Here is a 72,089-nt window from a genome sequence, read left to right as displayed (position 1 = left end):
ATTGTTTTGTGTCTACAATGAGAATACCCTATGTGTACACAAGCGCACACATGCATCCAAGTCTGTTTTATAAAGATTCTTTATCTATTGCTGAGGTCAGTCCTCCCAAACCTGTATCGGTCCCGCATTAAATGATTTATAAAGCCTTCCTAATGACTTCATAAATACTTGTATAAATGTGTTACAAAGCATCTAAAATATATATAAATATATCCCATTTAGCAGACGCTTTTGTCCAAAGCAAGTCGGCTGGGGCCACTACTTTTACATATGGGTGGTCCCAGCGGGAATCGAACCCACGACGCTTGGCGTTGCAAGCGCCATGCTCTACCGACTGAGCCACACAGGACCATCTATGACCATATGTCCATATGTCATGCTTTATAAAGGGTTCATACATGTGACATAACTGTGTGACATAATCACCAATGTCAAATGTCACATAAGCCACTTGTGTCGAATATGATATAAACATGTACTTTATTAAAGGGTGGCACACGATCTGAAGTAAAGTCATGTTAGTCGCATTTCACCTAATCGCGTTCCCAGACACTTCCGCCCAAATGCGTCGGAATGTCTGTTGGACCAACGCATCAACCATGTCCTTCATTAGTTAGGGTTAGGTTTAAAATTCATATGTTAAGAAGAGAAATGGTTGAAATGCGCAGAATTTTGCCATGATTACGACTTTGTGACTGTCTTTCATAAATCATCAGAACATGAATAACCCATTCATTGACACCTTATGTAGTGTCCTGTAATACTTCATTTGAAGTGAGACACCTTCGGTCATTCATGACACATCGATAAAGATTGTATATCACGTGACACTTTAAAGTCAGACCCTTTGGTCATTTATACCTGCAACTCTCCGGGTGTCGTGGGTGTGGAGTCAGACGCAGGAAACAGAGAGTGCGATGCTGTGCTCTTTAATGCACCAAAACGCAACACAGTGTGCTCACAACCAAAAATACACGACCAGGAACAAACACGTTCCTCTACTACCAAACAGAAGGTCTCAATAATTAATCCCGCACAAAGAACCAGGCGGACCGGCTGACTAATAAAGCCTCCCTAATTATACCCAACACAAAACAGGTGTACTCAATAAACACATAAGGAGGGGGAGGAAAGAATCAGTGGCAGATAGTAGGCCGGCGACGACGACCGCCGAGCGCCACCCGAACGTGAAGGGGAGCCACCTTCGGTCGGAGTCGTGAAAATAACACATACAGTACCAGTCAAAAGTTTGGACACACCTACTCATTGCCAGGGGTTTTCTTTATTTTTGCTGTTTTCTACATTGTAGAATAATAGTGAATACATCACAATTGTGAAGTAACACATATGGATTCATGTAGTAACCAGAAAAGTCTGAATTTTTAAAATTGTTATATTTGAGATTCTTCAAAAAGCCACCTTTTGCCTTAATGACAGCTTTGCACACTCTTGGCATTCTCTCAACCAGCTTCATGAGGTAGTCACCTGGAATGCATTTCAATTAACAGGTGTGCCTTGTTAAAAGTTCATCTGTGGAATTTCTTTCCATGTTAATGCGTTTGAGCCTATCAGTTGTGTTGTGACAAGGTAGGGGTGGTGTCAGTGGAGGCTGGTGACTTGAAAATTGAGGAGGATGGGAGACCCACGGTATAGGTGCGTAACGCACGGAGATGACAAAGTGTGTTTCAAAAATCATCAAAGACCAATTATTTTAACCTAAATCATTTGATGAAAACATTTATAGTACAATGTTGCTTCATTTCATGTCAGGAGAAAGTTGACAAAGGTAGTGGAGTGGAGTAGTCAAATAGCAGATACATTCCATTACAGCTGCGCCATCGTAGGTTTGGACAACTATAAAGTCAAACACAGACTGCGCATCTCGTCCACTTGACACATCAAGAAACGTTCCTGAATAAAGCCCTGATCATTCACATGCCTAATGACAACTGATAACTGCAAGCAGACTGGTGGCACAGGTCCCAGAGTGGTGGGGTAATTTTTCTCTTATATGTTAACCTAAATAGGAAAACTCTGGACCCTATAAGGTATGACAGTGATTAATCAGTTGTAAAAGGGTTTTATATGGGCTATGATGAGACCAGTTTTTCCTAATCAAGTTTTTTTAAACTCCTGAAACAAACTCCTGGACCTGTGGGGGTGAAAACCCTGTCAAACTGCAGCTACCTTAAATTTGTTCATATACATTATATTTAGACTAGATTAGGAGGGGGATTTCCTCTACCCAGACATATAGAAAACAACTGATAGACAATATAACTCCCAGGGATGAGCTTGCTTTATGTATGTTTGCATCATGCAGGCCTATGCAACTGTAGGCCTTACAAAACATTTGCTCACAACCTTCATCACTATTATGTTGATTCATTAATTCCAGTTAAGCATTATGGATTAAAAACGTATAGGCATCCTTGCCAGCCCAATTTTGAATATAAACTCAATTTGATCACAATTACATTTTCTCCTGACACACAAATGGACTATAATAAATACATAACGTTACCAATTAGTTTATCCTGACCAGATGGACAGGGCGCATAGGCTGTATGCAGCTGCTCTTATTCGTAGACTACAGTTTGATGAGACTGAAAAATAGTCTCGTTTTCATCCCATACAGAATGTAAGAATTCTAATGTTTCCTAGGCTGCTGCAACATTTCTATAATTCGTTTTGCTTGTGTCTTCCCGGAGTCATTGTGTTATTATCTTTGTTAAATAAATACCGGAGGAAAGTGGAATGCCAACTTGAGCGCACGCGAAAAAGTGCGCTGCGTCAAACTCTCTCATTAATATTTTAATGGATAATGCGATGGAAGCAATCACATCATTCGGAATTATTTTCGACATCCCATAAAAGACAGTCGAAAGTTCGATATGTTCAGCAAGTAAAGGATCGTAACGTGCAATTACCGCTGCAAGCTGCTTGTTGTTGCGCTTGTCGGCGGAACTTTCCATCTCGTCGTGTCCTCCAAAAGCCAATGATTGCATGCCCAAAAACGCAGACAAGGCCAGCAATACAGGCGGCTTGATGAAAAGCTCCAGCTATACATTTGACGTCAGGTGGTACTGAACGCTCTCACCTTTTCATCCTTCTTCATGAAACTGATCTCAGGTAGAGGTCGACCCTTTCTTTTAATACGCACATTTTCCGTGTTCAACCAAAAGTCCACAACATTTTCGTCAGCGTTGGCCATTCTGGCACAGAAAACCGGACACTCACGCTGGTAGCTCGCTAGCTACTGAAGTGAGCAAGGTAAACTTAAATAAATTGCACCAACTGGACACAAAAATAAAGTTATAAAATCAAGGAAACAACAAACAGTCTCCTGTGATTTAAAAAAAAAAACTAATTTGAATTGAATAATATATATATATGTATATATAAAAAAAATAAAACTTGACTGGGTTAAGGTTTGATATTCAATCAAGCCTTATCCCAGTCTGCTGTTCCCACATGCTTCAAGAAGGCCACCATTGTTCCTGTTCCCAAGAAAGCTAAGGTAACTGAGCTAAACGACAACTAGTGCTTTGAGAGACGAGTCAAGGACCCTATCATCTCCACCCTACCTGACACCCTAGACCCACTCCAATTTGCTTACTGCCCAAATAGGTCCACAGACGACGCAATCGCAACCACACTGCACACTGCCCGAACCCATCTGGACAAGAGGAATACCTATGTGAGAATGCTGTTCATCGACTACAGCTCAGCATTTAACACCATAGTACCCTCCAAACTCATCATCAAGCTCGAGACCCTGGGTCTCGACCCCGCTCTGTGCAACTGGGTACTGGACTTCCTGACGGACCGCCCCCAGGTGGTGAGGGTAGTTAACAACATCTCCACCCCACTGATCCTCAACACTGGGGCCCCACAAGGGTGTGTTCTGAGCCCTCTCCCGTACTCCCTGTTCACCCACGACTGCGTGGCCATGCACGCCTCCAACTCAATCATCAAGTTTGCGGACGACACTACAGTGGTAGGCTTGATTACCAACAACGACGAGACAGCCTACAGGGAGGAGGTGAGGGCCCTCGGAGTGTGGTGTCAGGAAAATAATCTCACACTCAACGTCAACAAAACAAAGGAAATGATTGTGGACTTCAGGAAACAGCAGAGGGAGCACCCCCCTATCCACACGATGGGACAGTAGTGGAGAGGGTAGTAGGTTTAAGTTCCTCGGCATACACATCACGGACAAACTGAATTGGTCCACCCACACAGACAGCGTGGTGAAGAAGGTGCAGCGGCACCTCTTCAACCTCAGGAGGCTGTCGGGCTGTATCACCACCTGGTACGGCAACTGCACCGCCCTCAACCGCAAGGCTCTTCAGAGGGTAGTGCGGTCTACATAACGCATCACCGGGGGCAATCTACCCGCCCTCCAGGACACCTACACCACCCGATGTCACAGGAAGGCCAAAAAGATCATCAAGGAAAACAACCACCCAAGCCACTGCCTGTTCACCCCGCTATCATCCAGAAGGCGAGGTTAGTTCAGGTGCATCAAAGCTGGGACAGAGAGACTGAAAAACAGCTTCTATTCAAGGCCATCAGACTGTTAAACAGCCATCACTAACATAGAGAGGCTCCTGCCAAAATAGACTCAAATCACTGGACTCAAATCACTAATAAAAGTATCACTAGTCACTTTAAATAATGCCACTTTAATAATGTTTACATATCCTACATTACTCAACTCATATGTATACTGTATTTTATACCATCTATTGTATCTTGCCTATGCCGCACGGCCTTTGCGCATACTTATATTTATATGCAAATATTCTTATTCCATCCCATTACATTTGTGTGTATAAGGTAGTTGTTGTGAATTTGTTAGATTACATGTTAGATATTACTGCACTGTCGGAACTAGAAGCACAAGTATTTCGCTACACTCACATTAACATCTGCTAACCATGTGTATGTGACCAATCAGATTTGATTTAATTTGAAAAATGAGAACTTTTTTAATGTTGCACATTTTTTTTAAATGAAATTTCACAGAGGAGGATGGTCCTCCCCTTCCTCCTCTGAGGAGCCTCCACTGGGTGGTTTACAAAAGACCAAGTCCATATTATGGCAAGAACAGACATTAAGGTCAGTCAATATGGAACATTTCAACAACTTTCAAAGTTTCTTCAAGTGCAGTCGCAAGATGGCGCAGGAGAACAAATAAGAAGTTTTACGTATTCCTAACCAATTGTGTTTTTTTGTTTGTTTCTTTGCGTTGTTTGTAACTTATTTTTTAAACTTATTGTCACGCCCTGGTCGAAAAATATATTATGTTTATTCTTCATTTATTCGGTCTTGGGGTTTTGTGGGATGTCTAGCGTTAGTCTATGGCTGCCTGAGGCGGTTCTCAATCAGAGTCAGGTGATTATCGTTGTCTCTGATTGGGAACCATATTTAGGCAGCCATATTCTTTGTGTGTTTCGTGGGTGATTGTCCTTAGTGTCCTTGTTCCTGTCTCTGTGTTAGTTTACACAAGTATAGGCTGTTTCGGTTTTCGTTACGTTCATTACGTTCTTTGTTTTTGTAGTATTTGTATTTGATTCGTGTTTACGTTTGTTCATTAAACATGGATCGCAATCTACACGCTGCATTTTGGTCCGACTCTCTTTCACCGCATGAAAACCGTTACACTTATTTTGTACATAATGTTGCTGCTACCATCTCTTATGACTGAAAATAACTCACCACGGACTGGCAGAATCCTTTTTTTCCCTTTAACGAGTCCGACGAGCCCGACGTGAATGATATGCTGCTTCCCAGGGAACAGGCCTTGATCCCTGTCATTTGCGTGAAGAGAAGGTGGAGAAAAAGAGCTGCCTTCTGAGAATTTGTAGGCAATCGAATAAACCCTTACTTCCTTCCATTCTGCTAGCAAAGGTGCAATCTTTGGAAAATAAAATCGATGACCCACACGGAAGATTAAAATACCACCGGGACATTCAAAACTGTAATATTTTATGCTTCACGGAGTCTTGGCTGAACGACAACATTATCAACCTAGAGCTGGCAGGTTATATGTTGAATCGGCAGGATAGAACAACATTGTCTGGTAAGACAAGGGGCGGTGGTCTATGTATTTTTTGTAAATAACAGCTGGTACATGATATTTAAGGAAGTCTCAAGGTTTTGCTCGCCTGAGGTAGAGTATCTCATGATAAGCTGTAGACCACACTATCTACCTAAAGAGTTTTCATTTGTATTTTTGTAGCTGTCTACATACCGCCACAGACTAAGACCGCACTGAATGAGCTGTATTTCACAATAAGCAAACAGTAAAACATTCAACCAGAGATGGCGCTCTTTAACTTTACTTTAATGCAGGGAAACTTAAATCAGTCTTACCAAATTTCTATCAGCATGTTAAATGTGCAACCAGAGGGAAAAAAAGCTCTGGACTACCTTTACTCCACACACAGAGATGCATACAAAGCTCTCCCTCGCCCGCCATTTGGCAAATCTGACCATAATGTTATCCTCCTGATTCCTGCTTACAAGCAAATATTAAAGCAGGAAGCACCAGTGACTCGATCAATAAAAAAGTGGTCAGATGAAGCAGATGCTAAGCTACAGGACTGTTTTGCTAGGACAGACTGGAAAATTTTCCGGGGATTCCTCCGATGGCATTGAGGAGAACACCACATCAGTCATTGGCTTCATCAATAAGTACATTGTTGACGTCGTCACTACGGTGACCGTACGTACATACCCCAACCAGAAGCCATGGATTACATGCAACATCCGCACTGAGCTAAAGGCTAGAGCTGCCGCTTTCAAGGAGCGGGACTCTAACCCGGAAGTTTATAAGAAATCCCACTATGCCCTCCGACGAACCATCAAACAGGCAAAGCGTCAATCCAGGACTAAATGGCAGGGTCGGATGTGGCAGGGCTTGCAAACCATTACAGACCACAAAGGGAAGCACAGCTGAGAGCTGCCCCGTGACGCAAGCCTACCAGACGAGCTAAACTACTACTATGCTCGCTTCGAGACAAATAATACTGAAAAATGCATGAGAGCACCAGCTGTTCGGGAAACTGTGTGATCACACTCTCCGCAGCCGATGTGAGTAAGACCTTTAAATAGGGCAACATTCACAAGGCCGCAGGGTCAGATGGATTACCAGGACGTGTACTGCGAGCATGTGCTGACCAACTAGCAAGTGTCTTCACTGACATTTTCAACCTCTCCCTGTCCGAGCCTGTACGACCAACATGTTTTAAGCAGACCACCATAGTCCCCGTTCCCAAGAACATTAAGGTAACCTGCCTAAATGACTACCGCCCACCCATAGCACTCATGTCTGTAGCCATGAAGTGCATTGAAAGGCTGATCATGGCTCACATCAACACCATTGTCCCAGAAACCCTAGACCCATTCCAATTTGCATACTGCCCAAACAGATGCACAGATGATGCACTCCACACTGCCCTTTCCCACCTGGACAAAAGGAATACCTATGTGAGAATGCTATTCATTGGCTACAGCTCAGCATTCAACACCATAGTGCCCTCAAAGCTCATCAACAAGCTAAGGACCCTGGGACTAAAACACCTCCCTCTGCAACTGGATCCTGTACTTCCTGGCGGGCCACCCCCAGGGAGTAGGTAACAACACATCCGCCACGCTGATCCTCAACATAGGAGCCCCTCAGGGGTGCGTGCTCAGTCCCCTTCTGTACTCCCTGTCACTCATGACTGCACGGCCAGGCAGCTCCAACATCCATCATTACGTTTTCTGATGACACAACAGTGGTAGGCCTGATCACTGACAACGATGAGACAGCCTATAGGGAGGAGGTCAGAGACCTGGCCATGTGGTGCCAGGACAACAACCTCTCCTTCAACATGATCAAGACAAAGCAGGTGATTGTGGACTACAGGAAAATGAGGACTGAGCACACCCCCATTCTCATCGACTGGGCTGTAGTGGAGATGGTTGAGAGCTTCAAGTTCCTTGGTGTCCACATCACCAACAAACTAACATGGTCCAAGCACACCAAGACAGTCGTGAAAAGGGCATGACAATGCCTATTCCCCCTCAGGATGCTGAAAAGATTTGGCATGGGGTCATCAGATCCACAAAGGCGACTGCTCGGCCTCCGACCGCAAGGCACTACAGAGGGTAGTGCGTACGGCCCAGTACATCACTGTGGCCAAGCTTCCTGCCATCCAGGACCTCTACACCAGGTGGTGTCAGAGGAAGGCCCTGAAATTGTCAAAGACTCTAGACACCTTAGTCATAGACTGTTCTATCTGCTACCGCACGGAAAGCGGCACCGGAGCGCCAAGTCTTTGTCCAAGAGGCTTCTAAACAGCTTCTACCCCCAAGCTATAAGAAACCTGAACATCTAATCAAATGGATAGCCAGACTATTTGCATTGCCCCTCCTCTTTTACACCACTGCTACTCTCTGTTGTTATCATCTATGCATACTAACTTTAATAACCACACCTACTCTACATGTTACCTCAACTAACCAGCACATTGACTCTGTACACACCCCGCACATTGACTCTGTACAAATACCCCCCTCTGTATAGTCTCGCTATTGTTATTTTACCGCTGCTCTTTAATACTTGTTACTTTTATTTCTTATTCTTGCACATATATTTTTTTTAAACTGCGTTGTTGGTTAGGGGATCGTAATTAAGCATTTCACTTTAAGGTGTTGTACCTGTTGTATCCGGCGCATGTGACGAATAAAATTTGATTTGATTTTGATTTGAAAAACTATCAAGCGCTATGATGAAACTGGCTCTCATGAGGGCTGCCACAGGAAAGGAAGACCCAGAGAAACCTCTGCTGCAGAAGATAAGTTTATTAAAGTTATCATTCTAAGAAATTGCAGCCCAAATAAATGCTTGACAGAGTTCAAGGAACAGACACATCACAACATCAACTGTTCAGAGGACACTGCGAATTTCATTTTTTTTACTTTCATTTAACTTGGCAAGTCAGTTAAGAAAAAAATCTTATTTTCAATGATGGCCTAGGAATGGTGGGTTAACTGCCTGTTCAGGAGAAGAATGACAGATTTGAACCTTGTCAGCTTGGGGATTTGAACTTGCATCCTTTTGGTGACTAGTCTAATGCTCTAGCCACTAGGCTACCTTGCCGCCCCAGGCTTTCATGGTCGAATTGCTGCAAAGAAACCACTACTAAAGAACTACTAAAAATAAGAAGAGACTTGATTGGGCAAAGAAACACGAGCAATGGACATTAGATTGGTGGAAATCTGTCCTTTGGTCTGATGAGTCCAAATTTCAGATTTTTGGTTGCATCCACCATGTCTTTGTGAGACGCAGAGTAGGTGAAAGGATGATCTCTTCATGTGTGGTTCCCACTGTGAAGCATGGAGGAGGTGGTGTGATGGTGCTTTGCTGGTCACACTGTCTGTGATTTATTTAGAATTCAAGACACACTTAGCCAGTATGGCTACGGCAGCATTCTGCAGCGATAGCCATACCATCTGGTTTGTGCTTAGTGGGATTATCATTTGTTTTTCAACAGGACAATGACCCAACACACCTCCAAGCGTGTAAAGGCTATTTCACCAAGAAGGAAAGTGATGGAGGGCTGCATCTGATGACCTGGCCTCCACAATCACCCGACCTCAACCAAATTGAGATGGTTTGGGATGAGATGGCCGGCGGAGCAAAGGAAAAGCAGCCAACAACTGCTCAGCATATGTGGGAACTCCTTCAAGACTGTCGGAAAAAAGTGTGCAAAGCTGTAATCAAGGCAAAGGTTGGCTACTTTGAAGAATCTAAAAACTAAAATATATTTTGATTTGTTTAAGACGTGTTTGTTTACTACATGATTCCATATGTGTTATTTCATAGTTTATGTCTTCACTATTATTCTACAATGTAGAAAATAGTCCAAATAAAGAAAAACCCTTGAATGAGTAGGTGTGTCCAAACTTTTGACTGGTACTGTACATAAATGCCTTGTATCATATGTCAGGGTACTTGCTATGAAGTCAGACACCTTTGGTCATTCATAACACATACATAAAGGTTTAATGATACCAACACACATGTATTAATACTTATGGAATTATCACTATAACCTAAAATAAATAAACATCAAAGAAAGGTTTAAACCATACATTTCCATTTTTTTCTCATTTTTTTTAACATTACAAATACATTATTAAAAAAAACAAGTACATCAATGCAGTTACATTGAACATTACGCAGGGTTGTTAATAGTGAAGCTTGTCCCTGAGCTGGCAGATGAATCGTTCTTGCCTCTCTTCCTCATGGAGGTTCTGCATGTTGATTCCAACCTTAAAAGTAACAACAAAGAAAGTTAGCAGGTCTATTAGGAAATGCCTTTGTCACACCATCTGGATAAGATCATTTCTGTGCTGTGCCAGAAATAATCTAAATGGGGAGATGGGAAACTTATATTATAAAATTCCTCTTTCATTTACAAATCTCATGACTTGACTATTAGAAGTGGCTGTATTGTAACGGCTTTCTTCTACCTCCTTCTCTGACGAAGAGGTGGAATAAGGATCGGACCAAAATGCAACGTGGTTCGTTCGATACATCTTTAATATTGACTAAACACAAACAATACAAAACAACAAACGTGGAAAACCGAAACAGCCCTGACTGGTGCAACAAACACAGAGACAGGAACAATCCCACAAACACAGAGTGAAACCCAGGCTACCTAAATATGGTTCCCAATCAGAGACAACGACAATCACCTGACTCTGATTGAGAACCGCCTCAGGCAGCCACAGACCAATCTATACACCCCACACAACCCCAAGACGAAACACACTACAAATAAACCCATGTCACACCCTGGCCTGACCCAATAAATGAAAATAACATAATAAATATAGACCAGGGCGTGACATGTATCTAGGGGGATTTTTATTTAGCGGAGCTTGCGAGCTAAATTTAATTAGCCATCTAGCTAGCAATTGCTGTAAAGTCACTGAAAGTATTTTAAATAAAAATTGGGGTAATTATGTATTCTAACTAATTCTAACTATTATGTGTGGCTCAGTCGGTAGAGCATGGTGCTTGCAACGCCAAGCGTCGTGGGTTCGATTCCCGCTGGGACCACCCATATGTAAAAGTAGTGGCCCCAGCCGACTTGTAAGTCGCTTTGGACAAAAAGCGTCTGCTAAATGGGATATATATATATATATACTTAACTACTACAAACAAATTAATATTACAATAAATAAAAGTGGCCTTTTGATTTTGCGAACTCATCACATGCGCACTTTACTGTGCTACAGAAACACCACCAACCAAACAACAGTGCAGGGCATGCACACTAAATTAAAGGGCAACTACACTCAAAAATAAAAGTTTCTTAGATTTTTCCCAGACATTAAATGTCATCCCCTGATGTGGTTTAAGTATTTTTGTGAACACAAAAATTAAATTTGGTTGTTTTTCTATTAAAAAGTAGGAAAAATAGAAAAGACTGGTGGGGAAGCGAAACCCGGAAAAAACTAAATCGAGAAAACAACTGAATTTGGGCAAAAAAAACAAAATTGGGCCAAAAATATAAACTTATTTTAAAAGGCCCTACAAATGTCTTTTGTTGAGGTCAGGTCTAATATTGGCTATGCAACCAACATGGAAAGAGGTCAGGTCGTCCTATAAATGTTTTAGAGTAATATCATATACACAATTTTGTAGACCCTTATCCAAAGCAACTTAAAGTCATGTGTGCATAAATGTTTGCGTATGGGTGGTCCCGGGAATCGAACCCACTATCCTGGCATTGCAATGCTCTACCAAGATTCAGGACAAGGTTATAAATGCTTTATGACCCCTCCATTTAATATGATTTATAAAGCCTTTAATAAGTGGTGCTTATGCCACGCTTTATAAAGCATAAGTTTATGTCACATTTTACATTAGTGGTTATGTCACACAGTTATACTACATTTATGAACCCTTTATGATTTGTGACACATTTAAGTAGTGTTTACGAAGCCTTTATAAGCTGCACATCATTTAATGCAGTACCCCTGTATCATATGTGATGGGTTAACATAGCAGAAACGGGCTGATCCACTTCACTGAGCCTGATTGGGTGTGTCCAAAATGGCACCCTATTCCCTTTATAGTGCACAAATCTTGACCAGAACACTTTTGACCCGGGCCAATAGGATTCTGGCCCAAAGTAGTGCACTATAGGGAATAGGGTGCCATTTGGGATGCAACAACTGGCTATGCATTCCAGAGGTGACAGGAAAAAAGGAAAAGAAGTTCTTCCTTGGCTTGTCAATGATCTGGTTCAGAGAGGCTCTTCTCCCTTTCTCCTCCTAAATAACACCCTCTGTCAGCAGAACTACACAGGAAAACTAGCCAGGAAGGAAGGCTTTTCTCTGTCTTATTGTCTCCCCTGCTCTGCACAGCTCTGTCCCCTGAGGCTAATCTGGACATGCGCATCACAAGTTGACTCATAACCCGCAGTCACAGAGGTTATATATCCGCAGAGACCGCGGGTTATGAGTCAACCAGAGGATCACTAGTTGCAGGTTGAATAAAGAAATAAAACCTTAAAAATCCATAAATGTAGCCTATCATAATTATATAATTATTGTGGAATTTATACCTATAGGCTACATTGAGTTTTTTCATTCATTATTTGAGGCTATCTAGCATCAGCAGGTAAGCCTAAAATGTTGGGCCTAACTGTATGAGTGCCTAAAAGCCTACACGCCAATCGCCAAATGCTTTTGGGAACGTGCAAAAAAAGTTAACATAGATCCAAGGAGGCAAGAAGGACAATGACGGAGTTCAATTCAATGAGATAAAAACTGCAAAATGGAGAGTTGAAAATAAAGAGAAGGGAGGTCCAGAAAAGTAATGTTAGGAAACTATTTGGTTGTGAGTTCAAATTTCATCATGGACAACTTTAGCTTTTTAGCTAATTAGCAACTTTCAAATATTTAGGAACAGGAGTGGAGAAACATGGTTTATTTTCTTCAGCGTCTTGAAATAATGCTTGTAACTAGTGTGCTGAGAGTCGGGAAGCAAGTTCAGGGAGTGACTGTTATAATAAGTAAACACAACTAAATACAAAACAAGAACCACAAACAACACACAGATAATACACTGGAAAAGAAACAATAATGCCTGGGGAAGGTACCAAAGGAAGTGACATATATTGGGAAGATAATCAGGGAGGTGATGGAGTCCAGGTGAGTCTGATGACGAGCAGGTGCGCGTAAAGATGGTGACAGGTATGCACCATAACGAGCAGCCTGGTGACCTAGAGGCTGGAGAGGGAGCACACATGGCAATGCTAATACACAGTTAGATACCATCTGTAGCCGAGAGGTACTATCTTAATTAGTATCATAAATGCTGAAAGTAGGCTATTTCATAACATAAAATATGCATCCAAGCCCAAAAGAAATCTTATCAGAATCACGTTGGGTCGTTTTCACAGCTTTCTATTTACTTACAAATGATCAAACTGATGACATTTTGCACAGAAAATCATTCCCGTTTCTTTTGAGTTATTGCATTTTATCCCTGGTACTCATCTGTCTCTGCTCCAAGAAAGAAGCAGAGATGAAAGAGAAACACACAGAACAAAATTATAAAAGCAACATGTAAAGTGTTGGTTTCATGAGTTAAATTTTTTTTTTCACAGAAATGTTCCATAAGCAGGCCACTGGCCAAATGTGCCATTTTAGAGTCAATGCCACAGATGTCTCAAGTTTTTAGGGAGCCAAAATGGAGCCGGAGGAGAAGACTGCCGTTTAACGGGCTCCTAACTAATTTTGTGTGTTTTTCCAAGTTGTTTGTAAATTATTTTGTACATAATGTTTCTGCCACCGTCTCTTGTGACTGAAATAGCTTCTGGATATCAGAACAGCGATTACTGACCTCAAACTGGGCAAAGATCTTTTCTTTAACGAGTCGGATTCGAAGGATTTACTGCAGATACCTGAGTCCAAATCCCCATCATTTGCAGGAAGAAAAGATGCTGATGCAGGGGACGCAGGTCCGGGTGCCCTGTGAGAATTTGTCGCCGAGTGGGTAGCTCGCCTCTACCATCCGCCTTATTGGCCAACGTACAATCATTGGAGAATAGACTGGATGACCTCTGTTCAAGATAATTCTACCAACGGGACATTAAAAACTGTAATATCTTATGTTTCACTGAGTCGTGGCTGAACGACGACATGGATAATATACAGTTGGCTGGGTTTTATGTGCGTTGGCAAGACAGAACAGCTGCCTCTGGTAAGACAAGGGGTGGCGGTCTGTGTCTATTTGTCAATAACACCTGGTGTGCGAAATCTAATATAAAGGAAGTCTCAAGGTTTTTCTCGTCTGAGTTAGAGTATCTCATGATAAGCTGTAGACCACAATATTTACCAAGAGTTTTCATTTATATTTTTTAATAGCTTTCTATTAAGCACCACAAACCAATGCTGGCACTAATACTGCACTCAACGAGCTGTATAAGGCCATAAGCAAACAAGAAAAGTATCATCCAGAGGCGGCACTCCTAGTGGCCCGAGGACTTTAATGCAGGGAAACTTAAATCTGTTTGACCTAATTTCTACCAGCATATTACATGTGCAACCAGAGGGGAAAAACTCTAGACCAGCTTTACTCCACACACAGAGACACATACCAAGCTCTCTCTCACCCTCCATTTGGCAAATCTGAACATATTCTATCCACCTGATTCCTGCTTACACGCAAAAACTTAAGCAGGAAACACCAGTGACTCGCTCAATATGGAAGAGGTCAGATGACGCAGATGCTAAGATACAGGACTGTTATGCTAGTACAGACTGGAATATGTTCCAGGATTCATCCCATGGCATTGAGGAGTACACCAAATCAGTTAGCGGCTTCATCAATAAGTGCATCAATGATAGTAACCGTATGTACATACCCACACCAGAAGCCGTAAATTACAGGCAACATCCGCACTGACCTAAAGAGTACAACTTCCGCTTTCAAGGACTGGGACTCGAACTCGGACGCTTAAAAGAAATCCAGCTATGCCCTCCGACGAACCATCAAAGCATCAATACAGGACTAAGCTTGAATCATACTACACCGGCTCCGACGCTTGTCAGATGTGGCAGGGCTTGCAAACTATTACCTACTACAAAGGGAAGCAAGCAGCGAGCTGCCAAGTGACACAAGCCTACCAGACGAGCTAAATGACTTCTACGCGTACTTCGAGGCAAGCAACACTGAAGCATGCATGAGAGCACCAGCTGTTCCTAACGACTGTGTGAACACATTCACCGTAGCCAATGTGTGCAAGACCTTTAACTTCTTATGGCTACAGGGGCAGTATTGAGTAGCTTGGATAAAAAGGTGCACAGAAGTGCCCAGAGTAAACTGCCTGCTCCTCAGTCCCAGTTGCTAATATATGCATATTATTATTAGTATTGGATAGAAAACACTCTGAAGTTTCTAAAACTGTTTGAATGATGTCTGTCTTTTCTCTAGTTTTTGCCTGCCATATGAGTTATGTTATACTCATAACATAACTCATATGGCAGGCAAAACCCAGAGAAAAATCCAAACAGGAAGTCGAAAATTTGAGGATGGTCAATTTTCAACTCAGCCCCTATCGAATACACAGTGGGATATTGGTCAAGTTGCACTTCCTAAGGCTTCCACTAGATGTCAACCGTCTTTAGAAACTTGTTTGAGGCTTCTACTGTGAGGTGGAGCCGAATGAGAGGGGAATGAGTCAGGTGTCTGGCAGAGTGCCACAGGCTGGTCATGTGCATTTCACATGAGAGGGAGCTGTGTTCCTTTGCTTTTCTGAAGACAAAGGAATTCTCCGGTTGGAACCTTATTGATGATTTATGTTAAAAACATCCTAAAGATTGATTCCATACATCGTTTGACATGTTTCTAAAGGACTGTAATGGAACGTTTTGACATTTCATCTGCAACTAGTGAACACGCTTCGTGAGTTTTGATTTGTTTACCAAACGCGCTAACAAAAGTAGCTATTTGGACATAAATGATGGACATTATCGAACAAATCAAACATTTATTGTGGAACTATAATTCCTGGGAGTGCATTCTGATGAAGATCATCAAAGGTAAGTGAATATTTATAATTTTATTTCTAACTTCTGTTGAATCCAACATGGCAGATATATATAAATGTTTTCTGAGCGCCGTTCCCAGATTATTGCATGGTTTGCTTTTTCCCTAAAGCTTTTTTGAAATCTGACACAGCGGTTGCATTAAGGAGAAGTATATCTATAATTCCATGTGTAACACTTGTATTTTCATCAACATTTATAATGAGTATTTCTGTAAATTGATGTGGCTATGCAAAATCACTGGATGTTTTTGGAACTACTGAACATAACGCGCCAATGTAAACTCAGATTTTTTGCATATAAACTTTATCAAACAGAACATACATGTATTGTGCAACATGAAGTCATTTGAGTGTCATCTGATGAAGATCATCAAAGGTTACAGATTCATTTTATCTCCATTTGTGCTTTTTGTGACTCCTGTCTTTGGCTGGAAAAATGGCTGTATTTTTCTGTGGCTTGGTGGTGACCTGATATAATCTGCTAAATGGGATATATTATTATTTATTATATATATATATTATATTATATAATCGTTTGTGGTGCTTTCGCTGTAAAGCCTTTTTCAAATCAGACACTGTGGCTGGATTAACAATACTTTTATCTTTAAAATGGTGTAAATTACTTGTATGCTTGAGGAATTTTAATTATGAGATTTGTGTTGCTTTGAATTTGGCGCCCTGCACTTTCACTGGCTGTTGTCATATCGATCCCGTTATCGGGATTGCAGCCCTAATAAGTACTTGTCAACATTCACAAATCCGCAGGGCCAGATGGATTACTAGGACGTGTACACCAAGAAAGCTCTGACCAACTGGCAAGTGTCTGCACTTATTTTTTCAATCTGCCCCTGGCCAAGTCTGTAAGACCTACATGTTTCAAGGAGACCACCATAGGCCCTGTGCGCAAGAACACCTAGGTAACCTGCCTAAATGACTACCGACCTGTAGCACTCACATCTGTAGCCATGAAGTGCTTTGAAAGGCTGGTCATGGCTCACATCAACACCATTATCCCAGAAACCCTAGACCCACTCCAAATGCATACCGCCCCAACAGATCCACAGATGATGCAATCTCTACTGCAATCCACACTGCCCTTTCCTATCTCGATTAAACCAACACCTACGTGAGAAGGCTGTTCATTGACTACCGCTCAGCGTTCAAAACCATAGTGCCCTCAAATATTATCAATAAGCTAAGGACCCTGAGACTAAACACCTCCCTCTGGACTTCTTGAAGGGCTGCTCTAGGTGGTAAGTGTAGGCAACAACACATCTGATAGGCTGATCCTCAACATGGGGGCCCCTCAGGGGAGCGTGCTTAGTCCCCTCCTGTACTTCCTGTTCACCCGTGACTGTGAGGCCAATCACGACTCCAACAGCATCATTAAGCTCGCAGATGACACAACAGTGGTAGGCCTGATCACAGACAACGATGAAACAGCCTACAGGGAGAAGGTCAGAGACCTGACCGTGTGGTGTCAGGACAACAACCTCTCCCTCAACGTGATAAGGACAAAGAAGGTGATTGTGGACTACAGGAAAAGGAGAGCGGAGCCCGCCCCCATTCTCATAGACGGGGCTGCAGTGGAGCAGGTTGAGAGCTTCAAGTTCCTTGGTGTCCACGTCACCAACAAACTAACATTGTCCAAGCACACCAACACGGTAGTGAAGAGGGCACGACAATGCCTATTCCCCCTCAGGAGACTGAAAAGATTTGTCATGGGCCCTTAGATCCTCAAAAGGTTCTACAGCTGCACCATCGAAAGCATCCTGACTGGTTGCATCACCACCTGGTACGGCAACTGCTCGGCCTCCAACCGCAAGGGCTACAGAGGTTGATGCGTACTGCCCAGTACATCACAGGGGCCAAGCTTCCTGCCACTATACCAGGCCTCTATACCAGGCGGTGTCAGAGTAAGGACCTAATAATTTCCAAAGAATCCAGCCACCCTAGTCATAGACTGTTCTCTCTGCTACCACACAGCAAGTGGCACCAGAGCGCCAAGTCTAGGTCCAAACGGCTTCTTTTACACCCAAGCCATGACTGCTGAACAGCTAATCAAATGGCTAACCAGACTATTTGCATTAAACCTCCCCTTTTTCTTACACTGCTGCTACTTCTGTTTATTATCTATGCATAGTCACTTTACCCCTACCTACATGTACATATTACTCCAATTACCTGATTAATCTGTACCACACATTGACGAGTATATAGCCTCCTTATTATTATTTTATTGTTGCTCTTTTCTTTCTTTTTTTTGGTAAATGTTTTCTTAACTCTTATTTTTCTTAATGGCACTGTTGGTTAAGGGCTTGTAAGTAAGCATTTCACGTTAAGGTTGTATTCTGGGGTATTTAACAAATATAATTTGATTTGATTTTGATTTAGCCTATAGCACGTTTTCTATATTATTGGGTTAGGATTGGGTGGCCTCAGATTTGAACTTAATCAAACATCACACATAGTCGGGCGTTGCAGATGGGTTATTAGCAGTTGCTGCCGGGTGCGGGTAAACAAACAGCTGACCACTAGCACACACACATGCATGTAAACACACATGTGGAAGCACACATGCATGAAAGTATGCAAGCAAGGACACATCCACTAACACATTCTACTGTCATCATACCCATTGTGAACAATAGGTGCAAGGTTGAAAAGGAAATACTTTTGTCATCCTCTTCTTTTTCGTCTGATGGAGGTTTTGACAAATTTTACTCTAAGCAGCATGTCTTACTGAAATATGTTGTCTTACTGTAAATTGCATTTATAATGTTTGTCTTTAGCCTACTATAAGCCTACTAAATCTGGGTCAAACAAACCTAGGGAAGTGCAGTGGGCAAAATATTTATTTTTTAATCTGCAAAGAACATCAGGAAATATCGGATCATGTTCCTATAGGCTTAGGCTACATAGATCCCATAGCTAAGTAACATGGCCCACAGATTTTTATAAAGCGCAAGGCAAAAGCAGGTTGAAAGTATGTTTGATGTGAGTTGTAAAAGCATAGTGATATACATGCAACTAAAATTGAAAATGTGCTGTAGGCTACAGTCAGAGATAGCAGAAGGATTTTTTTGACAGGGGGTGCAGGATATTTAAAAAAAACTGATTTAGATATGTTTCTGCTTATAATTTCCAACATTTTCGTAGGCTATTTGTTAATCAACTAGTCTATAATTAGATACATGCAGCTTCTCTTCTGTCATTATACGTTTCCCTAGAATACTAAACAAACCCTTGCTTCAGTGGAGTTCAAATAGGTAAAGTTTGTTCTGTCGTCTCTGCTTCTTTCGGGGGGCAAAGAGATTTGGGGACCGGGGAGAAAACGCAATAGCTTAATTTAAAAAAAAACGGGAAAAATTTTCATTGCAAAATGTCCTAATGACATCAGTTTGACCGGTTGTAAGGACATAGAAAGCTGTGAGAACGACCCAACATGTTTCTGATAAGATTTCAGTTGGGCTTGGAAACATATTGTATGTGGTTGTATTAACTTACTATCAACTAATGATGCTGATAAAGATAACACCTCTACATATGGCATCTAACTTTGCATGAGCATTCTCTCAAGATGCTGAAATAAATACATAAATTTTCTCTCCTCCTGTTCCCGAGTCAACATTTTGCCTACATTTGGTGTATCAATAAACTGCAAGAAATGCTTAATTGTGATGGACTTAACATTAAAGCTATGTTCGAGGTTATAGACGTACAGTCAGTGTCCAGATATCAGTTTCCATTTAACTAATCTGCATAGTAGGCTACGGTTGAAGTGCCATAGGCGCATTTGAACCAAATCTTTCTCAAACATTACTTTTCTGGCCCTCTCTTCTCTTTATTTTTAACTATCCATTTTGCAGCTTTTCTCTTATCAACTTAAACTCTGACATTGTCGTTATTACCTCCAACATGAACTTTTTCTCCCCATTCCCAAAAACATTTGGTGTTTGGCATATTTGGCGCACATACAGTAAGATTTAGGCATATGCACTTATGCCAGAAAGGCTACATTTAGTTTTATTTCATTATTTTAGGGTATCAATATAAATTACACAAGAATGATACATGTATGGTTTTCTAATGTGTTGTTTTATCTTTATTCAACCCGCCCGCCACCCAAATGCCCTTCGTCCACACAATATTTCATGACCCTAAACCCGTCGAACTGCAGGTTATGGTGGATGAAATAAGGGTTACTATTGGTCTCATCATTGATTGGTGTAGTTGTGCGGCCTATACAGGCGCAACGTGCCTCCTGACGTTCTGGCGTGCTAGGGGTTAAATTGGGAGGTAGAAGGAGCTCTGTACGCGGTAGGGGAGTCACCAATTCACCACATAGCGGCGCGTTCTGGGGCACTTCTTAGCGGAAAACATCTGATTCCAACACATCTCTGAAAAAGCGGTGTTTGAGTCAACCTTCATAGAGGATAGGAGACGTGTCGACCGGTCTAGATAGCTTTTGAATAACATTCAGAACACTGGAAGAGAAACCTCGAATATGAAGAATTCTGTCTGGAGCGCTTGTTAACGGTACGTGACATCCACATTCTTTCGCATCCACAAATTCACAGGCAGGGAAGGCTATTTGTGTTTCGCTGTCACGGAATGGTTCACTTTAAATTAGAAATTCATACATTTGGAGTTATTTTACATGCTGGATCAAACAAATCCAAGAAGCCCCCATGATTTTTTTCCATTAGATCCAGCTGTGCGCGCTATGCACACGTCGCTAAGGTAATGGTTTAGTGCTAGGTAATTGTGGGAGGTCGCTATTGTAGCTTTCTGAAAAGATACTTCAGCTGAGTAACAGATTTTTCTTTTTTTCCGGGACAACTTGTTTAATATTTAAACTACGCTTAAATCGTGTTTTTGGGACCTAAGATGTTTATCGGTTAAACAAGGCCGTCTTCATGGGCCTACCAAAATGGGTTATCATGGTCTCTTTGCATTGCGCAACCATATTTATCCTTTTCATAACTGGCTATTTGCGTGTATATGAAATGCCATAGCTCATTAGTCATATACTAACAGCATTTGTTAGTATCCCTAGTATACAGCTGCCTGGCGGTGTCGGAATGTAGTCTTTGTAGCCTCGGCCACTGTCTGTATCCACAGTGGGTCTAGGCTGCAGTTGTGGTATTTCACCATCCTATTGAGTGTCTGATTCATGCCCTGATCTCCTCCAGATGTGCTGAATAGAACTTGACTTTTCCGTCTAATGAAGCAACACAACGCCCAGGATTGGGACATCTCTCCCTTTTTGCAGCCATTCTGTTGACTTAGTGTAAATTTTTTCTTTTAAAAAAGTGTATGGCTTCAGCCTAACTAGTTGAAGATGCCTGAAGAATCCAAAAGATGGTAGGTGTTCTTGATGTAGCTTAACCATCTAGTGTTTGGAAAGTTGCCCCCCCTGGCTGGTTTAAAATGCCTAATTACAAATAGCCATGCTGCTGGCTAGTCCTTCTCAACTTTTTTAAAGCTGTGGCATTGAGTATTCGCTCAGGAGATGCCAATGATTTTTGTCTGTCCTTAGATTAGGGGCAGTCTCTACCTGCAGTTACTGTCAGGCTAGTTAGTCATGCTGACATTGGGAAGTTGTTTTAATGAGCTTTTTTCTGAAGTTGCTGATACGGCCTCTTATTAGAGCAAAGTCACTGGGACTGTCAGTCCATGATAGTTACTGAGCAGCTAGCATCATGTGACTAATGTAACCACCACCCGAAAGGTAGTTCAGCCTGTCAACCCTGGCTGACAGTATCCCAATAATCCTCTTGCCCATTTACTTGGGATTTTGACTTGACACACAAACACTGTGGTGTGTTGTGATCCACAGATGACCCAATCAGTCATGTGGTGCTATCTGGGATCTGATTAGTTATCTAGTCAGTCATTTGGTTTGGAAAGGAAACCCTCTCTGCTTTATCTGATAACTTATCAGCTATTAGGAACATAATTGTTTCCTCTGTGATAGAGGCCCGGTAAACTAAATGTAAATGTACATGTAAAGTGTGAGAACATTTACTCGGTGACCGATAGGCCCAAAGGTTACATGTGTCTTAAAGTGGGGGATGCAATCAAACCCTGTCTCCAGCTATCATATGATGACTGGAAAACTGTTCTAGTCATTTCTGTAGACCTTGAATGCACTTTGGTGTGTTCAAGGTCGACAAAAATCTGCTTGCTCTGATAGCAGAAACCAATGCATGAACGTTTTATTGTCTTAGTGCTGTTGCTCTTGTGATGCAAGCCATATAATGCAAATGATTGCTGGCAGAGCAAGATTTGGCTGTGGTTTTAAGTGTGCGTGCAATTATAAACTTGATTTGCAAGATGTTAGATCAACATTTGCCACTGTAGCTCTGCAAAGCATGTCATCTGACTTTTACATGCTGAAATTAGTTTGGTTTAGAAGAGCTGCATACTTCTCCAATGGCCGTTTGTAAGTGCTATTATTATATCACTGATTTAATGGTTAAAGGTGATATTGACATACAGGCCTGATGCACTAAATGTCCCCAAGAGCTTATTTCTTATCTTAATAGAATATGGACTAGTCGAATCGCTTGAGGACAACTGGGACTGAGGACAGTCATTATATAATCATTTCATCTAAGGCTTTTCACCAAAGAAATGCGTACTGGGCTGGTTATGCATCCCCTGTAGTGGCTGGAACTGTCCTGTTCAGGACTATGTGAAAATAAATGTTCAGGTTGGCACAGTAGTGTGAAAAAGGGTACTTAAGGGGCTGCTGTGACTATTGTTGAAACAGCTTCCAGTCTCCCACTGTAGTTTAAATGCTAATGTGTCTACCAGTCATCAGAGGGGAATTTACCTGACGAGGAACGTTAATGTTAACTACACTGGTTTTTACAAGAGCTTGTGGACTGTCAGCTTTGTACTTGTTTTCAGGAAGTGGACTGTTTGTTTTTGAGTACCCCCCCCCAGACTGACCCTGAGAGGACTACAAGAGGCCTCTATGTAGAGTGGCGGGAATTCAGCTGGAGCTGTGTCATACATGAGGATCTTGGAAATGTTCTCTCTAAGCTCCGCTAGTAAGCGGGCGAGCAGTAGCCCGAGACTGCCGCGCAGAAGAAATGTCAGCCCACGGAGAAACGCACCAGATTGAATTTCACTTAACTTTCTAGCGTCAACAGGGGAAACTCGAGAAAGTGATCAACGTTTCCCTTCACTGTGGCAATTGTGATCAAATCAATAGCTACTTTCATTGCAACATACCAAAAGTAACTATGCAAGAGAATTTGTTGTAGGCCGAACACATCGGAGTAGGATACTATTGCACTGACACGCACAACTCAGCCCGTACTCTACACAGACCTATGCGGCATAACATTTACATTTTAGGCACTATTAGGCAGACGCTCTTATCCAGAGTGACTTACAGACAATTAGGTTTAAATTCCAATGATGCTTGCTTTGAGATCCAAGCGAGACTGGCATGTAGCCACGTGTGCTCATTTTGTTCATATCCTTTTAGTTTGAGTTATTCATCAAGTTTTAGATCATTTGTAGTCAGCAATAGGGGAGCGATTGCTTCCTACAAGAGCACAAAACGTGTACATTTCTAGGCATCTTTGAAAAGCAAGTCTAAAGAGCATTTATTTTGTGTCTTAAAGGGGCAGTGTTGTATTTTGAGACGGGCTTTAACACCACACATTGGCTTCTACTGGAGGCAGAGTGATAGAACAGCTATTTCCATGTAAAACTGTTATGGGATGCATTTTCTCCATTGTTTTGATAATAGGCCACTGGTAGGCCTACATTGTGATGAAGTAGCCGAATTGGCAAAAGTTATAGCTGGAAGTTTGTACTCCACAGACCTGAAATTTGCTCAGTGCTGAAAAACTGAGGCAACATTGGTTCTTGATCTTGTTTGTCTCATTATTCCTGAGTTACACTTTATTTTATAGAAATAGAGTTTAGCAGGCCTATGTTCTCGATCCTGCCTCGGTCACATTCTTGGACATTACTATACATAGTCAATCCTTTGCACTGTAGTCTTCTCACCCTTTTAAGGTTTTAGACTACAGCTGCTGAGGGTGGATTGCACGCTCTACTGTCATGTTGTCCTGTGTGTTATGAGATTACTGGAGCGTATGGCCAGTTTTAAACACCAACCAGGTAGCGTAAGATTAACTTCATTTAATAGCTCAACCTTTGTTCACTCCCTACCTTTGCTCTCCTCTGCCATAATCAGTCAAGGCTAATTTCCAGTAGTGCGGCAATCTACGCAGCATCTGCAAGTGCCCCTGAAGGTATGTGTCATATGGAAAATAAATGCTTAGCGTTTAGCTGCTGAAATCCACCTATGGTGGTTTTTATAATGTGCTGTTGTAGTGTTTCTCTTGTTCTCTCTCAGAAAGAAGCCATTTTGTTCCCTAATCCAGCTGTGAGTGTTGATTGTTCCAGAGCTCTGTGTTAGCAGTCAAGTCTCCTCTTGCAGTTTACAGTACTGGTCGGCCACTGACTTTATATTTTACTGTAGGCTACTCTGTGCTCGGTTTCTGTCTTTTTCATGAAGGCCTAGTTACAGCTGTGATAGTGTTAGTAATAATGAACTGTGGCTATAGTTGTTAATAGCAGATGTTGTCTCCTACCATAACCAGAGGACCAAGTTGCACACAGATGGACAGTGTGGTGGTATCCAGCTGTCTTTTAGCCTCAGATAGGGTGACCCAAGCTGAGTGTGACTTCCTAAGAAGCTGTCACTATGTTCTCTAAAACCAGAATGGCTGAGTGTTCCTTTAACATAATATATTGGTTCACTCTCATGGCTCACTCTGCCTCTTACTGTCTTCACTACACTGAACGAGGAGCAATGTTATTCACAATGGATTATACTCGAGCATAGTTTCCTGACTTACAGTGCCTTGCAAAAGTGTTCATCCCCCTTGGTGTTTTTCCCTTTTTTTTTGATTATAACCTGTAATTTAAAATGATTTTTATTTGGATTTCATGTAATGGACATACACAAAATAGTCCAAGTTGTTGAAGTGAAATTTTACAAAACAAGTAAACATTTTTTTTATGTAAAAGTGGTGCGTGCATATAGCAAGGAGCTCTCCAAACAGGTCAGGGACAAAGTTGAAGTACAAAGCAGGGTTGGGTTATTAAAAAATATCAGAAAGTTTGAACATCCCACGGCGCATAATTTTAAATCCATTATTAAAAAATATGGCACCACAACAAACCTGCCAAGACAGTGCCGCCCACCAAAACTCATGGACCAGGCAAGGAGGGCATTAATCAGAAGCCAATCAGAACCCTGAAGGAGCCGCAAAGCTCCAGTGGAAATTGGCTAATCTGTCCATAGGACCACTTTAAGCCATACAGTCCACAGAGCTGGGTTTTATGGAAGTGGCCAAAAAATAAATAAGCAAACACGTTTGGTGTTCGCCAAAAGGCATGTGGGAGACTTTTTAAACATAGGGAAGAAGGTACTCTGGTCAGATGAGACTAAAATTGCGCTTTTTGGCCATCAAGGAAAACTGTCTGGTGCAAACCCAACACTTCATCACCCCGGGAATTCCATCCCCACAGTGAAGCGTAGTGGCAGCATCATGCTTTGGGGATATTTTTAATCGGCAAGGACTGGGAAACTTGTTAGAATGATGGATGGCGCTAAATACAGGAAATTTCTTGAGGGAAGCCTGTTTCAGTCTTCCAGAGATTTGAGACTGGGATGGAGATTCACCTTCCAGCAGGACAATGACTCTAAGCATACTGCTAAAACAACGAGTGGTTTAAGGGGAAATATTTAAATGCCTTGGAATGGCCTAGTCAAATCCCAGACCTCAATCCAATTGAGAATCTGTGGTATGACTTAAAGATTGCTCTACACCAGCGTAAGCCATCCAACTTGAAGGAGCTGGAGCAGTTTGGCCTTGACTGGGCAAAAATCCCAGTAGCTAAATGTGCCAAGCTTAGACACCCCAAGAGACAAGCAGCTGTAATTGCTGAGAAAGGTGGCACTACAAAGTGTTGCTTTTGGGGGTGTGAGTAGTTTTATGTATTGTCTTGTTTTTCATAATACATTTCGCTTCAAAGTGATAGGCATGTTGTGTAAATTAAGGCAACAAAATAGAAAGAATGCCAAGGGGGTTTAGTACTTTCTCAAGCCACTGTAGGTTACATGGAACAGCTTTAATTTTAACACCCAGCCTCTCACCCTAAGATCTTTATGACAGCCTAGAGTTGGACTGGACAGGGCCTCTGCCCTATGTGAATCACATGACTGACAACACGCACTGTTCGAAAGAGGAAGTGTGTGTCCCTGGCTAGTTGCACAGCTGTTTCTGATGCCCTCCAGGTGTTCCTTTCTCGCACACATTGTCTTAATTAAAGACCCCACAGAGTTGAATCACCTCACATCCCTAAATGCATGGCTATCAATGGGTTACAGCAAGGCTTCAATATGATGGGTGGTTAGTAAGAACGAGGTACTGGGTCATGGCTCCTCATTGTGGATCTTTATAGGGATTTTACTTTTTACGATGCTCACAACCTTTTAGGGAACAATTTCAGGTAGCGGAAGCCAGCAGAAGCTGTTAATCTTTAAAATGTTTGGAGCTGTAATGTCTTTTTTTATCACATGTTTTTGTAAACAAGTTATGTGAAATTTAATTTCCTACTTTATATACATTTTCCAAAAGCTTAAAGTAATTGTCCAGTGTTTCCTGATTTCTATGAAATATGACCTATAATTAGTAATGAGTGATACTTTTCTTTCTGAATTAAAAAAAAAATAGATGCACTATGCAGAAATCGCCCTGCCATTTCCCAGTTGCTCAAATTCTAGTTTGCCTTTTTTCAGTTTGGGACAAAACAAGCAAGTATTTTGTAGAGGATCATTGTACCATCTAAACCACTGTGAAATATATTTGCCATAAATGAAAATCTAGTATTTTGAAGCTGGTGTAAAAGACTTCAACTAAACTTTAGAATGGGAAGCATAGAACAGAGCTACCACTTCTTAGACACGCTTTCAATGAGTGGCAGATCTGACTCGCTTTTGTGAATATTGTCGCTTTAATATGTTAAAAAGCAGCTTTCTGTGTCGGAATGCTGTGGCCATATGCCTTTCATTAACAATATTAATGCGATTAGACTGATATTTAATTTTATGCTTTGACCATACGAGTCAACAACATTGTTTGGGTACGAGTTTTTTAGTGACATTTTCACTGGACAGGTGCTCTAACATCAGAGGTTGCATTATATTTCTCCCTCTCCCTCCTACAGGCACATAACGGAGCATGTGCTAGTACTGAGTCTCTTTGCTGAGTCGACCCCCTAGTCTGAACAAGGAGCTGCCATCTGATTTGGTTTACCTGTCCTGACTCCAGTAAGGCAAGCCCCTACCCCACCATGTCTACTGAAATGGAGAGTGTTGCACCCGTGGTCCCGGCTGCCCCCTCCAGCACCCCCGCCTCCACAACCAGCCCTCCCACCACACCCTCCACAGCACCAGCCAAGACCCCCTTTAAGAAAGAGAAGAAGAAAGGTACTATATGCAAGGGGCGTCTCCCTCTTACCCCACGTAAGGGATTTGGTGTTATGGGCAGAACATACTTTTTTTGAGGAGTCAGACTTTACCTTTGGTCTAGTTTTACATCTTGCTTTCCATGCGTCTTGTGGTGTGATGGTTGAGGCTACGTCATGAATTATAAATGGCATTCTCAACCAGACAAAGTGACAATCGATCCAATGATTCACTTTTCTCTCCTTCCCTTTGCCCAGCTCCAGAGAAGACTGATGAGTACCTGCTGTCAAGGTTCCAGGGTGATGGTGTGCGGTACAAGGCCAAGCTGATCGGCATCGACTATGTTCCAGAGGCCCGAGGGGACAAGATGAGCCAGGACTCCATGATGAAACTCAAGGTACCAGATATTAGGATGCAGATGCTACAGTGCACGTTAGTGAAGAGGAAATTGAATATGATTTTTGTTAGTCTGTTGTCTATGGTAATTTGTCTCTGGGTGTGCATATGGTGGTGAGCTGTCTGTTAGTATGTCATTGTGTGGTCTTCGCAGGGCATGGCAATAGCTTCTCGGTCCCAGGGCAAACACAAGCAAAGGATCTGGGTCAACATATCCATGTCAGGCATCAAGCTCATTGATGAGAAAACAGGGGTGAGAACAGTTTGACTTTCTAATCCACAGTTCATCCCTCTATCTAAATCCTGTCACAGTGGCTGGGGAGTATCAACTTTACTACCAACCTTTACAACTACAATTCCTATAATAGAGAATTGTAGAGACAATTTCAAAAGGTAAACACAGGACATGCGCTCAGTCGAGTAGGTTCCATGTTGGCCTAAATGCAAGTGTTTATATTATGAAGTTATTGAAGGCCGACTTTTTAAAATCGGTTCTCTCCTCTCCCTCTCAGGTGATAGAACACGAGCACATGGTGAATAAGATCTCATTCATCGCCAGAGACGTAACGGATAACAGGGCCTTCGGCTACGTGTGTGGGGCCGAGGGACAGCACCAGTTCTTCGCCATAAAGACTGGCCAGCAGGTAAGACGCATGGGGACACACGTAGATTGTTCGATTGCAAGTAGTTGCTTGTCTGACTGTTTTTCCATTCATCTCCTCTCCATATAGGCAGAGCCCCTGGTCATTGACCTAAAGGATCTATTCCAGGTCATCTTCAACGTGAAGAAGTCAGAGGCTTCACAGAAGGTAAATAACTATGGTGGGGTTGTTCATTAGGGCATGCCATAAATTTAAAAAAATTCTTTTGAAAATGTTTTTCTATGTTCTGGTAGTACAGCCCTGTTTCCAAACATTTTTGGTCATGTGATGGAACTTTGTAGTCAACCCTGCCCCCTAGTGCTTCATTAGTCCTGCACCACGAACCATGCTTTCATTGCAATACCGATGAGATGACTCATCGCACACAAATCGCTTCCAATAAGTAAATGGAGAACATATTACATTCCTCCAATGGGAATATTCACCATGTTTCTCTTCTTGCAATATCTTTTCAGGGTGGGAGTACTAATGCGGTAGCTGAGGTAAGTGCCTGTGTATGTTGGCTAACTAAGCTTCATCTGCAACGTACTGCATCCTTGACCTCCTACTGCTGTGTTTTCATTTACAGAATGGTGGTGATGCCTTGCTCAGTATCGATGGCCAGGCTGGCGCTGCCAAAGTAAGTGTTTTTTTAAGATATTGGAGTCATACATGTAAGAGTGCAAAGTAGATGCAGAAGAGGATTCTCCAGGCACAAGTGTCTACTAGTAGATGTGCTGTTGAGTCATTTTATGGTACATCCAGTATTTTTAAGATGCTTAAAATGGATATGTTTTTTGTTTAGGAGGTGCAACAGCTGGATTTGTTTGGTGATATGTCCACCCCCCCAGACATCCACTCTCCTACAGTAAGTTAGCCTGCTGTTGTGTTCACTGGATGTGCACACATTATTATGGGAATATATATATTTTTTTCTGGGAATATACTCATAATGTGAAAAGGCTTACGTGCTAGAGCTGGGGGAAATGCTCATAACAGACTTTACACATGGATAGGGCCAATGGTTGGCAATTGTTATATGCCACGCGTGCCTTCGAAGTAAACTTTTTGGACAGAATGGACAAATTACCTTGCTGGTATTTTATTTTAAATTTGAGGCTTTTTGCACCCTTTCCTATTCCAAACGATGATCTTTTCCCCCCAATGTTATAATCATGTGGCTTTGACTACTCAAGCTCTGGTAAAGTTCCTCTCAGGTGCTAGCTATCTGTCTTACCCTCGGCCATAGATGTTTTGTTCTACCTTGTGGATGTATGCCAGTCTTTTGCCCAAAACCATAGCTTCGCTGCGTAACTTCACCCCTTAAACCAATCCATCTTATGTCATACAGGGCTCTCAAACTCAACTCTGTAAAGGTCTGTCTGTAATAAGTGTATGTTTATTAACTTGAGGTAGTTTTGATTGATTACAAAGGTCAAATCCTGGCTATATCTTAAATGGCAACACCTTCCGAATAATGCTTGTAATCCCTCGGACACAAAGGCGGGTGCCTTGACAAAGCACATTCCTACAGTTGAGTTTCTGAATCCTGTTTTAAATGTTTGTTTAGCTATCACCACTGTTGCTTTATCAATCAAACAGTCTTCTCATGTCATTTGTTATTCATTTAGCTGTGTTAACAGTTGCTTCTCTCTTTCAGCGCAACAGATTTTTATTTTTTTCTCTCTCCCTCTCGTTCCCTCCCTTGATAACCAGGAGACTAGTGATATTCTATTGCTGGATCTGTCTGCCGAGGTTGACAGCAATCAGAACTGTATAAAGGGAAATCCCTTCACCTCCTGTACACCTAACCCTTGGGGCACCCCCAGACAGAGAACCCCTTCTCCTCCACGTTTGACTTCTTTCCAACCCCAGACACGGACCCTTTTGGCAATGACCCCCTTGCCCAATCAGCACCCCCCCATTCTCTGATCTCAGCCCCCTCCACCAATCACAACCAAGAAAGCTCTGTTAACTTCTTGGGTAGGCCAATCAAGAGCGGAGTTGGTCTTACAGAAGACTCTGACAACTTCGGTCAGCAATTGAGCGGGTTGTCCAATAGGAACATGATCCTGGCTCTCAGTAATGGCCAGTGGCCACTAGGTGGGGTGATGACAGAAGAGAGCAGGGTTCCTGTCCAGAATGGTTTGGGATCTGTGCACTCACCACAGAACCCCTTTCTTGACGTTTCTGGGAAAAGTCCTCTCCTTTGTGGATCGAACATCACGTCATTACAACTCCCTGCCCCTGTGGGTCCTAGCAAGGATGGTTCGGTTGTGATAAGCCCCCCTCCACAGAGCACTAAGACTGGACGAGGTCGGAGGAGTGCCAAGGTGAAGCTCCATAGAGGTCCTATAATGTTGCTGCATGTCTGAGAATGAGTCTGTCTGCACACCACCTCCCCAAACCATAATTGGTCTTCTAACAACAACCCCCTTTCACAGCACTGGGATACCATGCTGGCATATTCTATTCCAACAGGTAGCATTGCACTGTTTTGTCTTTACCAACATGGTTTTGGTACAAGGATGTTAGGGTTGGTGTTTTTGTCTCTGGGGATACAACTGGAACTGGTATGGGTTTCTAATGTAACTGCATGTAGTGGTGCTCACATGGCTTCTCTAACCTGCTTGTCCCTGGAGATTAACAACCTCTCTGCTTGACTGTAACCACTTTATCTCCTGTTGCTATCTATTTATATGTTCCTTGTCTTAACATTCATGCTTCAGTGAGGTGTGGAGGTAAGTGTTGGTGTTTGTCTTTTTAAGTATTATTAGGGATGTGTTTTTTAAAGGTTCATATTAATGTGAATACAGTATATAAGTATGATATCGTTTTTCAACCGCATTATCATCCATATAAACCTTGCCATTAATTCAGTGCTCACTACAGTTTCCCCTTGTTTACTGGCCCTCGCTGGATAGTCAATTGTTCAATATCCCTGTAGTAAATTTGGTTGCCTTATTTGCGGTTTGACCACCAGTCTCCTCCTGCCAATGACCTGTTTGGGACCGACCCATATGCTGCTCTCAGTCAGCCTGACTGCTCATCTGCCTCTGATGACCTCTTCAACAGTCCGACCACCTCTCCCATAGCAGCTCTGGGTAAGACTAGTGGCGTCATTGGCTCCAAATAGTGAGAACCCATGTTGTGTTGAAGCGAAACAATTGGTTAGCTTAAATCGGCATTGGCGCAAATCATCCTTTAGCTATGCTGCCTTTGAGGCAAACTAGATTGCGTTTTAAGTTCTATTCAGTCTACCTATTATACCTAAATGAAAAGGTCACCTTATCCTCTTCTCTGTCCTCCAGGAGCATTGCAGTTGGGTCCCCCTTCAGTCACCATTCATGGCACAACCACATCACCGTGGGGAGTCCCAGCACCAGGACCTTCCATGTTCACCATGCCAGGAGGGGTAACACTCCACAACCCCCAGACCACCTTCCCCCAGCCAGCTGCCTTTGGTGCCCTTCCTATACCCCCGGCCCCCTGGGGCCAGCAGGCTCCATCCCCGTATGGGGCCCAGCCGGTCACCCAGGCTTGGGGACAGCCTGCTCCTGCAGGGCCCATGGTTGCACCTGGCTGGGGCCAGCCTCCCATGGCTAACCCCTTCCAACCAGGCCCTTATGCCATGATGGGAGGCCCTCCACAGGGTATGCCACAAGGTCCACCCCGGCCACCACCCCGGCCCCCAATCAAGGAGGCCCCAGCCAAGGTAGAACCCAGTGCCTTCACGGCTCTGGACCCCCTGGGAGGGGAGAAGGAGAAGAAGAGTGGGAAGGACATGTTCAAGGACTTCCAGATAGCCAAACCTCCAGCCATCCCGGCCAGGAAGGGGGAGCAGGCTCCTGGAGCCGCCCCCAGCACTAATGGGGATGGCGCATTTGCCCAGTACTTCTCCAGCAAAGTGGGCATGCTCCAGGAGGTTGCGGATCACGACGACTTTGAAATTCAGAGTCAGATTTCAGCGGTTGCCAATGGTAATGGTGGTTTTGGAATTTCAAAATCCTATCAAATCTGTAGGAGATTACCCCAATACCTATTTATCATCTAGCCCCAGAAAATATCAAGTTAAATAAAAATCTGTCACATGCGCCGAATACAACGGGTGTAGACCTTAATGTGTAAAAAATAACATGGTCCGGTACCGTTTTCCTGGACGGTAGCACAGTGAAGTCTATGGCTTGGGTTACAGGATGGTTTTTGATGTACAGTAACAGTCAAGTTTGTACACCTACTCATTCAAGGTTTTTTATTTTTGACTATTTGCTACATTGTAGAATAATATTGAAGACAAACAATGAAACACATATGGAATCATGTAGTAACCAAAAGTATTACATAAATGTATTTAAGGTTCTTCAAAGTAGCCACCCTTTGCCTTGATGACAGCTTTGCACACTTGGCATTCTCTTGACCAGCTTCACCCGGAAGACTGTTGGAAAAGCATTGAAGGAGTTCCCTTCCCACGCTGAGCACTTGTTGGCTGCTTTTCCTTCACTCTGTGGTCCAAACCATCCAAATTGGGTTGAGGTTGGGTGATTGTGGAGGCTAGGTCATCTGATGCAGCACTCATCACTCTTCTTCTTAGTCAAATAGCCCTTACACAGCCTGGAGGTGTGTTTGGTCATTGTCCTGTTGAAAACAAATGGTCCCACTAAGTGCAAAACGGATGGGATGGCGTCTTGCTGCTGAATAAATAAACCACCAGCAAAGCACCATCACACCTCGGTGCTTCATGGTGGGAACCACACATACGGCGATCATCCGTTCACCTACTGTCTCACAAAGACATTGAGGTTGGTCATCAGACCAAAGGACAGATTTCCACGTCTAATGTCCATTGCTCGTGTTTCTTGGCCCAAGCAAGCCTTATTGGTGTGCTTTAGCAGTAGTTTCTTTGCAGCAATTCGACCATTCACACAATCGCCTCTGAACAGTTGTTATTGAAATGTGGCTGTTACTTGAACTCTGAAGCATTTATTTTGGGCTGCAATTTCTGTAGCTGGTAACTATAATGAACTTATCCTCTGTAGCAGAGGTAACTGAGTCTTCCTTTCCTGTGCTTGATGGTTTTTGCGACTGCAATTGAAGGAACTTTAAAGGTCTTGACATTTTCCGGATTGACTGACCTTCATGTCTTCAAGTAATGATTGCTTGTCGTTTCTCTTTTCTTATTTGAGCTGTTCTTGCCATAATATAGTCCTATTTGGTAAAAGACCAAGTCCATATTCGGTTTACCACCACTACCAACTGATTGGCTCAAATGCATTAAGAAGGAAAAAACAAGGCACACCTGTTAATTGAAATGCATTCCAGATGACTACCTCATGAAGCTGGTTGAGAGAATGCCAAGAGTGTGCAAAGCTGTCATCAAGGAAAAGGGTGGCTACTTTGAAGAATTTCAAATATAGTTTGATTTAACACTGTACTACATGATTCCAAATGTGTTATTTCATAGCTTTGATGTCTATACTATTATCCTACAATGTAAAAATAGAAACCCTTGAATTGTGTCAACTTTTGACTGGTATTGTATCTGTGAAATGTATTTTTGATCCACCTGTTTCTTTCCTGTCTGTCTTTAGACTCACCCAAACCGGCCCCACGGCAAGCTGCTCCCATGTCTTCTGCAGCGGCCCCCGTTCCAGGGCTCCTGGATGCCTTTGCCCCAAATCCAGCCCTGGCTCCAACAGCAGCAACAGGTCTCAACCAGAGCCTATTTGATGATGCATTTGGCACTGCAACTCCTAATGCCTTTGGAGCACCACTCCTAGCAATGGTATGGAAACAGACTCGTATCGCAATGAATCCTATCAAAAGCCAAGCAATTGACAATGTACTGCTTTGTATCACTGTTTTTTCCGACAGAACACTCCTGTTGCCCAGGCCACTGGTGTCTCGGATCCCTTCGGAGACCCCTTTGGAAACCCCTTTGCCTAAGTTACATCCTGCCCATCAGTTCCAGATAATAAGCAGCAAGGCTCTACGACCAAATAAGATCTTCAGAACCAGCTGCTACAACGAGCACAAGACAATCTACATGATTGCGTCTTTTTGCCCCTGCCCCAATGCACACACTAACTCCTCACCTGCCTTTTTTGATGCCAGTTACTTAGCTTCCCCCAAACCACCTTCACTTTAAAGATGCACTCCAGAAATGTCAAACTTTTCCTGATGGGAAAAACAATATCCCACATTTGTATACACTTAAGGGGGAGAAATAAAGATTTTCAGCAAAATAGTTTTTGTTTGCATTCATCTTTAAAAAAAAAAAAAAAAAATCTTCCTCGTAAGCCAATTCAAGGAGTTGGTCTGTGCCTTTAAGTAAAGGTGATGAATGAGCTGGAGGACTTTGTCTTGCCCAATCGGTGGTAGTAGTTTTTAGTTTCTGTTCCCAGCTCACTTAGCTTTTCAGTGCCACTGAATGAAATGTATTCTAATGAAATTATTCCCGAAAGGGAGGAACATGGAAGGGAAGGCCCTACAAATACTGTCTATTAATTAAACACATTTCGTTCATATGTCTTTGTCGTGTCTTAGATATTTTTATTCTCTGGGAAATGTTAAGGGGTTTTACTGTATCCCTAGACTACTCACCTTAGGCTGCTTAAAGTGGGCAACATTCATGTGTCTTAGTATAGGCCACTCAAACAAGTTTTCATAGACATGTACTTGTGTGGGGTGCAATGTTTCATTCAACCTATGAAGTAACATTTACCAACAGTTACTGAGTTGTGGACCTGGGTCTTCAGAATCTAAAACTGAGAAGGCTGAATTCATTCATATGCAATTTTGGTTGCTAATACATACTTGCCTTATCCAAATAAGCCTATAGATACTTTGGTAATTCACCTAATGAGTGCGGACTGTAAAGCACCTGGTTAAATGTAACACAATCCTAGGTTACTATTACCCAAACTATTTGCACTTTGATCATACAATGGGTTGTGACCTGTATTTTTTTTGCTGTTGCCAGAATCACTTAAATTTAAATGATTTGACTTTTTAATACATTCATGTGTTAAGTCACATTGTACTTTTTGAGTTTTAGTTTAGTGCCCCTGATTAAGAAAAATGAGTGGGTGAATTTGACTCAAGGTTCCTGCCCTATGATGTGATGACTTATGCGTTTGATATACCAACAGTTAAAATCATGTTCTAAATAAAGTACTGCTAGCTAGTATGCATTCAAATAATATTGTGGACCTGTCCCTTTCAATTTTGCAATGTAGAAATCACATGAACACGAGCTGCTGTTCTAACTTTTGGCCTTTCAATCACTTAAACTACTATTCCCACAATCCCTTTCACGAATGACACTTTGACGTCATCGAAAACATCATGGTGGACTCGTGTGTGTGCATGGAGCTAGACTTGGATTAAAACGTCGACCATATGGAATATATGTCGAAAAGCTGATCATTAAATACGAGGTTTGTATTTTTATGGATTACAATACGTATTTGGAGAAGTGGCAGTTAGTATTACATTGCTACATTACTTTCCTAGACGTCTAAAGAAAGCGTGACTGCTAGCTAACTGTTAGCAAGTTTACACCTTTCAGCACGCTATTAATGCTCATTCGTCGTTACTACTATGTAAGACATGCTAGCTAACAAAATATAGTGAGCTGAAATTGAAATTACTTTCTTACTTTACGTTTTCTGGTGTATTTCCCTCGCTGACTTACCCGTGGTAGTCAGCTATGGTATGTGACTGACACGTAGCTGACGTTAGCTAGCTGAGTCAGAAGATAAGTGAGCGACATTTAGCAGCTGAGCAGACTTCCTGCAGCCAACAGATGCATTTAGTAGCTAACTAGTTTATACACAAGCCATTGATGGTCATTTCCCCCAAAAAAGGTTCGCTTGCTAGCAACCCTGAGCTCTGATGTGTTTGTTATAGCTAATGTCATCATCTGTGTCACAGCCTCTCTGTAGTAGGACAGAATGCTTCGCAGATCCAGGATCAGTGTTCGTCCGAACGTCAGGCCAGCAGGTAGAGGGCCAGCCCCAGCCTCCTCCCAGGACACTCCACCTTCCCAGGAGGCTCCAGCTGCAGTCTCCCAGGCCTCCGAGGACCTTCCCCAGGCAGGGGGCCAGTGCGTGAAGGACACCACCACAACTGCAGCGCTAGAAGAGTCCACCACACCCAGAGAGTGAGTGCCAATCGATCAATGGGGAAAGGGGGATACCTAGTCAGTTGTACAACTGAATGCCTTCAACTGAAATGTGTATTCTGCATTTAATTCAACCCCTCTGAATCAGAGAGGTGCAGAGGGCTGCCTTATTCAACATCCATAATTGAATCAAATGTATTATAGTCACTTTTACAGCTAAATGTGTAAATGCAAGAGGTGTGGCTGTCAGTGACTGTTCTGGAGGTTTATAATCTCTCGTAGGATTTCCAATTTTGTTGTAGAAACTACTCAAGGTAACATGGGTCGTACACATGGTTTAAACTAGTCTGATGAATTAGGCTGTAATACACTTCATTTGTATATGCAGCCTGAAGCTAATGCCTGCAAAATTGTGTAAATGTTTAATAAAAATACATTTAAACTTAGTATACCGGTTGTCTGTGCGGTTTGTCCTTCATTTGCTAAAAATTTGAGACAAAATATCCACAGGAAAGTATTGTTTACCAGATTTTGTTTTTTAGCGAGCCAGTAGGTATATGATTTGGCACCAAGGTAAAGTTTGTTTTTGTATTGGATCTTTTTTCATTTCGTCAATAGCTTTGAACTAAGCATGCCATAGCAATGAACCTTTTGTATTGTAGAACAATCCACACCTTATTTTTTAAAAAATATGGAAATCTGAAGAAAAAAATTGAAATAAATGAAAAAGTCACACAAAAAAGGTCTGGATAGTTTTCCATCCTCCCCTGATTCAGAATATATAATTTATTGTCACAGTCAATACTTTCCTGTGGAGATTTGTCTCACATTTCAAGCAGCTAAAAGACAAACCGCACAGACCACATGGAGAGTAAGTTTAAATTTAAATGTATTATACATTCTGGCTCATAAGAAACATTTACACAATTTTGCAGCCATTGGCTTCAGGCTGTATATACATATTAATCAGACTAGGTTTAAACTTGGTTTTGCCCCAACAACCATCCACTGACTGTGGTTCAGTGTTGCTCACGTATTAGCTGATTGTCTGCATTGTCTCTGACCCTTTTGTCTTTGGTGTAGGGATGGAAAAGACCCAAATGGCGAGGCTTCCAGCAGCACCCCCTCTGCCGGTCTTCAAAGGAGGAAGCGGTTCTCTGTCATGCCAAACCTTGCCAAACCCCGGGTGGCCGCCACCCCAGCCCTCACCCGCTCCTCTCCCAGGACCCCCAAGTCCCCTGTAAGAGCGGGCACTGAGACTCCAGCTCCAACCCCTGAGGCTCCAGAGGCCCCCAGCCAGACAGATTCTGGACCCCCACAGGGCATGAGATCCCCAAGGCGGAGGCCCTCTGGAGGTAGTAGGCAGGCCAAAGGACAGCCCAAATCCAGGCCACTGTCCCCAGCTTCCCCAGGCCCTACAACAACCTCTCTGGGGAATGTGGCAGTGGAGAACTCATCCTCGTCACAACAGACCCCGCAGGCAGCAGGCAAAGGCAGCATCCAATCAGATCTTCTGAAAAAAACACCAATCATTAAAGTTCCATCCACTCCGTTAGAGATGGTTCCATCGTCCTCCCTTCCAGACAAAGAGGGTATCTCAGTATCAGAGAGAGCTAAGACTCTGGTCGCCAGGTCTGTGTCTGGTGGGCTCACCGGGCTGGCACCAGGGAAGTCCAGGCTTAGCAGGTTCCTGAATGACCCAACAGACCTACAGAGGCTGGCTAAGGCCCGGAAGCTCAGAGAGCTGCTGAGACAGGAGATGAACAAGGAGAAGGTGAGATTGGTTTTAGTCTCACTGGTGATCTTTAGTTCAAAGAATAAAGTGATGCTAGAAAGGTTTTGTATAATTTCAGCCAGTAATTTTGAAAGTAGCGCTCACGAGCCAAAACGGATCCCCAGTAATTGTGCACAACTGTATTCAACATCATCCATTTACTCTGTTACGTCCTGATTTTATTTTTTAAAATTAATTAGTATTTTACAAATTCCAATTCGTACAATGTTATTAATTTGTATGTGCTTAAGATCCCGTCAATCTATTTTTTTGGCTGGATAATGTAATCTTGTGAAGCTAACACCATTATGCATGTTTGATAACACACAATCTGCACAGAATGTAGGATTATTATGTTAAACGCTTCTCTAGGCACTGTCAATGTTTGAAGATACCAAGAACTGCAACGAATTAGCATATCTCATACACTCACACTGATTGTGTTTTAGATAACAGAGGTTCTTCAGTTAAACCAGTTGTTGCTGTCACCAAGAGAAGCTGCTAGATGACAACAGAGCACAGTGTTTACTGCCATTGTTTAGATGCTTGTCATGCCACTGAATCTTAACATTGTGATGTTTTTGAACGTGCAGAAACGGAGCAAAGCCAAGGTGTGTGTGAGCGAATACACACTAGATCCCTCTAAAATGACCATGAGAGATCTCATCTACTACCTGCCTGATACCAACCCCATGACGTAAGCTTACACCTTCAGTGGGTGTGAGTCTTGGGGGGGGGGGGTGTATTTGTTGGGCACAGTCAGTGTAAATCTATGTTCTATTTTAAAGGGTTTTCTGAGGCGTAAGTTCCCTGTGTTGTGTTTTCCTTCCAGGTCTTATCTGGTAGAGGAACAGAGGGAGAATGAGACTGTCCTCCCACTCACCCCACCAAGAGAAGAGTAAGACCGTATCATGTTCAAGTTTATTTTCCATTTCTAGAAAATATATATTAGGCAGGCAATAAAGTGTGTGAAATATCATCTCACAATGTAACAACCAAGTGAGCTGTGCTATTTAACCCAATTGAAATTGTCATCTTTGTCTTGTACAGGTCACCTGAAAGACCCCCAACACCGGAGGCCCCAGCTGAGATAGCCAGCCAGGGAGATGAAGATGAAGATGAGGATGAGGATGACGATGGGGTGATGGTCCCGCGGGTGAAGGTGGCAGAAGACGGCTCTCTGATCATCGATGAGGAGAGGTCAGCGACGTCTCTGTTTCCTAATTGAAAAGCATTTTTTTGATTTACTTCCTGAATTGACTCACTGATTTGACTGAATTGGACTTTACCCCAATCCTGTTATGTTTGGATGTTACTTAACTTTCTCCCCGTGAATGTGTGTGTGTGTCCCAGTTTGACGGTGGAGGTCTTGAGGCAGAAAGGGCCCAACCCAGCTGATGATAGAGACCCCATCTTTGAGCGTGGCTCCACAACCACCTACTCGAGCTTCAGGAAGGGGACACACGTCAAGCCCTGGTCCAACAAAGGTCTGTCTGACAACCACTACATGGGTCCAATAGAACTCTACACTATCCCAATATTTACGTAATCATCAGTTACACCTTAGTTTACCTATGTTTGTGCATGTTGAAACCAAAACTACTAAAACAAAGTCTTTGTGCTGTTTCTTCAGAGACGGACATGTTCTTCCTGGCCATCAGTATGGTGGGAACAGATTTCTCCATGATTGGACAGCTGTTCCCTCACCGCGGTCGCACCGAGATCAAGGTATCACGGATAGTCTTAGCTGTGTAATTTATTATAGTGTTATTCCTGATTTAGCCCCATAAGTAAGGCCCTGTGTTTTGGTTGTTCATGTCACATAACCTGAATTGTAAAGGCACAGGGCTATGGTCTGTCTGTCTGTCTGTCTGTCTGTCTGTCTGTCTGTCTGTCTGTCTGTCTGTCTGTCTGTCTGTCTGTCTGTCTGTCTGTCTGTCTGTCTGTCTGTCTGTCTGTCTGTCTGTCTGTCTGTCTGTCTGTCTGTCTGTCTGTCTGTCTGTCTGTCTGTCTGTCTGTCTGTCTGTCTGTCTGTCTGTCTGTCTGTCTGTCTGTCTGTCTGTCTGTCTGTCTGTCTGTCTGTCTGTCTGTCTGTCTGTCTGTCTGTCTGTCTGTCTGTCTGTCTGTCTGTCTGTCTGTCTGTCTGTCTGTCTGTCTGTCTGTCTGTCTGTCTGTCTGTCTGTCTGTCTGTCTGTCTGTCTGTCTGTCTGTCTGTCTGTCTGTCTGTCTGTCTGTCTGTCTGTCTGTCTGTCTGTCTGTCTGTCTGTCTGTCTGTCTGTCTGTCTGTCTGTCTGTCTGTCTGTCTGTCTGTCTGTCTGTCTGTCTGTCTGTCTGTCTGTCTGTCTGTCTGTCTGTCTGTCTGTCTGTCTGTCTGTCTGTCTGTCTGTCTGTCTGTCTGTCTGTCTGTCTGTCTGTCTGTCTGTCTGTCTGTCTGTCTGTCTGTCTGTCTGTCTGTCTGTCTGTCTGTCTGTCTGTCTGTCTGTCTGTCTGTCTGTCTGTCTGTCTGTCTGTCTGTCTGTCTGTCTGTCTGTCTGTCTGTCTGTCTGTCTGTCTGTCTGTCTGTCTGTCTGTCTGTCTGTCTGTCTGTCTGTCTGTCTGTCTGTCTGTCTGTCTGTCTGTCTGTCTGTCTGTCTGTCTGTCTGTCTGTCTGTCTGTCTGGTGTAATGTAATGTAATGTAATGTAATGTAATGTAATGTAATGTAATGTAATGTAATGGTACATATATGTGTGTTAAAATCCCCAGCTACAATATACAATAATGAGGCCTCAGGATGTAAGGTTTCCAGTTTGAATCTAGTCCAGTAGTGTGTGTGTGTATATATATACACACACACACACTACTGGACTAGATTCAAACTGGAAACCTTACATCCTGAGGCCTCATTATTGTATATTGTAGCTGGGGATTTTAACAAAACAAATTTGAGATCAAGGCTACCTAAATTCTAACAGCATACCCTCGACCACTGCTACTCTAACTTCCATGATGCATACAAAGCCCCTCTCTTCGACAAATCCTACCACGACCCCATCTTGCTCCTACCGTCTTATAGGCAGAAACTCAAACAGGATGTACCAGTGACGAGAACCATTCAATGCTGGTCCGACCAATCGGAAACCACGCTTCAAGATTGTTTTTAACACATGGACTGGAATATGTTTCGGTCAGCCTCAGAACAACATCGTCCTATACGCTGACTTGGTGAGTGCGTTTACAAAGAGGTGCATTGGAGATGATGTACCCACTGTGACTATTAAAACCTACCCTAAACAGAAACCGTGGATGGATGGCGGCAGTCGCACAACTGAATGCACAAACCACCGCATTTAACCATGGAAAGAGGTCTGGGAATATGACTGAATATAGACAGTAGCTATTCCCTCCACAAGGCAATAAAACAAGAGAAATGCCAGTATGCTCCCTATCCCAGTCTGTTGTCCCCACATGCTTCAAGATGGCCACCATTGTTCCTGTACCCAAGAAGGCAAAGATGACTGAACGAAATGACTACCGCCCCGTAACACTTACCGGCCACACTGGACCCACTTCAGTTTGCATACCGCCACTACAGGTCCACAGACGACGCAATCAGCCTTCACACTGCACACTGCCCTATCCCATCTGAACAAAAGGAATACCTATGTAAGAATGCTGTTCATTGACTACAGCTCAACCTTCAACGCCCTAGTACCCTACAAGCTCATCATCAAGCTGGAGGCTTGATGTTCAAGTTTCAGTTTCATTTCAGTTTGTCCGTACAAACTCCCTGTTCACCCACGACTGTGTGGTCATGCACGCCTCCAACTCAATCATCAAGTTTGCAGACGACACAACAGTAGTGGGCTTGATTACCAATAACGACGAGACGGCCTACAGGGAGGAGGTGAGGGCACTCGGAGTGTGGTGTCAGGAAAACAACCTCTCACTCAACGTCAACAAAACAAAGGAGATGATCGTGGACTTCAGGAAACCGCAGAGAGAGCACCCACCTATCCACATCGAAGGGACAGCAGTGGAGAAGGTGGAATGTTTTAAGTTCCTCTGCGTACGGACAAACTGAAATGGTCCACCCACACAGACAGTGTGGTGAAGAAGGCGCTATAGCGGCTCTTCAACCTCAGGAGGCTGAAGAAATTTGGCTTGTCACCCAAAACCCTGACAAACTTTGACAGATGCACAATCGAGGGCATCCTGTCGGGCTGTATCACAGCCTGGTACGGCAACTTCACCTCCCTCAACCGTAAGGCTCTCCAGAGGGTAGTGAGGTCTGCACAACACATCACTGGGGGCAAACTACCTGCCCTCCAGGAAACCTACACACCACCCGATGTCACAGGAAGGCCAAAAAGATCATCAAGGACATCAACCTCCCGAGCCACTGCCTGTTCACACTGCTACCATCCAGAAGGCGAGGTCAGTACAGGTGGATCAATGCTGGGACCGAGAGACTGAAAAACAGCTTCTGTCTCAAGGCCATGAGACTGTTAAACAGCCATCACTAACATAGAGAGGTGTGCATATTCTCATTCACTTCTTTAGATTTGTGTGTAGTAGGTAGTTGTTGGGGTATTGTTAGATATTACTGCACTGTTGGAACTAGAAGCCCAAGCATTTCGCTACACTCGCATTAACATCTGCTATCCATGTGTATGTTACACTTAAGATTTGATACCATTCAAAAGTTTGGGGTCATTTAGAAATGTCCTTGTTTTCCATGAAAATATACATGAAATAAGATGCAAAGTGAATAAGATATATAGTAAAGACGTTGACAAGGTTATAAATAATGATTTTTAATTGAAATAATAATTGTGTCCTTGTCACTTTGCTTTTGTCAAAGAATTTTCCATTTGCAGCAATTACAGCCCTGCAGACCTTTGGCATTGTAGTTGTCAATTTGTTGAGGTAATCTGAAGAGATTTCACCCCATGCTTCCTGAAACACCTCCCACAAGTTGTTTTGGCTTGATGGGCACTTCTTAAGTACCATACGGTCAAGCTGCTCCCACAACAGCTCCAATAGGGTTGAGATCCGGTGACTGCTGGCCACTCCATTATAGACAGAATACCAGCTGACTGCTTCTTCCTTAAATAGTTATTGCATAGTTTGGAGCTGTGCTTTGGGTTACTGTCCTGTTGTAGGAGGAAATTGGCTCCAATTAAGTGTCGTCCACAGGGTATGGCATGGCGTTACAACATGGAGTGATAGCCTTCCTTTTTCAAGATCCCTTTTATCCTGTACAAATCTCCCACTTTACCACCACCAAAGCATCCCCAGACCATCACATTGCCTCCACTATGCTTGACAGATGGCGTCAAGCACTCATCCAGCATCTTTCAATTTTTAGCTACACATCAGCCAGAGCGCAGTCAGTCTGATGATAGAATGCCCATTTGTGAATTCTCATCTGAGTGGAGAAGTGCAACTGAAGCATAAGATTTGTCTGATGCCGAGCAGAAATTACAATAAGGAGCATTTTAGGTCTGCGTTTACAAAATGCAGAAAGATATTTATTTTTTTCCTGCGGGAAATTCTGCGTTAACGTTCAAGTTTAACTTGGTCGTTATAAGTAAGTGGCTGAATAATTAAGGTAACAGGGCATCATATTGTGTTAGCTTTCTGCCTTGTTTAAGAAGTGAAAGCCCCTTGGATGAGTTATTTGAAATGCTCTCTCTGCTACCCCCCCCCCCCCCTTCTCTGAGCAGAGCAAGCAGGCTTGTTGCCCGAGCGACTTCATTTGCGCTCGTTAGCATATTTAGCTAGCAGCCTCCATGGAAATTCGCCATTACTTGCACTCATTTTGTTAGCATTCTGGTAATGGATGCCCAATGGGCTTTTCTTTTGTGTGTTTTTGGCACCCTCTTGTGTGCTAAGTTGCTAATACCATAAAACCCAGGATGAGAAGGACGGTAAATGAAGATATGAAGGTCTGGGTACCGCCCAACCCTAAATACTGTAGATCGGGGCTGTAGCACTATACAACTGCACTAGGTTGTGTTACTGCCGGTTTGTAATTTTGTCTCCTGTTTTTTGTCTTTCAGAACAAGTTCAAGAAAGAGGAGAGAGCAAACAGCTGGAGGATAGACAAGGCCTTCAGTAAGTTTTGAAAACATTATCAGAAGGAATTTACCGTTATAGACGTGATTCAGGAATCCAATTCATCTTGGTCTTTTCTCTGTACTGACTGTACTGTTGGAGTTAGGAACACAAGCATTTCGTTACAGTCGCAATAACATCTGCTATATATGTGTATCTAACCAACAAAAATGTGATTTGATTTAGAGGAGAAACGCAGGCTGGATCATGAGTTCTTCACTAGTCTCCTGGAGAAGATCTTGGCTGCAGAGGCAAAGAGGAACAAAAATAACAAGTCCCCCACAGAGAAGATACGGATCAAGAAAAAAATCAAACAGAAAGGTAACTAAGATACATTATTTGGTCATGTCGGGAGTTCCACCACAAAGTCAATGCCTGAAATTCTCAGTATGACATCTCTCACCTATGTAATCTGGTGAAAGACATTTATTCATAGTTAAAAGGTAGTAATGTGTTCAGCCCACGCATTATCCGTCCTTGCTCCCTGTATGAGTCTCAATATCTCTGCTCTCACTGTCCATCAGAAAAGAAAGCGGCGAAGCAGCTGAGCGACGTGGAGGAGGAGGGGTTAGACGCGGAGATGGACACAGAGGAGGTGGAGGGAGAGAAGGAGAACGAGAACGTCTCTAACGAAGGGACCACGCTTTCTTCTGCTCCCACCCCTAAGAGAAAGCGCAAAAGTAGGGATGGTGGAGGAGAGTCCTCTCCTGAAGAAGCAAAGGATGGAAAGAAAAAGAAGATTGACCTAATAACAAGTGATCAGGGTACAGTAGAACTTCCACGACTTCAGTGGTGCTTTTCACAGTAGCCATATAACAAAGTGAAAATATACAAAATCTAGTAACTCATTATTAATCTTACTTACTGCCGTTGTTTCCTCTGCTTCCTCAGAAGAGGCTGGTGTACCTGAAGATTCTGAGGCAGGGCCTCCAGAGAGGTAACTCTTGTAGTTTGTAAATGTCAACTATTTTGTTCTTTACATTAAGAGAAAAAGTGTCAAGTGTTGAAGTAATTTTTAGACTTCATATTCATCATCTCCATCACCACCCCAACATCAACATACACTATACAGACAAAATTATGTGGACACCCTTTCAAATGAGTGATTGCTGACAGGTGTAAAATGGAGCACACCGCCATGCAATCTCCATAGACAAACATTAGCAGTTGAATGGCCTTACTGAAGGGCTCAGTGACTTTCAACGTGGCACCGTCATAGGATGCCACCTTTCCAACAAGTCAGTTTGTCAAATGTATGCCCTGCTAGAGCTGCCCCGGTCAACTATAAATGCTGTTATTGTGAAGTGGAAACGTTTAGGAGCAACAGTGGCTCAGCCGCGTAGTGGTAGGCGACAAGCTCACAGAACGGGACCCCTGAAGCATGTAAAAATCGTCTGTCCTTGGTTGCAACACTCTACCGAGTTCCAAACTGCCTCTGGAAGCAATGTCAGCACAAGAATTGCTCGTCGGGAGCTTCAAGAAATGGGTTTCCATGGCCGAGCAACCGCAAACTAGCCTAATATCACCATGCGCAATGCCAAGTGTCGGCTGGAGTAGTGTAAAGCTCTCCGCCGTTGGTCTCTGAAGCAGTGGAACCGCCTGCACAAGGCCCTGACCTCAACCCCATTGAACACCTTTGGGATGAATTGGAACGCTGACTGCGAGTCAGGCCTAATTGCCCAACATCAGAGCCCGACCTCACTAATGGTCTTGTGGATGAATGGAAGCAAGTCCCCGCAGCAATGTTCCAACATCTAGTGGAAAGCCTTCCCAGAAGAGTGGAGACAGTTATAGCAGCAAAGGGGGGACCAACTCCATATTATTGCCCATGATTTTGGAATGAGATGTTCGACAAACAGGTGTCCTTATACTTTTGGTCATGGAGAGTCCTCTATGAAAATAGTGTTTCTATGTTTTGTGTGGAAAAATATAAAGAAAGATAAGTGTTTCTAATGACATCCTCAACCAATTAGTAGGCAATGCCTACTCACAATGGGTTAAAATATGATGCACACCGACGTCGTCACTGGAAAGACTTATCTTCCTGTATCTAACAAAACATAGAAATGTGCCATTTTCACATATGTTGATGTTGGGGTGGTGCTGGAGATGTTGATTATGAAGTTGAAATTTTTTAGAAATGTCCCTTTTTAAAGGCGCAGTATGCAGATATCGCTCTGCCATTTTCCATTTTGCTAAAAGTTTATTAGTTTGCCTAATTTCAGTTTTTGTAGAGAATCATTATGCCATTTAAACCCCTGTGAAATATTTTTTAAATAACCAAATATTGTATTTTCAACTGTTTGAAGCTGGTGTACAAAACCGAAAGTAAAAGACAAAAAAATAAAATAATTAAGAACGGGAAGCATAGAAATAATGTACATAGAACAGATCTACCGCTTCTTGGACTTGCTTTCGATGAGCATGACAGATCTATAACTCACATTTCTATGTGAATTTGGTCAGGTCGCCCAAAAGATTACATCTTGTAGGTTTAATAATTATGATGCATTTTTTTATTAGTTCAAAGCAGGCAGAAGGGCCTGTGGAAGCAGCCAAGGGACCTGTGGTGATCAAACCAGCCCAGTTGTCCCGCGGCCGATCCCAGAGACCTCTTCCTAACCTGGGTAGGAAGTGGGGCCAGAGGGGCCCCGAGCCCAATACCAAGCCTAACGTTAAAGATGGGGCCACACCTACAGAGGAGGAGAACACTGAAGAAGGGCTGTCTGAAGAACAGGTAGGTCTTTGTCCTGTGACAAATTAATCGTAAATGTTTGTAACATTCTATAAACCCCAAGACTGTTGTCTGAACCTCAGTAGCTGAAAAGTAGTTGAGTGTCTGTGTGGTCCAACCTCTACCTTAACTTACCTTCAGGTAGATAAAGATGGTTCCCCTTCAGTCAGTCAAAAGGAGAAGAAGAAAGCTGGTCAACTCTCTTCATCTGAGGGAGAGGAGGAAGAAGCCAACGATAAACCCATCAAACCCACCAGGTACACACGCACACTGATCCTACATAACTGAAGAGGGTCACAGCCACAGATGGCAGTAAAACTAACTATGTTAATGTATTTCAGGTATGGCAGAATACCCAAAAAGACACAGCTCTTGAATTACCCTGCAAAGGAGGATGGGGACTCGCCCTCAGACTCTGCCCCCACTCCCGCCTCAGACGGATCCCCCTCCACCATGCCCAAATCCAAACCAGCTACCAGGAGGGCCAAAATCAAACCTGGCCCAGCCCTGCCAGGTAGGATGGGCCAATCAGCGGCTAGGAAATCTAAGCTGGTCACCCTCAGGGCGTCCCAGTCTGAAGATGAGGATGAAGATGAGGAAGAAGGAGCATGGAGAGAGGAGGCGCAGGCTGAGGAGGACACCCACAATCCCACAAGCCCAGAGGAGGAGAATCAGGCACCTGCGTTCATCCCCATGAGCCTTCGCTCGCCACAACCTGTCGCCACAGAGGTTGAGGAGACCATGGAGGAGGTGAAAGGGGTGACACACTTACCATTTTCACACTACTGAGCTTAGTAGTAATGCACTGGCCTGGTTACACATCCCCTTTAATTGCTCCACCATAATTGCACCATAGTTGCTGGAAGGGTCCATGTGTAAAGAACAAATCTGAGCCACTATGGAATGGGTTGGCTCAATGCTTTGAAAAAGGTTATTCTACTGTCCCGGGGATCTAGATCCTACATAATGGATCTATTTGTATTTATTTTTAGGTTATTTTATTATTATTTTAGACAATTCACAGTTGCATCCCATTGGTTTACCCATTTGAATTCACTCTCCGACTTGCTATTCACAAAGCGGCTTTAGTTGTCCTACACGTTGGAAACCCAGCACAACCCACCCTGTGTATGTCTTTTTATTCATTTATTTATCATGCATGGTTTTTCTATCCTGTAACCTCCCTTCCATCCTGTCATCCTCTCCCCCGCTCACAGCTCGATATCTCCGTCAACGTGCCTGATGTCCTGGGTATTTCCCATGATGCATTCTGCCCTGACTCGTCATGCGAGCGGGCACAGGGTGGTGAAATGGGCACAGTGCCCTGTGAACATCAGTTGGACCTGTTAGTAGTAAGTCATCATGTGCCCTGTCCTGTCTGTCTACCATCCCTCCTTCATCCATGTTTTTGACCAACATTTTGTCATCAATAGCTAGGTTTCCATCCAATTAGTGACAGATTTTCAGGTGAAAATTCTCAAATCTGCATAAAAAATATATATAAACATTTTCCTACCAGAGATGTTTCAATCAAACAGACTTATAAAAGGCTGTGTGTGATAACGTAGTGCACATAAAAATAACTTTTTACGGTTAATTTCCCAAGTGCCCGGAGGAGGAAAAAACAAGTAAAATGGGTTTACATCGCCTTTTCAACTCTACTGATGGTTCAGTCGCAAAAAAAGAGTTATATACCAACTGTGCCCACTCTAGTCTTGTCACAAGCGCTCCAGCCAACAGCTCGCAGATACAGTGTGGGTCGCCTCCCAACATTATGGGATTTTAGGGGATTTTTATTTGTCAAAACGGCAGCCAAGCATCGATCATCATGTCACCAGAATAAGTCCCTCGATATTTATGGGAAAGGAGCATCAAACTCATCACTGTGCACTTTCACCACCCTGTGAAGTTTATTTCATCTGTAGCCTAATAAACTGCATGCTTGGTAGTGGGAGGACCACACATCGCGTGACTCAAGTTTACTACGTTCTGATGGTTATTATATTATTATTTGCACATTAAGGCGGTTCTCACTGCCATTTCTCACATAATACATTTTCCAGACACTAAAAGATGCCGAACAAACGAATTCTCAACATTTCTGAAATTGTACCAGTATTTACTGTTTCCATCAGTCCGTTCGTGACTTTTTTCATGTGTCAGGCAATTCATCCGTATTAAATGGTTGGATAGAAATCTGGTTATAGTTTCATATTTGAGATTCAGTATATAGCACCTTTCAGAAGTTCTCTGTGTTAAATTGAAATCACAAGCATCCAATTGGGTCAAGCACGGCTGCTGTTTTGCTCCAGACTCTGTCTATGTTATGAGGACTAATGTTTTTGTTTTCTTCGTTCTAGGATGTGATAGACTTCCTGTCTCCAGATAACATGGAAGGTAGGTTGGTCCTTTCAAGAGCTGATATCTATTGTACCACTCTTAAGTAAAAAAATATATACAAAATATAAACGCTCTCCCTCACACCACTAACTATTGAATGTTCAACTGTTTCTCTTCTCCTCTCCCCTCTGTGTTCCAGTATCTGAGGAGAGCTACAACGAGGCAGCTAGAACCCTTCTGGCCATCGGCAACCTCACCCACCTGTCTCAGGCGGCTGAGGCCTTCACTGCCGGAGCAGATGATATCATCACGGAAGAACGTTCAAATGAGGACCAACTGTACCAGATGACACCACAGCCCACTGACCAATCACAAACTAGCACCATTCCTTCTGAATCTCTTAGGGTCACTGAGGCATCACGAATCGCTGAGGATTCTGTACCTGTTGCCTCGTCAACAACAGCCTCTGTCCCTGTCACCACGACAACAGCCTCTATCCCAGACTCCAAAATAACAGCCTGTGTCATAATTACCATGGCAACAGCCTCTGTCCCAGTCACCACGACAACATCCTCTCCTCCAGTCACCTTTACCACAACGGCCTCTATCCGAGTCACCACATCAACGGCATCTGTCCCAGTGCCTCAGAGCAGTGATATGCCCACTCTAGAAACTCCACCCATAGAGGGGCCTCTCAGACAGATGGAGGGGACTGATATTGGACACGCCTCCAAGATGGAATCAGGTTCTGAAGTGTCAGAGGGCTCAGAGCAACAGACAACCTCACAGAGCAGGAGGAGCCACTTCCCTATGGTCAAACCCAACGTGGGACGGGCTGCCAGGACCACACAACCCAAACAGACGACCACTCCACTGTCAGAACCAACACAGACTACCACCACACTCTCTGAACCACCACTTGAGCCTATGCTGAATATCACCACAACCTCAGAACCACAGCCTACCATGCATATCACCACAGAACCACCACTGCCTACTGAGAGTATTAACACAGAGTCAGAAACGCAGCCCAAACAGAGAACTACCACACACTCAAAATCACAAACCACCACCACACACTCCAAGCACCAGCCCACCACAAATATTATCCCACACTCAGAACCACCGCCCATTCAGAAAACCAGAATAGCGTATTCAAAACCACAGCCTACATTGAATACCACCACAAACACACTCTCAAAACAACAATCTACACAGAGTACCACCATACTCTCACAACCACAGCCCACCCCGAGCCTTGAGCAGCCAAGTCCAGTTACCTTCATGCCCATAGTCCCAGAGTCCCCTCTGACATCATCAGAGGAGGTGAAGGGTCACGATGGCCGTAAGGGAAATACTTCCTCTTCCCTCAGTGCTGGAGGGTCCCAGTCAGGGACATCAGATTCAGACCAGCCCAAACAGACAGGTCCTCTAACCCGTAGGGCCCGTTTACCTAAACCCAAACCCAACTTGGGTCTCACCGCCAAAGCCGCTACACGCTCTGCAGTCCAGGTACCAGAAAGCAGGCCAAGCACTGAAGTCCAGACACCAGAGGAAGCTGATGAGGTTCCCATGGAAATACAACAGATCCACCAAGTCGTCCCCCTTTCTGACATCATCGATACTACCCAGGTAGGGCTATTATAAATATCAGCTATTGGTTTAGCCTAAATGCTATTTATAATTGAATGTGTTCCAACAAATATGTCTAATTGTGTTGCAGTTGCATTACCTGTGTGTGTGTGTGTGATTTTATTCATAGGAGGAAATACAACAGATTCACCAAGTCATCCCTCATCCACCCATAGAGGGGCCTCTCAGACAGAGGGAGGGGACTGATATTGGACACGCCTCTCAGGTGGAATCAGGTTCTGAAGTGTCAGAGGGCTCAGAGCAACAGACAACCTCACAGACCAGGAGGAGCCACTTCCCTAAGGTCAAACCCAATCTGGGACGGGCTGCCAGGACCACACAACCCAAACAGACTACCACCACAATGTCAGAACCACCACTAGATTCTATGCTGAATATCACCACAACCTCAGAACCACAGCCTTCCATGATTATCACCATAGAGCCACCACTGCCTACTGAGAGTATTAACACAGAGTCAGAAACGCAGCCCAAACAGAGAACAACCACACACTCAAAATCACAACCCACCACAAATATCATCCCACACTCAGGACCACAGCCCAGTCAGAGAACCAGAGTAGCGCATTCAAAACCACACCCTACATTGAATACCACCACACAGTCAGAACCACCCCAGCCCACACTAAATTCCACCACAAACACACTCTCAAAACAACAATCAACACAGAGTACCACCAAACTCTCACAACCACATCCCACCCCAAGCCTTGAGCAGCCAGGTCCAGTTAGACTCAGACCCAGAGTCCCAGGGTCACCTCTGAGAGCATCAGGAGAGGTGAAAGGTCACGATGGCTCAAAGGAAAATACTTCCTCTTCCCTCCGTGCTGGAGGGTCCCAGTCAGGGACATCAGACTCAGACCAGCCCAAACAGACAGGTCCCCCAACCCGCAGGGCCCGTTTACCTAAACCCAAACCCAACTTGGGTTGCACCGCCAAAGCCGCAACATGCTCTGCAGTCCAGGTACCAGATGTGGCTTCCAGACCCAAATCTGAGGTCCAGAGACTAGATACTGGACCCTGCCTTAAAGTACAGACACCAGAGGAAGCTGATGAGGTTCCCATGGAAATACAACAGATCCACCAAGTCGTCCCCCTTTCTGACATCATCGATACTACCCAGGTAAGGCTTTTATAAATATCAGCTATTGGTTTAGCCTAAATGCTATTTATTATTTAATGTGTTCCAACAAATATGTCTGATTGTGTTACAGTTGCTTTACCTGTGTGTGTGTGTGATTTTATTCATAGGAGGAAATACAACAGATTCACCAAGTCATCCCTCATCCACCCATAGAGGAGGGGCCTCTCAGACAGAGGGAGGGGACTGATATTGGACACGCCTCTCAGGTGGAATCAGGTTCTGAAGTGTCAGAGGGCTCAGAGCAACAGACAACCTCACAGACCAGGAGGAGCTACTTCCCTAAGGTCAAATCCAACCTGGGACGGGCTGCCAGGACCACACAACCCAAACAGACGACCACTACACTTTCAGAACCAACACAGACTACCACCACACTGTCAGAACCACCACTAGATTCTATGCTGAATATCACCACAACCTCAGAACCACAGCCTTCCATGATTATCACCATAGAACCACCACTGCCTACTGAGAGTATTAACACAGAGTCAGAAACGCAGCCCAAACAGAGAACAACCACACACTCAAAATCACAACCCACCACAAATATCATCCCACACTCAGGACCACAGCCCAGTCAGAGAACCAGAGTAGCGCATTCAAAACCACAGCCTACATTGAATACCACCACACAGTCAGAACCCCCCCAGCCCACACTAAATTCCACCACAAACACACTCTCAAAACAACAATCAACAGAGAGTACCACCACACTCTCACAACCACAGCCCACCTCAAGCCTTGAGCAGCCAGGTCCAGTTACACTCAGACCCATAGTCCCAGAGTCACCTCTGAGGTCATCAGAAGAGGTGAAAGGTCACGATGGCCATAAGGGAAATACTTCCTCTTGCCTCCGTGCTGGAGGGTCCCAGTCAGGGACAACAAACTCAGACAAGCCCAAACAGACAGGTCCCCCAACCCGCAGGGCCCGTTTACCTAAACCCAAACCCAACTTGGGTTGCACCGCCAAAGCCACTACACGCTCTGCAGTCCAGGTACCAGAAAGCAGGCCAAGCCTTGAAGTCCAGACACCAGAGGAAGCTGATGAGGTTCCCATTGAAATACAACAGATCCACCAAGTCTTCCCCCTTTGTGACATCATCGATACTACCCAGGTAAGGCTATTATAAATATCAGCTATTGGTTTAGCCTAAATGCTATTTATAATTTAATGTGTTTAACAAAGATGTCTGATTGTGTTGCTGTTGCATTACCACAGTGTGTTTTTAAAGGGTGTGTATGATTTTATTCATAGGAGGAAATACAACAGATTCACCAAGTCATCCCTCATCCACCCATAGAGGAGGGGCCTCTCAGACAGAGGGAGGGGACTGATATTGGACACACCTCTCAGGTGGAATCAGGTTCTGAAGTGTCAGAGGGCTCAGAGCAACAGACAACCTCACAGACCAGGAGGAGCCACTTCCCTAAGGTCAAACCCAACCTGGGACGGGCTGCTAGGACCACACAAACCAAACCCCAACAGACTAACACCACACTGTCAGAACCACCACAGACTACCAACACACTCTCAGAGCCACAGCCCATTCAGAGAACCAGAGTAGCGCATTCAAAACCACAGCCTGCATTGAATACCACCACACAGTCAGAACCACTCCAGCCCACACTAAATTCTACCACAAACACACTCTCAAAACAACAATCAACAGAGAGTACCACCATACTCTCACAACCACAGCCCACCTCAAGCCTTGAGCAGCCAGGTCCAGTTACACTCAGACCCATAGTCCCAGAGTCACCTCTGAGGTCATCAGAAGAGGTGAAAGGTCACGATGGCCCTAAGGAAAATAGTTCATCTTCCTTCAATGCTGGAGGGTCCCAGTCAGCGACATCAGACTCGGAACAGCCCAAACAAACAGGTCCCCCAACCAGGAGGGCCCGTTTACCTAAACCCAAACCCAACTTGGGTCTCACCGCCAGAGCCGCTACGCGCTCTGCAGTCCAGGTACCAGAAGGCAGGCCAAGCCCTGAAGTCCAGACACCAGAGGAAGCTGATGAGGTTCCCATGGAAATACAACAGATTCACCAAGTCTCCCCCCTTTGTGACATCATCGATACGACCCAGGTAAGGCTATTATAAATGTCAGCTATTGGTTTAGCCGGTTGCATTACCCCAGTGTGTTTTTAAAGTCTGATCTGTGTGTGTGGTGTTTGTATTCATAGGAGGAAATGGAACAGATTCACCAAGTCATCTCTCTTACTGACGTCATTGATTCTACCCAGGTAATTAATTGTATTCCTACCCAAAGATGCCTGGTTGCGTGTAGAAATGTGCTCCTAAGATATGCGTCTCATCTCTGTGTGTCCGACGTTTATATTCACAGGGCGATATGTCTGTCTTTACGGAGGGAAGCTTTTTCTCGCAACAAAGTGATGCTATCTTCATACAGCACTCAGAAACGTCTGTGTCGACTGCTCCGTTGGACCAGGCCCAGTCAGACCCAGATGAGCCTATATTCATCCTCTCCCTGACTGAAATCCCAGTGCTCCCCGCAGGGGAGGAGAATGGCTGCACATCCCAGACCCTCTCTGAGCCTTTCCTTTTTCTACCAGACGCAGGCGCTCAACTGCAGCAGAGGTTAGTGCCTGTCAGTCATCACTAACCCCTTTTCCACTCAGCCCCCCCCCCTCCCACAAATGCAATTTATCTCCCAAATGAATGTACATTTTCTCCTCTTCCCCTCATTCTTTCTCTCTTTCGTCCCTCTTTCGTGTACTCTGTCCCTTCACCTTGCATATTCTTCTCCTCTCCTTCAGCAGTGATATTGTTGCCCCCGGAGGTGGTTTGGAGAAAGGGAATGCTGGTGTCCTCTGTGAAGTCCCTGAGCCTATGTCAGTGGATGAGGTCCTTCCTCAACCCTCATACACCAGTATCAAGGAAGTGGAGTCTGGCTCCACGGTGGGTCCAGTAGGTGTGTGTGCCTCGGCCAAACCCTCAGAAGACTCCATGGCTGATGCAGAGACTAGTGAGGACACGCATCCTCCTTCTAAGAAGAGGAAAGCGCCAGAGAGAGCCAGGAGAGGTGGGCACAGAGTACACCGTAATGCATCTAATACAATGTGTAGAACACTTACTCTCCATCGTCTGTTTGTTCGTTCATTCATTCGATTCCGTTCATTCATCCGTCCATCCATTTTATTGTGTAAAATTCTCCTAATATAATTCTGTCTCTGCTTGTGCGAAGTAGACAAACTGCAGGTGAGACCTAACACTGCAGTAAGGGAACAGACCAGTTGTTCGGCCCCTGCCAAGGAGGCTGTGTCACCCATTACCCCAGACCAGACACCCTCTTTGACCACTACCACCCTCGACACTTACCACCCCACTGCCTCCAGTCCCCTGGCCCAGCCAGGCCCCTCCGTCACGGGAACTGTATCACGACAGGGGGTGGCTGATGAGCCACAGCAGGGGACTGTGGGCTGTTTCGATCGTACAGAGACGGAGCACACGCCGACTGGAGGGGAGGACAATAGTTCTGGGGCGGAGTCTCAGGCTGCCCGTCAAATTACACCGCTGGCTATGAGTGGCCCCTTGAGCAGGTGATTTGTCTGAAATGCATTCGTTCTTATACCTGTCACTCTCCCCCTGTTTGTACTATCTATTAGTTATGAACTCCTCAATTAAAGATTAAGTCGTTAGTAGCTCAAAGGACCTGCTGTTGTATTATAGTTAATTGACAGGACACATTCGATTGTCTTCCATTGATTCGATTGATTAGGAGTGTTAATAATTATTGATTTTAAATATTTTGTATGTTCCTTCCCCCTACAGGCCTGGTAGGAGACCCAGAGGATTCCTGTCTTTCATGTCCAATAAGAACGCCTCCCCTGTAGCTGCCCCCCCCCGAGGTACCAGAGCAGCCGCTCGGAGGCCCCAGGTCAACACCACCCGCCCAGGGGGGAAACGGGCTGCTCCTGCTCCTGCACCTTCCACCACAACCAGAACCATGCTTTCACCTTCCATAATGCATTACACCACCACCCCCACTAGGGCCCCCAGAACCACCACTAAGCCAGATTCTTCTGCCAGGGTGACTCAGGAAAAACCCTCTGATGCCCTGGCCTTACACTCAGACCCAGAGCCCAGTACTTCCCTGTGTACTACAGCTACTGAGGTAAAGAGATGGACAACATCTGGTGATACAGTATTTTACCTATGAACTTTGCAAAAAAACAAAACATTAACCGACTGTTGTGGGTATGATCTTGTATTTTTGGGGGGTTTAAATTATGAGAAACAGAACCCTCATTGTACTCCTGTCCCTCTCGCTATCTCTCCCTCCCCATCTCTCTCCACCAGTCCTCTCAGGTGCCAGCCGCCCAGCCCAGTGCGTCTCCCTGTGTGGACAGCGGTTCAGCAGACGAGGAACCCATCAACGTGTCCCAGTACTTCTTCAGTGACATCTTCACCGAGGTCGAGGAGAATGAGGGATGAGAGGCGGAGGAAGGGAAAGGAGATCAAAAAGGCACTCTTTGACTCTTTGTTTGAATCAAACTGGAGAACAAAATGTTAAATATTTAAGAAAACATGTTTTTGTATCTACCACTGAAATTACGTTTCTGCTTGCTTGTGTTTATGCGAACAAGGTTTCATGCTTACAGCGAACAGATTTGGTCACAAGATGGCAACAGTGAAACCAAACTAGGGATAATTCCTCTTCAAATTTTTGGGGGGACCAAACTGGCGCGCCTTTGAGCTACTTTCCTATATTGAACGATTACGCTTTTTTGGCTCTTTTACCCCAATCATATCATCTAGCCTATTGAGTAATCTATTCATTCTAATAACATATTTATATTTATTTGGTTTACATCTTTTCAAACCACACCAAGCCAGACATTCATGATAATTTCCCTCTATCTGCAAGAAGGAGAATACTTGAAATCAGTGTCAACTCACTCTACTACAGGGACTTTCACATTCAAATTTGTGTTCTTATTTTAAAATTGTTTACATAGGTAGCCATTGTCTAAACATGAGCATTGTGTGTATATATGTTTATTATAATTTAGATCAGATATATTGGAGGGGTATGTACCCTTAACATTTACTTTGGTTTTTCAATATTCATGCATGAACAAGACCCAGCTTTGCAGCTTGAGGGACAGCACAGCAATGTCTCTTTATTTCATGCTCGCTGAAGATACAGGAAATATAATTTAAAATGGCGCTGGAACAGAATCCTCTAGTTTAATCCATGTACAGTGACAAACTCACAGAAACAGTGCACAGATCATGAGTCCAATTTCAGTTCTCAATTATTGATTATGTTCTGCAGCCACTGTTGGTTCAAACTAACATAGCTGTTCTGTAGCTCATGTAAAATATGTTAATAAAGTTTTATACGTTAATGTCTACTTTATGTTTCATGTGTTGTGATAACAGATGAGAAAATAACATTTGATAACTAGGCCTTGTTGCCTTTTTAAGGGCCTTAAGCGAGATTTAGCTGCCCACCTCGCAGGAAAAAAAGTTTTAGTGCCTCCACTTGGCAGTGGGTAGTTTTTCAGTTAAGAACAAATTGTTATTTTACAATAATGGCCTACCCTGGCCAAAACCTCCCCTAACCCGGACGACGCTGGGCCAATTTGTGCGGCGACCTATGGGACGCCCGGTCACAGCTGGTTGTGATACAGCCCAGGATCGAACCAGGGTCTGTAGTGACGCCTCTAGCACTGAGATGCAGTGCCTTAGATCGCTGCGCCACTAAGGTGCCCTTGATTTATGCCAAATTCGTATATCAGTGTGAGAGTGAATAACAATTGATGGGGAGTTCAGTCCCCCTTAGCATATGCCCTGCCGTCCGGATGGTAATTTTGTTATGATTACCTACCAATTTAAGAAGTGTTAGCTGACATGGGCTAATTGAGTGACTGACAAAACAAGTGGGAAACTGCTTATGTACTACCACATTTTTTTAATTGCACCTTGTGTTTTCTACTTTTCTAATTCTCAGCAGTACTTTAAGAACCTGACTGGGTTCCTGAGGTTTTTTGGTCTGGGTCCCCTAGCGGCCAAAGGGCCCTACGCTCAGCTCGTAGGAAGAGGTGGCTTTGCAGAGGCCGACTTGAAAGTGAGAATGTAGAGCTCTGTTTTGACATTGGTCTTCTGTCAGTTGACCAGCAGGAGGCAGTCTAGCTACACAATTATTACTGCTTTTTGCAGACCAGCTATGTAGCAGAACCTTATGGCAACATAAGAAATCTGTAACAAAGTTATTAAAAAACACATTGTTCAGATATCTTAGTTCGGCTCAACAGAAATCAAGAGAGCAACCTCTCAAAAGCCTTTAAAGTGCAATGGAAACATATTTTTGTTGCTGTGTGTGCATAAAGGGGATGGGGGAGGAACGTGCAGATGTTTCATTCCCAAGCAGCATAGAGAGGCAGGGGAGATCGTAGGGGTTGCTAGGTGACCTCACTACATAAATATTTCACCCTCTCACAGGCAGTGCCCCGCCTTCTGTTGGTCCATATTGAAGACAGATAGGGTCATTCACTTTTATAGACTCTGCTATTGAATTAATCAGGGGGTTTCCAACCGTTTCCATCCTCCCTAGATAAAAATTAAAAAAAATGAAAACATTGCATCAGAAAAGGCTGGTGGGAGGAGATATAGGAGGACGGGCTCATTGTTATGGCTGGAATGGAATCAATGGAACAGAGTGAAATGTGTTGTTTCCATCTGTTTGGTACCATTCCATTGATTCCAATCCAGCCATTACAATGAGTTTGTCCTCTTATAGCTCCTCCCACCAGCCTCTTCTACTGTGCATCACTTGCCAATCAATGATTTTAGACAGTATTAACTGTCTCTGATTATGAACAAGCAATTGTAAAATGGCAAATTGTGTGAATTGGCTCCTGGGTGGGTGTAATGAAGTCCAAATATAGGGAATATGGGAATTATGTATCACATAGCAGCAGAAAACAGCAGAAAGCTGAGGGTGCTGTGGCACCCCCTGAAAAATCAGAAGAGAAAAAAATACAAAAATTGAAATAAAAGTTGTACTGTGAGCCTTTAACAGTGTCAACTAAAAAGGAATGAAGAGATGATTTAAGTTCAAGTAGAAATAAATTGCATTCGCAAAGTATTTCAAGAAACTGGAAAACATATAAAGCAAGCATTTTTTAATTCCACAAGTATTACCAGATTAACTTTTGTACAGATAATTATTAGACTGAAGTTACAAATGCTGGTAAACATTCAAATACGTTTTAGTTTAAATGCATTAAATTAGTGCAAATGCACAAAATTTGTGCAATGGGCCTTTACTAGCACTGTATTAGAAGACAAATATAGACCTCTTCAGTGCAGGCATATTTTTTCCCCCTGCACCCCCAAACTACTACATGTAAGAAGTAGTAAAGCTTCCCTTGATAGTGGATGTTAAAGGGAAACCAGATCAGTGTTATCTGCAGCCACCACCCATTGCATGCAGGTATCAAATGTGCTGCAAACGAGATCGACTTGCACCTACTGAGTGAGTTCGATTAAACTGAACAGCGGTGCACCGGTCTATGGCCTGTGACATGACGGCCAAAAGCAGTGAGGGAGGAGCGACTCCTGGATTGCCCTTCTCAAATCGAAGAGTATTCTGCGCCACTCGGTCATGTTGTCAACAAGGCAGCATGGTGCATTGTATTGTTCAGAAACATGTATCACTTTTCCATAAAATACACTGAACAAAAATATAAACCCAACATGTAAAGTATTGGTCCCATGTTTTATGAGCTAAAATGAAATGATCCCAGAAAATGTCCATACACATAAAAAGCATATTGTTCTTGTGCACAAATTTGCATACAACCCTGTTAGTGAGCATTTCTCCTTTGCCAAGATAATCCATCCACCTAACAGGTGTGACATATCAAGAAGCTGATTAAACAGCATGATCATTACACAGGAAAGCCTTGTGCTGGGGACAATACAAGGCCACTTTAAAATGTGCAGTTTTGTCACACAAGACAATGCTACAGATGTCTTATGTTTTGAGGGAGTGTGCAATTGGCATGCTGACTGCAGGAATGTCCACCAGAGCTGTTGCCAGATAATTGAATGTTCCTTTCTCTACCATAAGCCGCCTGCAACATTGTTTTAGAGAGTTTGGCAGTACATCCAAATGTTCTTACAACTACAGACCACGTGTAACTATGGCTTAAGCCCGGGAGGAAGCCCAGTTCCATAACGAATGCAATCACTTTTCACCCAACGCAAACTCCTCCCACCGGAGTAACATGGGCCAAATAATTGAATCCCCTCAATGTTTAGAGGTTGGCTCCGCTAGCCTTCGCTCTGATTGGAGAAACTGGCTCCTATACAGAGGGAAACCTTGAGTTACCGCGGACTGGCTGTAATGGGGGGCCTGGCCCCGGGCACTCAACCGTCAGAATTAGCTAATTGTTATACAATATAGCTAGGTAGCTAATTAAAAACGGTGGCAGTCTGGTTAAGGTAGGCTTGTATGGGGTTCTCTCCACGCAAGTTTGCATGTGATTTTATACCTACGCGAATGCAACACGGTTGCAGTGAACTTCAGCAGCGCGAGCTAGCCCAGCCCCCGCTAGCTGGCTAGCGAACGAGAATTTGCTAGCGGATCGGGGCTTCAGTCCGTAAGTAGCGACATCGAATTATAATGGTCTGTTCTATGTTAGTAAAAGCGACTCTAACTATGTGGGTTAACTAGCGAGTTGCCAAACTGGCATGGAATTTGTGCTGCACTGTCATACAGCGCGAGCCACTGCTATCAGCCTCAGCCGTAGACGGTGTGCTAAACTAGCTAGCTAACATTAGCTACACTATACTAACCCCTGTGTTTTGAGAGGCTAGTAAAACCACTGCAATTTCCTTGACGCAAACTCTATCCTTTAGACCAGGGTTATTCCTCTCTTGTCCTACGAGGTTCGGAGCCGGTTGGTTTTCTGTTCTATCTGCTAATGAATTGCACTCACCTGGGGGGATGAAGAGAAATAAGCAATGAAACTGGCTTCGATGTCCAGAGTTTAATATGAGGTCTTTAGATTGTTTTTAACCCATAGAATCCAGCATGTGTTACGTTTACGCAGCAGCATTGCTATTTTCATTTGGTATCTAGGCAGCTGCTAATTCGGGGATTGCGTGGATCTATATTTAGACACAAAGACCGATGGAGTCATTCTTTGTCTGCTTGCTGCACAAATGCATTTGATAAGCTCTGACTGCATGGCACATTACTGTGCATTGAAATGCGGCTTATTTTATGTACACTGACTGTCATTGACTGCATGCATGAATTACACTTTTTTATGATGTCTGCAGTGCCTTGAGTAGTAGACTGGGAAAAGAATTCGGCCCTGACATTTTATCCACATCACTGTGCGCGCTGCCAACTCCAGCCCCATACACACCCTACTTAGACACAGACATTAGTGCTGACACAACATCGGCACTACAGTGCCGCGTTTCTCAACCATTTCGGTACCAATGACTGGCGAGACGTGGTCCTCGTTTTCATTCAACCAGCTCATGTTTAAAAGAAATGTAAACACACCACTAGAGATACAGCTTAGCGCTGTGACTGTCACTCTGTTCTGGCCATTTTGTTTGCCACCCTGGTGTGTTGTCTGTCTCACCACACTGCTTTTTCGTTGTTCTCAGTCTCAGGGTTTTGTTAACTGGTAATAGGCGGCGTTTGGCAGATAAAATAAATAAATAGAAAATCCTCAAAATAAAATTGGCACCGGCCAATTAATTGTCCAGGAGAAGAAACGATTCCATAGCAAAATAATGCTTTTTAGCATTTTAGAAATACCAGTCGATGGAAATACATTTGACTGGTAATGCTTATCGGTCTATGGGTTAATTTGCATAATTTAGCGGAATTAAATTGGTGTGTGTGTGTGTGTGTGTGTGTGTGTATATACATAATGAATATACTGTATCTTATTTATCACATGCGTGCAGAGCCTTAAAGCGAAAAATCTGCAACAGCATCCCAAACAGCGAATGCATAAGCAACAAAAGACAGGCTTCATCAGCGCGTCACACACCACTTTGCAATGAGCTGGAGGCAGTATGCATTTTGAAAACATGTACTTAATTGTTTGAAACCTGAACATTTTACTACATATTATGAGGCATGTCTTACCTTGCTTCAAAGTAGCCTAGCCAAAATCATTTTATATAAACTCTTTCATTGTCCAGTAGTCAAAGACACAATCCTAGTCATGTAGCAACCCATGCTAGTTTTTGTATATTAGATCTCTCCACTTTCTAAATGTCTTAACATATATTTCAATCTCTTGTCAGCATAAAACCGCTCGCAAGTGCCGTGCGCTTTTAACAAAATGTGTTTTCCTGCTGCGCTTATAATGTGAAGAAATGAGTTCAACATTTTAAACTTAAAGTTTTGATCTGTTGCATCAGACTCGTTATTTTCATTTTTGTTGTATATTGTCTAGGCCTACTGGTTGTATGGATTTGGGTTCTATCGTCCCACAGCTGTCCCAACGTCTGTTTGGAATAGTCTAGTTCTTTCGCGATAAACTGAACGATATAATAGGTAAACTTGTCTAATATGGTGATTCCAAGAACACAGGATGAGATGTTACTATGCTTTGTGCAAGCACTTCCAAGAGTTAATTTCACCAGGGTCACTGTTCATTTGGGGAGCGCATCGTCAGTAGTGTACCTTTGGTTCCTAGGGTGTTTCGGAGATTGAAAAAGTAGATTGACATAGGCTAGTGATTCTGCTGTTGGTTGCTCTTCTTGTTGGCTGGGGAAAAAGTAAATGTGGACAGTTATTCAAAAATCTTAAAAGTTGTCATCAGAATTTGGTAGGAAGTACCACACATCGTTGCATCGTTGTAAATCAGAACTTGTTCTCAACTTGCCTACCTGGTTAAATAAAGGTGAAATAAAAAAATAAAAAAAATAGGCTTACCTCCCTCCCTCCCGTGATGTAGTACAGGACTGGAGCTAGAGAGCGGTTCCTGTCTGTACTTCTAAGATCCTTCTAGGCTGCTCAGCTTGCTACAATATCTGGCTAGGCTAACCTCCCTTCTTCTCGGCTGTTGTGCTAGTGGAGCAGAACTGGGGTTATAGGTCAATGGGCTGGAGCTGTGTCTACAGACTCTGTAGGGCAGTGTCTCAAGCAGGACACTGTCTGTATCCTGTGAGTCTCTCAAGTGGTTTTGAGTCAGGCTCAGTACGGAGGACCTACGCTGGGGGTAAATTTGACCTCGTTTGACTGGTGCGTCCTGGATGAGTTTCAAGCTGCAGTCAGGGAAGTGGAAAGGACAGTCTTTATGCTTTAAACAGGTGGCCTGGCCTACTTTCTGTACTGTAATACAGACTAACTCCTGTTATTCATCAAACAGTTGTATTTCATGCTTGTCTCTCTTGGTCTTAGGTATCAGCTTAACCCTCAAACGGAAATGAACACAAGCTATGATGAATCCTTTGAGGTAAGAACTTCTGCGTCATAATTATGTCAGACAGCCAAGTCCCTTAATGAATGACAGTGCAGGGCTACTGTAGTATTTATTGGTCTGTAAAGATGTCATAAGCTAATAATAGCTGCTGACATACAGTTGAAGTTGGAAGTTTACATACACTTAGGTTGGAGTCCATTAACTTGTTTTTCAACCTCTCCACAAATGTCTTAACAAACTATAGTTTTGCCTATCGGTTAGGACATCTACATTGTGCATGACACAAGCAATTTTTCCAACAATTGTTTAGACAGATTATTTCACTTCTATATCACTTATGTTTTCACACTGTATCACAATTCCAGTTGGTTAGGTGTTTACATACACTAAGTTGACTGTGCCTTTAAACTACTTGGAAAATTCCAGAAAATTAAGTCTTGGCTTTAGAAGCTTCCGATAGGCTAATTGACATCCTTCGAGTCAATTGGAGGTGTACCTGTGGATGTATTTCAAGGCCTACCTTCAAACTCAGTGCATCATGGGAAAATCAAAAGAAATCAGCCAAGACCTCAGGAAAAAAAATGTAGGCCTCCACAAGTCTGGTTCATCCTTGGGAGCAATTTCCAAACGCCTGAAGGTACCACGTTCATCTGTACAATAGTACGCAAGTATAAACACCATGGGACCATGCAGCCGTCAGACCGCTCAGGAAGGAGATGCATTCTGTCTCCTCGAGATGAACTTACTTTGGTGCGAAATGTGCTAATCAATCCCAGAACAACAGCAAAGGACCTTGTCAAGATGCTGGAGGAAACAGGTACAAAAGTATCTATATCCGCAGTAAAACGAGTCCTATATCGACATAACCTGAAAAGCTGCTCAGCAAGGAAGAAGCCACTGCTCCAAAACCACCATAAAGAAGCCAAACTACGGTTTGCAACTGCACATGGGTACAAATATTGTATTTTTTGGAGAAATGTCCTCTGGTCTGGTGAAACAAAAATAGAACAGGTCGGCCATAATGACCGTTGTTATGTTTGGAGGAAAAGGGGGGAGGCTTGTAAGTCGAAGAACACCATCCCAACCATGAAGCACGGGGGTGGCAGCATCATGTTGTGGGAGTGCTTTGCTGCAGGAGGGACTGGTGCACTTCACAAAATAGATGGCATCACAAAGTAGGAAAATGATGTGGATATATTGTAGCAACATCTCAAGACATCAGTCAGGAAGTTAAAAGCTTGGTCGAAAATGGGTCTTACAAATGGACAATAACCCCAGGCATACTTCCAAAGTTGTTGCAAAATGTCTTAAGGACAACTAAGTCAAGGTATTGGAGTGGCCATCACAAAGCCCTGACCTTTAATCCTAAAGAAAATTTGTGGCTAAAACAGAAAAAGTGTGTGCGAGCAAGGAGGCCGACAAAGCTGACTCAGTTACACCAGCTCTGTCAGGAGGAATGGGCCAAAATTCACCCAACTTATTGTGGGAAGCTTGTGGAAGGTTACCCGACACGTTAGACCAAAGTTAAACAATTTAAAGGCAATGCTAACAATCAATTAGTATTTTGATGTGAACTTCTGACCCCCTGGGAATGTGATGAAAGAAATTAATTGGTGAAATAAATCATTCTCTCCTTTTATTCTGACGTTTCACATTCTTAAAATAAAGTGGTGAGCCTAACTGACCTAAAACTATTTTTTTGTAAGATTAAATGTCAGGAATTGTGAAACTGAGTTTAAATGTATGTAAAATTCCAACTTTAACTGTACATGCTGAGAAACCTGCTCTAGGCTAAATTATGGTTAAAGTTTCTTAGTATTGTGTTGTCCGACCCCAAATCTCTACTTACATTTTAGCTGCATTTACAGATGCTTCTTGAATATGTCTTTTGGCAAGTCTCAACATACAGTATTCACATGTGCAGTCAATATATCATATCGAAAACATTGAATTAACATTTGCCTTTCTTAGAGAAGACTGCAAGTCACTGCCAGTCAGACAAAAGGGCATCAGCAACGAAACGGCTCACCATTCCTTCCCTTCCTTCCTGGAAGAAACACCACACTGTCACCCTAAAGAGCAAATGGAAAAATGAAATCTGTATATTTTAGTTTCATATTTCTTTTGTTAACATGTCTCTTTTTTTGGTGTGTGGGGGTATAGACGAGATCATGATGACTCTGAAGTTTCATACCTTCTCTCTCTTATCTGTGATTTATTAACATGTTTGATATACAGTAGCCTGTAAGGGACTCTAAGCCTTGACGATATGTTTTGTATTTCGGGAAGGAGAGGAGAAGACTCAGGAATGTATTAACACCGATACCTGGCCGACTTGAGCAGAGTCTCCTACATCTGAGACCTAGCCTGGTTCCCGAGATCTGTTTGTGCTGTCGTCTGTGACATCGGCAAGATGGCACAAACCGATTTGGAACCAGGCGAGCAGAGGCCCAACATCTGCGTTTTCAAACTCTACCAGTGGCCCCTTTTTTTGGGGGGGGGGGGGGCTGAGTACAGTAACTGACAGGCAGCAGCATGTCATCCACTCTTCCACAGAACACAGTTGAAACAGCTGCTGGATCCTCCATGCATGTTTTAATACTCATTCAGTTCTATCTGCTCTGTTCACCTCACACACTCATCAGCATTGATCTCTGCTTAACACCGTGTGTAGTTAGGCCTAGACTTATATCATTGTCTGTACAAACACACTTAAAAAATCTAATCAAATGTTTATTTGTGACATGCTTCATTAACTACATGTGTAGACTAACAGTAACATTCTTCAATAGTATTTTTTGTACAATTTAAGAGTTTTTAAATCTTGAAAGGGAGTGGTTCGACCTCGACGCATAACCATTCAAACATTGGGTTCGGTATTTTACCTCTAATAGTCCTAATCCTTCAGCTCTTGAGGTGATTCACACCCTTCAGTTCTCAAAAATCCTCTGCTCATTCTCAAAACTCAAATATTTACATTCTCTATAAAGTATTTACTGAGGCTAAGAGTCCCCCCTTTTTTCCATTTTAGATTACTAAATGCTTGGTAGTTCATTCTTTTTTTGTTTTGAAATGTGTTTTTTTTTTTTTTTTTTTACATTTTATGTAGTATTTTAAGTTTCAAATGTTTACGTTGCAAACTAGTATAAAACCACGTGTAGACACAGGCATGTACGCTGTGATGTATAGAAGTAGCTATAGTAGAAATGCATTTGTTTCCTTGTGGTAAGTGAGTGAGATGCTGCCACGGAACTGAGACACTGATGATTGGTGCTATTTTGGACTTTAATCTGCTCCTTGGAAAGGTAGCTGAGATGGGTTTTTTACTTTCATGTTCTGATTAAGGAAGGGGTTGGTTCTTTGACGTCTGGTTATTGTAACTCGGTCTGGATTGGCTTTGTTTTTCCCTTGTCGTTTTCTGTGCGGCTTTCTCATTGGACTTAAGGAAAATATCAACTTCTTTCATGGTAATGTTTTACTAAAGGGGGTGGGGGGGGGTTTAGGTGAGTATTTATGAGGATACACCATGTTGATCGGAGCAATCACAAAACTGCAATCGTTAACACTAGTTACCCTTTAAAACTGAGATGTGCAATCAAAGGGATACGTTGTATCCAGTAGTACCCAGCACAAGTCACTTTTTTAGAGAATGTTTACGTTTTTTGTTTATTTTCTGATTGACAGACAATCTTGAAACCAAGAGTGCATTTTTTCCCCTAACGTGATTGTTTAACAGATCTCCTAAGCGATTTTGCACACTTGTGAGTAATGAAATTGTCACGTATAGAAGACGCCACAGAATGTTAATGTTAGATATCCGCTTCAAGTTGGTTAGCGTAAGTAAACACTGAAACGTAAAGGTTATTTTTAGAAAATGGCACTTGGGAGAACTTGATAGTTAAATTATAAAATGAATGAACACACTTTAATGTGTGTCAAGGCCCAGCCTGTTAGGGTTTGGGTTCAGGGTTTCAACTTTTCTTCACCAGCTGGATATGACTTAATGCTATAGTGAGTCATGTGTGATTATATAATGTTAGTTAACATGAGTCTGGAGTCACATGATGCATATAATCTTGTTTTAGAAAACCATTTTCAGGGCACACATGTATCATAAAGTGATCTCCGTTTTAAAAATATATATATTTTTCATTGTCTTTGAATTATTTAAATGAATGGTTGACTAACCCTTTTTATTAAACAACTAAAACACCAAAGTTTTTTTAATTTTAGCAAAAAAAAATTGACAACTAGGGTTAAGGGCCTTGCTCAAGGGCACATTGACAGATTTTTCTACCAGTTGTCTCGGATTCAAACCAGCAACCTTTCAGTTACTGGCCCAATGCTCTTAACCACTAGGCTATCTGCCACCCTAGCTAGAGATTTAAAACATCAAAGTTATGTCAGTATTTGCAGTTTTGTTTTTGCTTCCCTTTTTTATATTGTTAAATATTCTAATTAATATAATAATAACCAACTTGAAAGCCCACTTTAGTTTTCTTTGTCTTCCATTCTCCCTCGATATTGGGACCTATTGAACCAGCATGTTCTGGTCTTGTTAATTGCGTGCTCTCTTTTCGTCATTGTGGTTTTTGTTTTGTGAAAAAAAAAATATATATATATCTTCTTGCAATTCTTTCCTCATAGACTACTTAATATGAATTCTGTTTTGTACATAGCAAAGTGACTAGCGTAGGCAGGATGTGTTGCGTGATGTATTCAGTATTTACCACTAAGGTTGAAAAAAATATATATACAGTATGCCAGCTTTGGAAAAATGATTATAACGATGCGCTTAACTTACAGTATCCCATGTACTTTACTTTGGCAATTTTAGAAGTAGTGCAATAAATATGCAAGCTTGTAATTTGGTGTTTTATCTGATGTGTGTGTGGCGTCTTCTTTCCAGTGCTGTAGGAAACTTGTGCAATTGTGCTTTGTTAGAGAAGCCTGCCTGACTGGTCTTGGAATACAGTTTCAAAAAGTCATGTGATTTTTTTTTCTTTTTCAAGCTGTGGTTTTTAACCATTGGTGGCAAACAGCAGAGAGCCAGGTATCCAGAGAGCAGAGCCAAAGTGTGGTTGTACAGTTCCTATGGCTTCCAAGCGGATATTCCTTACAACGTAGTTGCGCCACGGCAAAATCATTAGTCACGGCAAATAAATATGTAACATGGAAACATATTTCTGCTGAAGCACACTTTGAAGATGCTAGAGCAGTCCATATTTTTTCCCCCTCTGAAAACAAAACGAGTAACAAAGTACCAGTTGTCTTCAAAAAAAAATTCAGCGAGAACCCCATTTTCGCCATATTTTTTCCCCGCCAATTCTCACGAGCCCGTCCCAAATCTAATGACACAACCTTTAAACTCTGTGTGTATATATATATACTAATTAATTGAATGTTAAGAAATATATTGGTTTATTTAAGAAAATAAAGCCATACATTTACTCAATAGTATTGTTTTAGATTATCTTACAGATAAAAATCTGTACTCTTTTTTTTTTTTTTTTTTTTTTTTTTTTTTTTTTTTTTTGGGTTACAAAAATGTATTTGGCGACCCCAGCTTTGATTACCACTGGAATAGTTCACCTATTTACATAACTTGTTTTGTGGGAGTGAACTATTCCTCTTGTGGAGCATTCAAGTGTGTCATGGGGAGGGAAACATGCATTATGACAAGCAGTTGTATTGGCCTTTTGTTAGAGGGAGAATTCCAACTTTCCACAACCTACTTTTATTTATTTCTCAACTCCTAAAATATATGCGAACAGCACCATTTTAAACCCAGAGTTTATAGCAGCACAAGATGACTTAAGAAGTAACCGATCTGTTAGGCTACTTGTTTCTGTCTGTCCATCAATGTCACGTTACTGCTCCACAATTCACCATGAATGTAGAGGGGGGAGGGGCTAAATGTAACATGGGTCAGTTGTAGGTAACTTGGGGTAAAATGGCAATATTTGGGGAGAGACTTAAAAAATGGTAAGATTGTTTTTATTTGAGCAAGAGTAGTGACACTAGGGACTGTTGTGGTGGGGAGGGGGAGAAGAATGTTGACATTAAGTGATTTCTGTACAGAAGTACAGGCAGTCTTACCCTGTTTGTTGAGTTACCCTAGTGGGTAGGCCTACATTATATTCATTGTTTATATGCAATTTTTTGGGAATGTAAAATTCATCAATAGGATAATAAATAATTAAAAGAATATTTGGGATCTGACTAATGATTAGCCCAATAAGTAACCCCATGCTTCAGCCTATTTATCTGCACTTTGCTGCATCAGTTGGGCTACAAGCGATGTTTATTGCTAGTACCTAATAATCATTTTGGGGTATAATGTTCTTAAGTTGCCAGAACTGAGCTTCTCATTCCTACATAAAAATTATCTGACCCCCAAAACAAGGGGGTGGGAACACCCTTTCAACTCCCCTGCTACAGTATATATTTTTCCAGTGGAGAAACTGCATTGTTGGGTGAACCTCTACCCCCCCCCCCCCCTCCCCCCAAAAAATAATTTTCCACCAACACAGGCAAACACTAAGCTCTATGACATTTTAAAGTACAGTAGCTGTCCTTAAAAGGCAAACACAGCCGGAGATGATTACTATCATGGATAAATCAAATAATATTGCAGATTTGTGCATGATGGAAAGCAGTGTTTAATTTACCCACAGAGAAACACCACATCCCTCTTTAATTCAATACTGAGGTCAGTTTTACCCACTGAGATGCCGTAGAAATGCCTTATTAGCAGTTCTCAGAGATTCAGGTTAATCTCTATGGAGTTTCATTCTGGGAAAGTGGAATTGCAGTCAAGGGGAATCTGAATCAAACTAAGATTTGGTGAACAATGGCATTTTAACTGAAGAGGCATGTGATCTTAAGATAGAGGGAAGTTTCTCAATGTTCTTGTGTGTATTCTTGTGTAACTGGTGTGTGAATTTTGTGGGCGTAGAAACGGTCTTCCCACTGCAGTATTTGGGCTGTTGGGTTCATGCATTCAAAGCCCATTATTCCCTGACATCTGTGTGGCAGGAGGCTCTGGTCAGACCGAGCTGAGCCACTACTGAGTCCTGGCTCCCTGGTGCTGTCTGTCTTTGTTTCGGTGACCAGCTCATTCTCATCAGCAGCTCCACCTTCCAAACACCACTTTTCATTCATTTTAATTTTCATTCCCTCTTCCTCACTTTCCCTCCTCCTTATTCTCTCTCTCCATCTCTTCCCCCTCTTGTCTTTGCCTCCTCTTTCTCGCTATGCCCCCCCTCCTCTACCCCGTCTTTTCTTTTTTCTCTTCGCAAAACAATACCAAGGATTCCTAGTTTGCATTACATTTTGTCTCAGACGATTGTGTATTAATAACATTCAATTTATAGTTGTATTTGACCACTTTTCTCTGTAATTACTGTAGTCTCAGTCTGTGTGGCGCCTTCCAAGCCCGTCTATCAATCATATTCTGGCATTGGGGCGGTGAACGGGTGAAGGCTAAAGCACTGTTGTGTACTGTACTCCTTAGCTAAACAGCAGCATGGGAAATTATGGTCCACTTGGAGTCTGGGACCAGCTCTTTCATAGAATCCTTTCATTAGCTAGCTACCCGAGACCCAGAACGTTTAAGCCTTCCTAAGGAAAAACATGCATTCCAGACACACACACACACAGAGAGACTCAGGGGGAAAAGGACATGTCCATTTCCTAACCTACAGTATCACATCAATGATCCATGACCTTTCAGCTTTTTAATGGAATTATAGGCTTCTGTTTCCTTTAATGGGTTTCAGTGCTATGCATCACAGTGCATGAGTGTCTATGGCAACACACGATCTCAGTCACTTACTGTTATTCAATACAAAAAGGACAGGATCAGGAAATACCTCAGAAGCAGGCTGTAGAACTGCCATGAAACCAAATATGATTTATCTTGTTAAATCCCTCTATTCGAATTTGATGTTGTACAAAGACATTGCTCAGGCGAGTATGCAGTATTTTTGGGTAAGATGGTTGACCGTATTACACTTCAGGAGTGACACAAGATGACTTCAGAAGTTACCGATCTGTCCGGCTACTTGCTTCTGGCTGTCCATCAATGTCAATTACTGTATGTGTAGCGGACAT

General features: G+C 43.1%; 2 protein-coding genes and 1 long non-coding RNA gene across 7 annotated transcripts; all 3 read left to right on the top strand.

The window, feature by feature from the left end:
- The first annotated feature begins 20,435 nt into the window (after nt 1-20,435).
- LOC135517657 (disabled homolog 2-like) lies at nt 20,436-35,200 on the top strand. Its single transcript, XM_064942162.1, is given in 15 exon segments — nt 20,436-20,669; nt 27,399-27,660; nt 27,897-28,036; nt 28,190-28,288; nt 28,548-28,679; nt 28,767-28,844; nt 29,153-29,179; nt 29,266-29,316; nt 29,482-29,544; nt 30,393-30,503; nt 30,506-31,009; nt 31,660-31,780; nt 31,988-32,656; nt 34,265-34,458; nt 34,548-35,200. Coding segments are annotated over 14 exon segments (2,397 nt in total). The 5' UTR covers nt 20,436-20,669; nt 27,399-27,524; the 3' UTR covers nt 34,620-35,200.
- An 800-nt stretch (nt 35,201-36,000) lies between these two features.
- LOC135517656 (mucin-5AC-like) lies at nt 36,001-57,920 on the top strand. 5 transcript variants are annotated; one of them, XM_064942160.1, is made up of 27 exons: nt 36,001-36,112; nt 36,609-36,837; nt 37,882-38,572; nt 39,166-39,269; nt 39,405-39,470; nt 39,623-39,772; nt 39,926-40,059; nt 40,206-40,300; nt 44,616-44,670; nt 44,857-44,991; nt 45,195-45,434; nt 45,562-45,607; nt 47,194-47,411; nt 47,550-47,661; nt 47,746-48,154; nt 48,622-48,756; nt 49,765-49,801; nt 49,944-51,376; nt 51,507-52,520; nt 52,649-53,656; nt 53,797-54,627; nt 54,726-54,785; nt 54,887-55,140; nt 55,320-55,585; nt 55,748-56,102; nt 56,335-56,677; nt 56,863-57,920. In XM_064942160.1, exons 2-27 carry the CDS (start codon nt 36,629-36,631, stop codon nt 56,995-56,997), a joined length of 8,535 nt encoding a protein of 2,844 aa, XP_064798232.1. In that variant the 5' UTR covers nt 36,001-36,112; nt 36,609-36,628; the 3' UTR covers nt 56,998-57,920. The 5 variants fall into 5 exon arrangements, with proteins under 5 accessions (XP_064798232.1, XP_064798231.1, XP_064798230.1 ...); XM_064942159.1 differs by having other exon boundaries at nt 47,746-48,163; nt 55,323-55,585; XM_064942158.1 differs by having other exon boundaries at nt 47,746-48,163; nt 55,751-56,102.
- A 2,922-nt stretch (nt 57,921-60,842) lies between these two features.
- LOC135517655 (uncharacterized) lies at nt 60,843-68,853 on the top strand. Its single transcript, XR_010452056.1, has 3 exons — nt 60,843-61,175; nt 63,953-64,007; nt 65,946-68,853. It is a non-coding gene; the product is annotated as an uncharacterized LOC135517655 (long non-coding RNA).
- The last annotated feature ends 3,236 nt before the right edge of the window (nt 68,854-72,089 follow it).

The sequence above is a fragment of the Oncorhynchus masou genome, chromosome 28, assembly GCF_036934945.1.
Source record: "Oncorhynchus masou masou isolate Uvic2021 chromosome 28, UVic_Omas_1.1, whole genome shotgun sequence".
Lineage (NCBI taxonomy): Eukaryota > Metazoa > Chordata > Actinopteri > Salmoniformes > Salmonidae > Oncorhynchus > Oncorhynchus masou.
The sequence above is the reverse complement of the archived record's forward strand: the minus strand, read 5'-3'. Positions and strand labels throughout refer to the sequence as shown.

Bases quoted from the DNA above. Each gene is read 5' to 3' on its own strand.
- LOC135517656 (XM_064942156.1), top strand. From the start codon at position 36,629: ATGCTTCGCAGATCCAGGATCAGTGTTCGTCCGAACGTCAGGCCAGCA. The intron at 54,628-54,725 runs GTAAGGCTATTA...TTGTATTCATAG, and splicing joins ACATCATCGATACGACCCAG to GAGGAAATGGAACAGATTCA. The intron at 56,103-56,334 runs GTGATTTGTCTG...TTCCCCCTACAG, and splicing joins ATGAGTGGCCCCTTGAGCAG to GCCTGGTAGGAGACCCAGAG.